Genomic DNA, 67,437 nt, shown 5'->3' on the forward strand with positions numbered 1-67,437 from the left:
TGCCATTGAAGTGTTTCATCTGCACATTTTTATTTTTCTGCTTTTAGGTTGAACTGGCTGCCTTCATTCAGCATTCAGCTTGCATCCAAATGACTGGATGCATGCGGCACATAAATGGAATGAGTGCACTGAATTAAAAAGGAAGGCAGGCACAATTTTATAAATTGGATGGGAGTCACATGACTCAGCATTGTTTGGAAACAGAATGAATTATATTGATTGAATTATTGACTCTACGGGAGCTACACGGTTATTCAAGTGGACTAAAGGCCTGACATTGAATTATTTTTTTATTCATTCATTTTTGGGGTTAGTTATGAGGGATCTTTCTAGAATGTAGAAAGGCAACACAAACATCTTGATGTTACTGGCAAAGCGGTGACATCATTCAAGTGGCGTCTGTTGTATTGCTGACGGACGTCAGCAATTAAAATGGATTTTACAAAGTCCCTTTGCTTCTCTGCTGCCTTTTCTTCATCAAAGTGTCCCTGTAGTCAATCCAAGGCAATCAAACATCTCCCTTTCTCATATACTTGTGCGGCACAGTATATGTGCGGACACTCAAACAATTCATTGAGTCAACCATTCAAGTTTTGAAGTCCTTTTTCTTGAGTTTTAAACTTTAGGAAGGTTAGTGAAACCTCAGCAAGTTGGTGCTTTCTCTTTAAATGTTTGCACCACTGATTGGGCCAGCATCTCAATTCTGGCTGCTCAAGTTAGACTCCAGTGTGCAGCTGTGATTTAAAGCAAAGAGTCATCCACACTGAGAAGATAATGATCTCTGAGCTGACTTTTTATGCTCTGGCGCTTCTCTTGTTGGCATAACAGGAGGCCAAGTGGAAGTAAAGAAGCAAGCCACTGCAGTCTCATTGCACCACTCTGCTGTCATGTACCACTTCAAGTGTGTGTATTTGTGAGTCAGAGAACACAATAAACAGTTATACAATATTAATTGAACTTGAAAGTTAGCCTTCCAAAGGCAAAGCAACCAGAAAGGTTCCCGATATATATATATAAAACGTGTATATGTAGGTGTGTGTGTGTGTGTGTGTGTGTGTACACCTCTCTCGCTCTCGCTCTCGCTCTCGCTCCCGCTCCCGCTCTTTCTCTCTCTCTCTCTCTCTCTCTCTCTCTCTCTCTCTCTCTCTCTCTCTCTCTCTCTCTCTCTGTCTCTCTCTCTCTCCCAACCACACCCACCCTATCCTACCTCCCCGTCGTTACACAAGGGATAACTCACTGGAACTTCGTCACACTGCTGGGATTCTGTGCTGAGCTAAACAAAGTCCAGCTCAGCCTCTAGTCCAGATCCGACTTGGGATTGCCCCTGGCCTGAAAGGACCACTACTTGAGTTTTTTTGGTGCACCATGTACAGAGGAAGCCAAAGGAGGCTCCACGCTGAAGGGAAACCCCTACGCTAGGACTCCCTGGTGAGCTGTGGGGAGTTGCCCAGCAGCTGCAAGCATGGACTTACGGGCTCCCAGAGGGCCAGCAATTAGCCAAGACCTGAAGGGGTTCGGGTTGGGGATTCCGGTCACCGGGATCCCGGCCAGCAGCATAATTTTGGCTGTGCAGCAGCAGGACTACTCAGCCAGCGTTTGGCTCCGCAGGAGGGACAAATTGGAACATGTAAGTGCTGGACAAGAAAGCCCATCGTCTAGAATAGCAATCAATGGGGTCGACAGTTTCCTTGTGTGTTTGAACGGGATGCATAATTGACTTTTGGTTTGGGGTTGTTTGCTGGAGGTAATGGGCCACATTATTAGAAAGATTTCTGAATGAAGAAAATTGATTCTTTTTTGCTCTATTTTACGACAGGTTGTGTTGAAGAAGGCTTTGTAAAGTGAATCCAGAAATGTATTTGAGAAAAATTGCTGCAAAAACCTGCAACAACACAAAACTGCATGCCGCTACAAATGAGCACAGGCTGGCGTATCCGTGATAGGGGGAGCTGCGCCGCTGTGGGAGTGGTCACAGCCGACTTCAATTTTGCATTTTTTATTAGCATGAAGGTAAACAGACTTTTCGCTGGCAAAGCTATGTACCGTATTTTCCACACTATTAGGAGCACTTGGAAACTTAAAATTTACTCAAAAAAACTGTGCGCCTTATAATACAGAGCGCCTTATATATGGATCAATTGATGAATTTGTTGATCCATACTGGTTGTACACAGCGCTCTGCCAAAATGTTTCAGTACGTTTTAGTACGGCTAGTAAATTACAAGGTCGCATCGCTTCTCAGCATTACGGCAACCGTGGTCAGGGGGCATCACTGAATAGCTGTTGTACCCGCGAGGCTATTTCATTTCAAAATAGGCTGTTCCGTTAATGTTTTCGAGTACGTTTACTGATCAATATCCAACGTAATCATAAATAAGTAGCACCAATGTGTTAAATCAGTCTTTAGTCGGTTCCAATCACTTTTATGGCAGAGAGTTTGAGAAACGTGATTGTTTACAGGGGGCTGCCACGACACTTTGCTGAGGCTCATGGGAGTTTGCGGGTGGCTAATGCTATAATGATAGCTGCTATACACACGAGGATATTTCATTTCAAAATAGGCTGCTCCGTTAATGTTCCACGTAAATTTACGGATCGATATGGAAGGGAAACATAAGTAAGCATTACCATGGTGTTAGATTGAACTTTAGTCAGTTCCGATCATTTTATAGGAGATAGTTTGAGAAACGCGATTGTTTATAGAGGGCTTATTGGTTATTGGCTATTTGAAGCATACCGCAACCCTAGTCAACCTCAGTTTGTTGCAGTATAGCTTCTATTTTATGCGCTTTTTAATCCGGTGCGCCCTATATATGAAATAATTTCTAAAATGAGGGTGTGCCTTATAATCCAGTGCGCTTTATGGTGCGAAAAATACGGTAATTGTTTTAAGACAAGCATACAAAGCCAGCTGAAAAGAACAGCAGCTCCGCACCGATTGCCCACATATGTACAACAAACATGAAACAGAGGCTGCGTAGTGAATATTTGTTGGTGGAAGGGAGCAGGGGCTCATCCACAACGTTGCCATGATGAATTAGCCTTCTCAGGCGCTCTTCCACAACACAAAATTGCTGGAGAAACACATTTGGCACTGATGGGTCTCCTGACGTGCAGATGTAATATTATGAAATTGCTTGCTCATATTATTGTATAGGTACCAGTACACTCATGCAATTGACCCACAGATGTCTCTGAGTGTCATGTGTGTTCAGTGCAGCCAAATTGTGGGTAACAATATCCATATGGATTCTCAATTACTCGGCTGTTTATTGACACTGTCAGCGGGCTTCCCGCTTGCTAACGACACGCCATTAGCCTTGAAAGACAAGATAAATTCAGTTGCAGTCCGGATCCCACCCCACAAATGAGGAGAATATCAACAGTGTGGGTGAATAACAACATTTGAGAATTTTTAAATTGTAATCAAATTGAGCTTAGCTTCAGTGACGCAGCCAGCCATGTTTGTGGCGAGTTTTGTGGAACGTTATCTTGAAAATGTGAATGATTGCTTATTGACAATAGTAATGTGGTTTAAAAGATAACGATGCGGCACCTAATATTTGTACATACCGTACTAACCGTGTAAAAGTGGCCAAAAATATTGACTCGAGTGCAATTTATGTCGATTTAAGTCCGATAGAGGGCGCCATTGCCCGATGTTACAAATACAACTAGCGTCTATCATTGCAGATATTTTACCCCTCCCCCCGCTTTCTCTCTCTCTCTCTCTCTCTCTCTCTCTCTCTCTCTCTCTCTCGCTCTCTCTCTCTCTAATGATTAAGTTTGCTAAAAGTATCTACATGAACGAACTCTTCGAATCTTCCCCTTCTAGGAGTAAGTGTGGGGGGGAAGAAATAGCATGATCAATGTCAAGATTGACACCTGACATGCTTGTTGAACTGCCATCTGACTTTCAAGGTTTTTTTTTTCTAACAACTATGTTTCCAAACGAAAGGTTCCACTTTGGTATCCAAACAGCTTCATCAATCTCCACCTGGGGGTGCGCAGCTGCAAAAGGAGCTGAAAACATTTGTGCAGCTTCCATTTCACTGCATCTGCAGAGCAATTGGATGTCAATGTGGACGCAGACCAAAAAAGGGTCTCAAATACCACACAGCAGCGTTCACTATCTTTAATGAAGAGCGGAAGGAAACAGGATATCTTCAAGCGTGTGCGCGCACGCGCATATTTGCTGACCCCTATTGAAGAATTGCAAAAAAAAACAGGCTCGATAATGCAAACTATTTCAAATGTTGCACCTGCACCGTTTGGAAGCAAACATGAGTGTATACTACGTGTGTGCGAGGGAAGAGCAGCATCACACACGCGTGCGCGCACACACACACGAGGATACAATGAGATGAGACAAGAGGAAAGCCTGAGCCGGACCTTCTATTTATTCTGCCTTTCCCTCCTACCTTCAGTGTCCATGAGGGAGAAGTGAGAGAAATGTGAGCTTTCTATTACAGTGAGAGGGAGGGAGTGAGGGAGGGTGGGAGGGAGGGATAGATGGAGGACGGGTTGGAGGGAGAGTTAGAAAGAGGTGGACCAACACACGATGCGCAGACCTGAGAAGTGCAAGGGAAGAAGTAGGGAGATGCAGATAAGATTAGATAGACTAGCTAGACAAAATAGAGAGACAAAGTAGATAGACAGAGTGGCTTCCATCAGTTGCGAACAAGGGATGCATCATGAAGGTGAGCTTTTTCAGTTTTAAGTGAACATGTGCTTGTTTGATGCTTGTGCCTGCCTGCCTGGCGTGCAGTGTACGGTATAAATGTTACCTCCAGTCCTGTAGGTGGCAGTAATGCGCATTACTAACTCGTGACCGACCACTATAGTACAAACGAAAGATTATAGATTGGTCACAGATGAACTAACTAATGACGTTACGGAGTTTGGCGGGCCTAATTGGCCGCCACAAGGGCGACTGCTCCGCTCATGGCATCTGTCTGCCAGGATGGACATCATAGCAATGGTGATGAGCAAGGAGGGGAAGAAACATCTCTTGTAATTCTGCTCACACAGACACACACACACACACACACACACATGCACACACAGCCTTTATATTACGCTGTTGTAGACACACACACATTCCACGCACAGATGCGGGAGTTGGCAAAGTGAAGAAACACCTGAAGCAGTGTCCATGGCAACCAGACGACTGGCTCCTGCACCATCCGTAAAATACATCAAGAGCGAGAAAAAAGATAAAAGTCTACAGGGGGCTTGTTTGCAATGAAGTGCTCAATTGGGAAAAAGAGAAAATTTATCTGCAGCATCATAGGGGGTGGGGGGGGGGGGTGCTTCGGTGCCCGAGCATCCTTTCCCAAGCAAGCAATTGTCCACCACGAAAGGAGTGGAGAAAATTGCTTGTCTTGACATATTTCTGGATGCGTCTGCAACGCACATACTAATACTGGTCACAAATCAATTCAAGCAAGGAGGGAATGAGCAACAATTTTACAGTCAACCTCGTAAAAAGATGAGTTTGTATATTTATGTGTGACACGCCTCGTGGCTAGCACATCTGTCTACCTCACAGTTGCTTAGTGGGTCGTACTCTCAAAGCCCCCCAGATTCTGATGTGGAGAACAACTTTCAGCATTTGATTTAAGGCCCACACTTTATTGTTAATAAATTGTGAAAAAGGCTCAGGGGGGGACAAAGACAAAATGAATCTCGTGGTCCTCCTCGGGTGACCGGATGGGTTTACAGTTGGGCTCGGGCCTCATTTCAGTTGACACGGCTCTCATGTCTTCTTAATGGCGCTATCATTGATCTATTGATTTTGTTGGAAGAGAAGCCCGGAGAGATGAACGGGCGAGGAGCGAGGTTGAGACCAGACGATGATGGAGGGGAACGCAAAAATCACATGACTCTTGAAAGCACTGGCCTTTGTAGCCAACAAACAGGATTTGTGCCCACGTTAAACTTGGAGTTGAGCCTTCACTTTGGGGGCGGGGCTATTACTATGTTGCTAGTTTTGATCATGGAGAACCCCACATATTTGCGCTTCAGCATCTGTGAGTTTTTTATTTGCTATCTTCTGTTATTTGTTGGGGCGGCTCGGTGGCGCACTGGGTAGCACGTCCGCCTCACAGTTAGGAGGGTGCGGGTTCGATTCCACCTCCGGCCCTCCCTGTGTGGAGTTTGCATGTTCTCCCCGGGCCCGCGTGGGTTTTCTCCGGGCGCTCCGGTTTCCTCCCACATTCCAAAAACATGCTTGGTAGGCCGATTGAAGACTCCAAATTGTCCCTGAGTGTGAGTGTGAATTGTTGTCTGTCTCTGTGTGCCCTGCGATTGGCTGGCAACCGGTTCAGGGTGTCCCCCGCCTACTGCCCGATGACGGCTGGGATAGGCTCCAGCACGCCCGCGACCCCCGTGGGGACTAAGCGGTTCAGAAAATGGATGGATGGATGGATGGATGTTATTTGTTGAAAAAAAACATTTGCTGTTTTTGTCTTGAGGCTAAAGTATGCCCTTTACAAAAAGATAGCTTTTGGCGCCATCTTGTGGCTGTAGCCTTGTCTAACAGAAAAAAAGTGCCAAGTTTGGGTATTCAATGGTCTGTGACTAATTTGTTCATACCAAGATGGCTACCAATGCGACGCCGACTGCTGTACGGCTGCCATGAAATAGTTGGGCGTTACAAATCAAATATATTTTTATATACAGTATTGTTGGAGACAAAACAACTGCCTGGAAGGGTCTTACCGGTTTGTGCTGGTTGGTTGCCTGGTTGTTGCTGGCATTCAAGGTGATCCAGTACCTACGCTGTTGACCGCTTCATCCGGCACAGTCGCCCCCGCTGTCTACATCAATTTCTCTGGCCAGCCAATCAGTTGTGGGACCGCTGCAAATTGAAATCGTAAATGACACCACAACAAACAAATTGCTCCGACACGCAGCAGCCATGTGAAGTCAATCAGCGAGGTGTTGAGATGTGGCATGTTTTCTTACTGGCCAAATGACTTTGAACAAAGTTGGCCCCGATGCAAAAAGTCCTTGTACAGGTCTGGCCCAAAGCAAATGCCAAGAACTAAGTCAGTGATTTGTGACTTTTATGTGGATGCGGTCACTGTGTCACACTGACGAGACGACAGTTAGATCACATTAGGCAGAGGTGGAAAACGGGCCACGGTCCAGATGCTTCCGGAACTTCATCGTCAGCAGCTTTGTAAACACCGTCTGACTCCTGAGCCCATTGAGCAGCTTTGTAAACATACGGCTGCTTCCTCTCATAAAGCAGCCGTCAGCGAGCTTGAGGAAGGCCACGACGCCCTTCACATCTCGATTGACGTTGAGTGACACGGTCAAATAGAAACACTCGGAACCATCAGTCCGCTTGATACCGGACAACCTGAATCGGCAAATGCGACTTGCATCCAGCCGCAGCTCGATTTTCACGGTATCAGTCGGCTTTGTTTGCACGTTCATCAGCAGAACGCTCGCTCAGCCTCTCGACAGCTGCCGACACGCGACTTGCATTCCCTCGGCGGCCGCTGCAGCAATGGGAGTCTCGAGTGCCCCAAACTAATCGTGCATGCATCTGAATCACAAACCCGATTCAATCGAAGGAACGGGCCAGCCAACAAGAATTAGCTGCATTGAGAAACCATGAATACGCACGCTGCTTGTATTTGTCGTGAGCGTGATCTCATCCAGAGAAAAGAAGATTGAAGATGAGACACTGGCATCAGTTGAGACGTAAAAGTGTAAAGACGGACAAGAGTTCACAAAACGTGACTCAAACGTGACTGTGTTGCCAGCACACACATGCATGCACACACGCACACACACAAATACGTATGTCTCGTCAGCAAAAGACATGCTTGGCAGCATTCTGTGATGTGCTTTTCCTGTCACTCAATATGCACCTTGGGGATTATTTTGCGTTATGCCTTGTGTGTGTGTGTGTGTGTGTGTGTGTGTGTGTGTGTGTGTGTGTGTGTGTGTGTGTGTGTGTGTGTGTGTGTGTGTGTGTGTGTGTGTCTGTGTGTGTGTTACCAGCACGCTTAGCTTAATTTGGCGTGCCAAATTGCAAAGAAGTGTACTTTAACTTTACAGGGGGGGGGTCCCCGTTCATTTGATTGGACGATGCCAAATGAAGGCAAATAATGGAGTGCGTTTTAACAACCCAGGCCAATGCAGCTGTACTTTTTTTTATTTTTTTATTGACAATGGCTTTTTTTTTTCTTTAGTCTCAGCAGAAGTGCATCATGGTTTTTGCCCTGCTGTGCTGCTTCGCCGTGCTGGTGGCGCTTATCTTCTCGGCCGTGGACGTTTGGGGTGAGGACGAGGACGGCATCACGGAGGAGAACTGTAGCCGGGACTGCAGGTGGGAGGCACATGGATGCGCCTTTGCCCTCAAACTTTTAGAGTGACATCACTCTGGCGTTTGAAAGGCGGGATTCAACTAATATGGTACCTTTGCAAGGTGCGATGTTTTAATGAGGCCAAAACAATGATATCACTTTTCCCACCCTTTTGATTTTGCTCCATAGGCAACATTTCTGCTCTGAAGTACAATAGTCATCCAGAGGAATAACATTCTGAGGAAGAGTCAGCATCTTTGCAGCTGATTTTGTCAATTAGCGCTCATGGCGTTTGACCTTTGGACGCGTCCCAAAATGGCGGCGAGTTCGGCTTGTGCCAGGAAATTCAAATTGAGAGCTGGCGAGTGCTGTGCCAGTAAATGAAACACACCCGGGCCGACGTGCCCTTCAGCCTGACGGGTACAATGTGTGCTTGGACGTCTTTGATATTTTTGACGCAGTCCTCCAGAGGGGGTCTGCCAGAGTCCAATTCAATTATTTTGTCCTGGTCAAATCCATTTGGAAGAAATGCTTCAATCTAGCGCTGGTGTGGTTTTGTAGTCACGTTTGCCGCTTCTTCCGTCATCACATCTGCAGCGGATGCAAGCACATTAGACTTCCAGACACACGAAAATCTATGACGGTGTGTAATCGCGTTTCCTGGCGGAAGCTAGCAAAGATATGCTGATGTTCCTCATTAAGCCAAGCCAATTTGTCAGGTAATCGTTTTGGCTGAAAACGGCTCACGTTTTCATTGGTCTCATTGGAGAAAAAAATCACCTCGGATTAGTTTGCATTTGCCATCACAATGTCTTCCTCAGAGTTGTTCTAGTGGAGAACATTCCCGAAGACGTCGCCTTCTCCAACAGCAGCGTGTGCCACCTCTCGCTTTCTGCGGGACTTTTGGGCCTGCTGGATCAAGCCATCCGCGTGGTGGAGATCGTTTCCCCGCTGTGGCTGCTCAACTCATCTGAATACGAGTCCAGCTTCCAGCCTACAGCAAGACAGGTACAAAGCACAATGTGCTCAAACTCCTCCCTCATTTGCCATTCTGTTCAAATTCCAATTGCCAATGAAATGAGTTTGCTGCCACAATGTTGAGTTATTATTTTGACTGCATTAAATGAGCCACTCATTACAGGCTTGCGATCTGACAATATGTTATTGGTGTGGCTCCAAAGGTTCTGACACACACACACGCACACACATACATACGCACACACACACATACGTATATCCAGTGCAGTATATCAGACTCTGGACTAATAACATCTAAAGGCTGTTCATTAGAACGTAATGGCTCCCCCTCGGAGGCTTCAGAACAAGAAAAGCCTTTTAGCCTGTAGCAACACAGCTGCACGGACGTGTGTATGTGTGCGAGCACGTGTGTGTTCGCTGTATGTCTGCGAGCATCAGCAATAATTTTGCTGATTAATGAGCTGCATTAACAAAGTGTTAGGTATGCAAAAAGTGTGGTCAGATGAAGCAGGGTGCCTACGGATGTGTTTTGGGCATGTCTGTCTGACAGGGCAGAGTCCTGCTGGCCAGGCTGCAGGCGCTGAAGTCCAAGAAAGTCCAGCTCAAGGTCTCAAGCGGGATCATGGACTCGGCGGAGCTCAAAACGCTCGTCGGATACGGTCAGCATTCCAGTTGTCACGGTGTGGCCGTCCTGGCGCCGACGTTCCGGCCGGCATACGTATTGAGTAATAGCCCGGCGACTCACAAACTCACTTAGCGTAACAAGAAGCCCTTTGGTGACTGGCCAAAAAGTTGCGGCGCCGTTTTTCTGACTGGTTGCACGTGCGTTTGCAGGCGCCGAGGTGCATCACGTGAACACGACGGCGCTGAGCAAAGGTCAGCTCCACTCTTCCTTCTGGGTGGTGGACAGCAGACACTTGTACATTGGCAGCGGCAGCATGGACTGGAGATCCCTGGCCACAGTATGGAACTCAAAGTGTTTTCCTCTTTGCCGAACAAGCTCGGATTGCGTGTGCTTGTGCTCACCAGAGGAAGGAGCTGGGCGTGTTGGTGTACAACTGCAGCTGTCTGGCTCTAGACCTTCACAGGGTGTTCAACGTCTACTGGGGGCTCCAGTACAAGGAGTTTGTCCCCTCCTTCTGGTCCAAACGCCTCTTCGCCATCTTCAACAAGGATTCGCCTCTGGAGCTCACCCTGAACAGCACCGAGGCCCGAGCGTACATCTCTGTAAGTTACAGTTAGCAGTTGAGGATGAGGGAAGGGCCTAGCACGAAGGGATTCCTGGAGAGGAAGCCATGATGTCATCCTTCATTTCGCTGCTGCCCTCCCCACAGACTTCCCCGGATGTTTTCATCCCCAAAGACCGAAGCAGTGACCTGGAAGCCATTTCCTGGGTCATCAAGGATGCCCGTCGCTTTGTCTACATCTCAGTCACAGACTACTTGCCGCTGCTCAACAGCAGTGCTTACAGGTCAGCTCAGTCACCTCGGCCGCTCCTTGGTCCTCATCCAGTCCCGTAGATCAGTAGGCGTCCCTCTATCGATGTCCGTCTTATGTCCAAGGTACTGGTCTCGTATTGACGGCTTTCTCCGGGAGGCTCTGATCCTGAGGAGGCTACGCGTGCGTCTGCTGATAAGTTGCTGGGAAAACACTCATCCGCTGACGTTCAACTTTGTCTGGTCCCTGAGGAGTCTGTGCATGGAGCAAGACAACTGCTCACTCCAAGCTGTGAGTCCAAACTCAGATGGACTCGAACCATATGCATTGGGAAGGTCCCTTTATAAAGTGTGTGTGTGTGTGTGTGTGTGTGTGTGTGTGTGTGTGTGTGTGTGTGTGTGTGTGTGTGTGTGTGTGTGTGTGTGTGCGCGTGTGTAGAAGTTCTTCAACCCCAGAGTGCAGAGGGATGGCAGTCTTGGAGGGATAAACCACAACAGGTTCATGGTGACCGACAGAGCCATTTATTTAGGTAGGTGCATCGGCTAGTTCACTTGTTTGTACAGTCAAACCTCGGTTTTCGAACCTCCCGGTTCTCGAACAAATCGGAATTCGAATGAAAAATTCGAGATTTTTTGCTTCGGTTGTCGAACAAAATTTCGGAGGTCAAACTTTGCGAGATGAGCCGAGAGGACCCGAGAAAACCTGACCGCGCGACCCTGATGCCGACTCACTCCGTTCGTTGTTATTGTATTTTCGTTACTTTAAGGATTGTATCAACCCCTAATCATGCCTCCAAAGAAAGCAAGTGGGAGCAGTAAAGCCATCCTAAAACACAAAGACGCTCTTAAAGCAATGCGACAGTGAGCGCTCGGCGCGCTGCGGTTGCGCGATCGGACCGAATGAAGCTCCCTGCGCACTGAGGTCCACTTAAATTTTGGAAAATACATCAGGACTTTAAAAATATTTTCTAAATCTCAGCGACGGCTCTGTCACAATAATGCGACCAGCTCGGTGCAGTTACGCGGTCGGCGGCGCGCTACGGTTGCGCGTTTGGCGGTGCCCGGCAGTTGCGCGATCGGACAAAAAATGCGCAAATGAAAAAATGCTTAATTTTTTTTTTTTTTGTCTTGGAACAGATTAAAATTGTATCCATTATTTGTAATGGGAAACATAGATTCGGGAATTCGAATGATTTGCTTCTCGAACCGCCTTCTAGAACGGATTGTGGTCGGAAACAGAGGTTTGACTGTACTTGATTTTGACATAGGCATAACAAAGCTGTGCTTGGTGTGCACATTGTCGTCGAAAAGTTCAAGCATGAGAACCAAAATTCTGGCATCATTAAATCAGAAGTAGTTTGGAAGAAAATAAAATAGCAAATAGTCTTGGCACAGATAGCGAAAGCGAGGCCAGAGGCAAAAATACTTGTTTCTCTCCTGAAAGGTAATCTGGACTGGGTGGGCAACGAGTTCACCTACAACGCGGGCGTGGGACTGGTCATCAGTCAGCCCCGGGGTGTCGAGGAGGGCAAGAACTCTACTGTGGTGGATCAGCTCCGAGCCGCCTTTGAGAGGGACTGGTTTTCCAGCTACGCCCGCTCCCTTCAGGCCAATAAGATCCCTGTCTGCACCAAGTGGCAGATGGACAGAGCAGGAACGGTCAAAGAAAGTTGGCCGAATGGCGGGCCGGTGCCCATCAGGGTGGGTCGGCGTGATACCGTGAGAACTGATCCCAACGATAACGAACCTCACAGCAAAGCTAAGCGCCACGATGCAGTCCAGAGCGAAACCGACCCCGGAGAGCAGAAAATCGCTGGTCTTGAACATTTACAGGCACAGATCAGAAGGACCGTATGGGACCACCTTAAGGAAGCCGACAATCGGTCAGCCGAGAGCAGGGAGATCCCAAATGGATCCCTGTGAAAAACAAACGATGCACTGGAATCTTTTGTAGCCTTTTTGTAGAGCACGTTCAGGCTAAGCGTAGCTCAATTGTAGTGAAGTATAGCTGGCAAGCTAATTGGATGAAATCAGGGAGGAGCGTCAGTGCAACTTCCGGTTCAGAATTTTGGCTCCAATTCTGCCTTGCAACGTTTCACCGCATCCCCCCCAAAAAGTGCAACAGGCAGTTGACTTTGATTTTGCAAAGCAATGCAAATGTGTGTGTGCCTACACAAGGAAAGCAAGGACTGGTGATGACGTGTTGCTCATGTAGCTTTACAGTAAGTGGCCGATATTGAAATATAAAATATAATATTATATTTAAATGTTCTGAAAAGTCCAAATGAATCATTCTTTAAACAATTTGCCATTTTTGGGTGGCCTCATCATGCCAAAAACATAGCAACTTTGGCAAGCGTACATTCTGATGAAAGTAAATGTCAGCCTCTTGGGTCCCCAACAACACCCCACAGCGCTATCTAGTGGTCACTATGATAAACGCAGAACGTCATTCTCTTTAAACGAGGAGGTAACAAAGTCCATAGATGATTATAAGCGATCACGATTTCAAGGGACAATTTTTTTTCCTCCGCAATGTTGATTTCCGTTGATTAAGAAGAAATGTCTCAATTCTAAAGGACATTAAAATCATGGCGAGCTGGTCTGTTTTACAGTAACTTCACATAAACATGGGTTAAAATATATCAATGGGAATGAGGCAGAGAGGAACAAGGTGTGCTCATGACTGTGTTTTGCAGTTTTTCAGTTTGAGATGTGAATGTTTAGCTTTGAAAATATTGCCTACCTTGAAATGTTTTTCAGCATGATTGCTGCTGCCTTGCATGTCCTGCCTTCACTTGTGCACTGAGGAATGCCTATTTATTTAAATACCTTTGATTGTGCACACATTCACTGTATTATATGGTTGATTGCTGCATTTGATAAAGAAAATATATTCTCCTTGTTTTGGTGTCCTGTTTGCATCAGCTGTGTGCATTGCAGAATTCTTTAATAGTCTCATTATTTTCGACGCCAATGGATTGTACTAGAATGAAGTTACAATGCTATCAAGGCTAAGCCCGTTTTGTGCTCGTTCCCATCTTGCTTTATATTTACACAACAATTAACATTTTTACCCCCCCAGGGTAAACCTGTTTTCCAGGAGCTGTACAACTTTATGCCATCATAATTGCCAGGCGTCCCACAAGGTGTGCAGTGAAGCTGTCACTGAAACAGTCAACGTGATTCCGATGTCTGAAACGTGCCATTTGCTACCTCTCAAAGAGAATCACGAGTTCACAGTGTTCGGTGTGCGGGAACATGTCCACAGGCAAGGCCAGACTTGGCGAAAACGCGTCTCCTGTCAGTTTCCTTTCTGGGTCAGGTGCGCAACAAAGCTCCGTGAAGTTCCTCATGGCCTGCCCGTCCGGCTTGCAGGACACGTAGACCAGACGACGGATGGCAGGCTGGTTGCGCAAGGCCCGGATCACTCGATGATGGAGACCGGCGCGGGCGGGGTTTACCACGGCCGCGAGGCGCCCGTCCTCTGACGCCAACTGGGACACGAGGCCAGGGAGGACGACCTCTGCCTTTCCGGCGATAAACTCGCACTTGTCAAGCTTATTGAGGGCAGCGTTGTGTCTGGCATCTTCCACCGCCTGCTCTATGAGCTCCACTCCAATGAGTCGCCGTACTCTGGGGGATGCAGTTATGCCCATGGCGCCAGTACCGCAGCACACGTCGAGGAGAGTCCCGTATGTGTCCTCAGTGCTGGGGGCGCACAAGTCTCGTACCGCGCTGTACAGCACTGTAGCGGCGCTATGGTTTACCTGGAAGAATGCGTCTGGGGAGATGCGGAAGCTGAAGTCCAGCATCTGTCAGGGACAATCAAGAACAGATGGGTGTAGCTACTACGACCTTTTGTGAAAGGTTACCCAAATGGGTCTAATCCAGCCCAGGGCGATAGAGGGGATCACATTCAGTAAATTAACTACGGTATTTTTTGCACTATCAGGCACACTGTATTACAAGGCGCACCTCTATTGATTTTTTTTATTTTAGAAATTATTTCATACATAGGGCGCACCGTATTAAAAGGCACATATAATAGAAGCTACTGCATCAAACTAGGGTTGACCTGGGTTGCAGTATGCATCCACTAGATGGTGCTGTGCTAAAGGGGATGTCAACCCAGTCAATGAGGTATGAAAGTGATACGGTTTGGCTTTTTACTTGGTTCAGCAACACCACTCATTTTTGCTGGTCATAAACTTTCTTTAGTTCAAAAGAAAAAAGCGAGTGCGTGCGTTGATGCGTAATTAGCTTCTTAGCTTTGGTGTCTATGTGCTGTGGGGGGGGGGGACGGTTCACTATGACTGCCTCTTGATAAGCGTATGTGTATGTCAATCAAGCTCATAGAAAAAATGTTTTTTTTTCAAATGTCATGCGATCGACCAGTAGTAGCTTACTTCGGTGACGCCCCTGACCGCGGTTGCCGTAATGCTGAAAACGATGCAACCTTGTAATTTACTTGTCATACTAAAACATACTGAAACCTTTTGGCAGAGCGCTGTGTACAACAAGTATGGATCAAAAAATTCATCAATTAATCCATATATAACGCACTCTGCATTATAAGGCGCACTCTGGTTTTTTGAGTAAATTTTACGTTTTTAAGTGCGCCTTACAGTGCAGAAAATGCGGTAACGCTTGTAACTAATTTGTCCACTAGAGGGTGCACTGAAGATCATCTAAACCAGGGGTCACCAACCTTTCTTAAACCGAGAGCTACTTCCTGGGTACTGATTAAGGCAAAGGGCTACCAGTTTGACACAGACTTCTGAAATAGCCAATTTGCTCAATTTGGCTTTCACTATGTGTTATTATTGTCATTTCCAGTTCACATGTAAGTGTGATTTTAACAAGAATAGCAAAAATACAGTCAAACCTTGGTTTTTGACCACAATCCGTTCCAGAAGGCGGTTCGAGAAGCGAATCGCTCGAATTCCGAATCTATTTTACCATTACAAATAATGGAAAAAAATTTAATCCGTTTCAAGATAAAAAAAAAAAAACGCCTTTTTAAAGCATTTTTTCATTTGCGCATATTTGTACGATCGCGCAACTGCAGCGCACCGCCGAACGCGCAACCGTAGCGTGTCGCCCACCGCGCAACTGCACCGCGCTGATCGTATTATTGTGACAGAGCCCTCACTGAAATTTAGAAAATATTTTTAAAGTCTTGATGTACTTTCCAAAATTTATGTGGACCTAAGTGTGCTGGGAGCTTAATTTTGTCCGATCGCGCAACCGTAGCGCGTCGCCGACCGCGCAACTGCACCGCGCTGGTCGCATTATTGTGACAGAGACGTCGCTAAAATTTAGAAAGTATTTTTAAAGTCCTGATGTACTTTCCAAATTTTAAGTGGACCTCAGTGCGCAGGAAGCTTCATTTGGTCCAATCGCGCAACCGTAGGGCACCGGACGCTCACTGTCGCATTGCTTTAAGAGCGTCTTTGTGTTTTAGGATGGCTTTACTGCTCCCACTTGCTTTCTTTGCAGGAATGATTAGGGGTTAATTCAATCCTCAAAGTAACGAAAATACAATAACAACGGAGTCAGTCGGCATCCGGGCCACGCAGTCAGGTTTTCTCGGGTCCTCCCGGCTCAACTCGTGAGGTTCGACCTCCGAATTTTGTTCGACAACCGAAGCAAAAAATGTTTCATTCGAATTCCGATTTGTTCGAGAACCGGGACGTTCGAAAACCGAGGTTTGACTGTAAAATAAATAGATGCAGCTCACTGACAAGTGCCGCTATTTGAGCTAATTTTAGAACAGTCCTGCGGGCGACTCATGCGGTCCTCACGGGCGACCTGGTGCCCGCAGGCAACGTGTTGGTACCCCTGATCTAAACCATCTTATACCCGACTACAGCATGAGAGACGCTCAGGCGTTTGAAGAGCAATACTGTCACTTTGTGGTGGTTTGTAGTTTCTGCTGGCAAAGAATAGTGGCTCATACCTGTCAAAAACTACCTAATACCAAATCTCTTGAAACTCCAACTTCTAGTCCACTTTTTGGGCCTATTTTTTTTTAATTCAACCATAGATGTTCTGCTGTACGTGGTTCATGATTTATTTGAACATGCAGAATTGATTTGATTAGCTAAAATCTATTAAATGAATCCAGCAGCAGTGCAATTGATTCAACTGGTTTGCTGTCAAGCAATATAACATGAAATTCAAATGTAAATCATGTAATTGGTATTCAAAGTATTAAGGGACCCAAAAAGTTATTTTACTCTTCACATATGATTAAATATAATAGGCAGATTACTCAGTTATTCGATTTTTTCCTTCTGTTGTTTGTTTACATTTTCAGCACTTGTGTTCATTACCTGCTCATAAATGTGTGTCTGGCCAAACAAGAGCTGGTAGGGCGAATCCTCATGTGTGCAACGTGTCATGGCGCTCTCCTGGAAGTAAAGTGAGTCCAGTTCACAAGCCGACCCGGCACCGCATGCAAAGAACTCCGCCAATTCTTCCTTTTGGGCCACAACCTCATCCCGGGTGAGACCCTGTGGGTGGAAATACACGACGGCCATAGTGTGGCCTGCTGCGTTAGTCCTCACCGTGACCTCTCTCCAGTGGCCGCCCTCGTGGAACAGGAGGCAAGGTTCCAGGGATGAGCGGCGGATGAATTCCTGGTAGCATCTGGCCACCTGTTTGTGCTTCTCCGGCATGTTTGGCAGGTGGTCTCCATTGACGCACACAATGTTCCTGTCCTTCCATTTGCCCACATAAAACCCAACTGTCTTGGGGTTACCGTCCACTCCTCTGTTGATAGAGAATGTTGACTTGTTTCGGTAACCGTCCCTAACTGGAGACGGCAGGATAGGCAGGACAGGGAATGGGATCTTTCCTCCACCACAGAGCTGCTCCAGTACCTTCTCCTGGTGTTTTTGCTTGACTTCAAGTTGCTCATCATAAGTGAGTCTCCACAGGGGGGTGACCACAGAGGCCAGCCTGTCTTCCCAGGACAGATCAGCCTGGGTGGGCCTCTTGTGACGGTTCTTCACTGGTCGGAACGTTGCCTGGACAACAGCTATAGTGTCTTTAGATGAATAGAACAGACAGGTCGCCCACCAAGGACGCACGATAGTCCGTCTAATAAGAATGAATGACCTCCAGTAAGCCATCTCGTCTCGCAGGATGCCACAGTGGTTCGAAATGCTAACACATAATTAACGCCATTAAAACGCGAATGCACTTTTCTTTCCTTCCTCTTTCTTTCGTGGCGGTTGCACACCACTTTTTAATGCGATTCTGCCACTTGTAAAGGTCCCTCAAGACAAGAGTCAGAGGGGGGTGGCGGAAACCGGCAGAAGTCCCACACTCCTGAGTTGTGACGTTCGACAAATACCGTTGCCTTTGTGTGACGTCATCACCCCGCGTCCAGAGTTGGGTCAAGTAAATAGTTTCGCCGTGTCGCGATGGACTCAAACAAGGACGAAGCGGAGCGTTGCATCAAAATCGCCCTGAATGCAGTCAGCAACAACCAGCCGGACAGAGCCAAGAAGTTTCTAGAGAAGGCCCAGCGTCTATTCCCGACAGACCAAGCCCAAAGTAAGTCGAATAAACCGGGTTCCTCTGTCGGAGGACTACCGCTTACCAATTACAATGCTAACCGTTAGCATCTTACAATTGGGGCTAATTAGAATTGTGAGGTTCGGGTGACAACCGTCGTTTTCTTCTCAAACAGGTTTATTGGACACGCTAGCGCAGAATGGGAAGCCTCCGGACCAGAATGGGCGACCTGTCCACGGTGAAAGAACCTCCCCTAGGCAGCGTCATCACAGAGAGGACGCTGAAACGTCTGCGCAGGGCCCTGCAGATTCGACCAAACCTTACACCGCCGAGCAGATGGAGGCGGTCAGGAAGTCAGTGTGCTTGTTTTGCTGCTTATTAATTGTTGCCATCGTCATCGTATACGAATAACATCCATTACAAAAGCTGTAGAATTTGATTCACTGTAGACAATCACTCTTATTATTTTAAATAAAGCAATTTAATTCGCTTTTAAAGAAGTCTTTACAAGTTATAGTTGTTTCCGTGCGCCTTAACAGCATGCCCTATGTCAAAACACCGCGACAATCAAGAATTATAGTACATTTTCTTCCCCTGGTTCGATGGGCTGGCAAACGAGACACAGGTGACATCAAACTCGTCAATCGTGGGGTCAATAGTTTTTAGTAAGGATTTCGCTACCAAAACAAGTAGGGGCCAAAAGTTTGACTTCAGTTCATTTTAGGGCATTTTTTTTTTCTCATTTGCAAATCTATCAACAGAATAGTATGCGGAGGGGTCGCTCTCGCTCTTTTCTCTTTTTTTTTTTTTTATTACTCCTGTTTTATGTCACAAGCGAATGGGTCTGATTTTCTGAAGAAACCCTTTTTCAAACTCTAATCAATGAAATATTTGTTGTCCAAGTGGCACATCTTGATTGGGAGGGAATTACAGTCAAGATACTTTCAGCGAAGCGTCAGTTACCCATAGAAGGGGTGCTCGGTCCCACTCCCCCATGCCAATCCTCTGTTTTGCCACAAACATTTCATCGTGTTTGTTTTTCCCTACAGGATTAAGGGCTGTAAAGATTACTACCAAATTCTGGGAGTAGAAAAGACTGCCTCTGAGGAAGATCTTAAAAAAGCGTACCGGAAGCTGGCGCTGAAATTCCACCCCGATAAAAACCATGCGCCGGGAGCCACCGATGCATTTAAAGGTAGACTCACAGCAGTCCAGACAAATATGTTATGATATGATGATACTCATCCGCCTGCATCTTTGAAGCCATCGGCAACGCCTACGCCGTGCTGAGCAACGCTGAGAAGCGGCGGCAGTACGACCAGTACGGGGAGGAGCGCTCGCACCCGAGCAGACAGCGGCAGCATCGCGACTTTGAAGCCGATATTTCACCCGAGGACCTCTTCAACATGTTTTTTGGTGGAGGCTTCCCATCCAGTCAGTAACTCAAAGTACAGGTACAAACCGCCAGCCTTCTCTCTGTAAAGCTTCTTTGTTCGTCCATTTTTTTTAGGTAACGTACACGTTTACAGAAATGGAAGAATGCACTTTGCGCACCACAACAGGCAAGAAAGAAGAGAGCAGCAGAGAGATGTAAGTCTTAATTTCCCCCTCACGTGAAGCCTGTATTCATTTATTTTACTCGACCTGTCAGATATGATGTGATGCTGCGAAACTAAAAAGATGCAGATGAGCAATGACCCTGAATATACATGACCCCCTCCTCCATCAAATATGTGTTATGATAATTCCCTCTTTAACGGGGAAATCTAGTCAAAAGAGTTGTTTTGACGTATTGCACAGAAAAGTTTTCCTGGACTTGCCCCGGTATAAAAACAAAAAAATCTGTCGTGAAATAGTTGGACCGTAAACCCGGAAGCCGCCATGGAGTTATAATGCTTGTGTCGTGTTTTTTTATGCACAGGGAGGCCTGGCTCTGTTTGTCCAGTTGATGCCCATCCTCATCCTCATCCTGGTGTCTGCGCTAAGCCAGCTCATGATCACGCATCCTCCTTACAGCCTTAGCTACCATCCGTAAGTGGATCATCATCATCGCCTCCGGCCCCCATGTCCAACGCCGCTCGAGTTCCTAACCGCTGCGTGTCGTCCGTCCCGCCAGGTCAGCAGGTTACGTTCACAAACGGCATACGTCCCACCTGAAGGTGCCTTTCTATGTGGGCGAGCACTTTAGCCACGAATTCACCGGAGCCAACCTGAAGAATGTGGAGAGAACTGTGGAGGAGGACTACATCTCCAACCTCAGGAACAAATGCTGGAAGGAGAAGCAGCACAGTTGGGTCCCCGCGACGCGCAGCACTCAAGGCGTGAAGAACGCGTTGCGAGATGTGCGGCTCACATTTGTTCTGCGCTTTCAGAGGAAGGCCTAATGTACCGCGCACGCTATTTCGGGGACTCTGAGTTGTACAAGAGCGCAGAGAGGATGGGGACTCCCAGCTGCAACCGGTTATCTGAGATTCAGTTCATACTGGACGGTTAGAAGCCCTTTGGACAATTACTGGTATGTTTCTGCCATTAGCATTTGTTTAATGATGTGATTAAAAAAGCATCGGCAGCCATTTCCATCAACACAACCGAGCGCGATTTTTGTAGCGTGTTTCCCAGTTTTGTTAGTGTTAGTCTTTTGCATTTCCTGTCACTCTCGTTGGTGTGTAATATCCCCGCGTCCTACTCAGATTTCCACCGGCGCGCTACAGTACAAAGACAGAAGGAGTTGGAACACTCTCTCCGCTGTGTGACCATAGAACTTTGGCCAAGAAAATATAAGTGGTTTCCTAAAGCGGCAGCCAGGTCGGTATGGATGTCTCGCTAAAGTGAGCGACAAGACTTTTGACCTACATCAAAGTTTAGTACACAACTAGATGTAGGTTAAAATGGTTTTAGAAATGAAAATGGAGTCAGAGTGAGTTGGCTGCTTTCATGATGGGCATTGCTTGTATAAGATAATTAAAGCCATTTGAAAATATATTTCACCTAAAATTAAATACAGTAACACGTTTTATGAAAAAAAGTATTCAATTAAAAATAACAAATAAAAATTAAACTGCTTTTTAAACAGCAGATTTGACTAAAATTCAGACGGGAGTGTTGGGACACCAGGATAATGATGACGCATGAGGATGATTATCATTTTTATTTCATATTTTATTTATGTTGACGCATGATTTATCTTCTCTTTTAGGTTTTTTTGGTACTTGAATCGTTTTGGAGGACCGCTTTCGGGCCTTCACCCTTCCAAATTGGAGTGCTTCTGTGCAACAAACCCAAGAGAATCCAAACAGGCCTTACGCACTGTGGGCAGCAGCAGACCTCACCTGGGAACCACTCAGCTGATTTAGCGTACAACATGCAAGGGGCTTTGGCTGAAGTTTTCTTCCTCTCCTGCTTGTCTTTGGGATGGCATGGGTGCGACGGTCGTCTGTTTTAAATAGTCAATGAAGCTGCTAAGATTTTGAGCCCCCCCCCCCCCCCTTTTTTTTTTTTTTTTTTGGAGAACCTCAACTGACCTTCTCATCGACTTATGTCTGAGCCACTCATTTGTTTTGTGTTTTTTCTAGTGTAAATACTGACTAGACTTTTTAACAGTACAGAATTTCTCACAGGTAACATCATTTATTAATAATGTTAAGTGACTTTGCTCGTAGCCCGTCAAGATCATTGAAAAAAATTATTGCACAGGTAAATCTTATTTATTAAATTAACAAGCAAAGAGTTGTATAATGGTTTTCTTTTGAAATAAATTTTGTCTGGAATCATTTCCATGACATTCATGATTTATGTATTAATGCCATTGGTTTTTTATATTTTTTATTTAAGTTCAGTACTTTTAATTTTATTCTGTGAAATTTAAGTCAAATAGTAAAGTTAAAATTTGTATTCAAATATTCAGTTTTATAACTAGCCGTTTAATCCGAAAACAGGTATGACTTAAACTAAACTGTTTATGAAATGTCCCCCAGTTTTACTTAATCTACAAATGACCTAGCCCATCTTCCCATTTTAAAAATATGATAAATATGAACATTTTTCCCCAACTCTGCTCACATCAGTGAAAGCAACTTTTTTGAAGGCAAAGAAATTGACTTCCAGCAGTCATCACACAGGTCAGAAAATTATTTATTTTTGTTCAGTACAAACACACGATAATACTTGATCATCTGATACCAAAGTTATCTTCTCAAGCAACTTCAAAATATTTTCATTAAAAAAAAATAACAATTTAACAAAACTTCACCTGCAACCAGGTGAGTAGCTGCCGGAGACTGGTTCTTGCCAAGTGCAAGTTGTTTCGAGGATTGTGCATTTAGGGCTCTATATTTGTAACCTGCCTAAATTCCTGTGATTTTTGCGCATCAGCTCTGCAAGAGAAGTCTGCGTCGCAGTGGGAGTGGTCACAGCTGACTTAATCATAACCAATTAAAGTGGCTCCTTTCATTGAGCCTCGCGCAGGATCTGCAATCATTTGTGCCAGGGCACTCTTGCACCATTTACTAAAACAGAGCCCTTAGTGCAGGGGTGTCAAACTCAGAGACTTGTAAAAAAAAGAACGAATAGTAATACAAGTTGCTAGCTCTTTTTAAAAGTAAAGACATTTGTAATTTTAGTAATGACACAAAGTTGATGCAAAATTTGTGTTCACGGGCCACATAAAATGATGTGGCGGGCCGCATCTGGCTCCCGGCCCTTGAGTTTGACACCTCTGCCATGTTTCATTTGAGGCTTTTTAGACATGGAGCGCTTTGGTCAGGAGCACTCTTCAATGAGTAGCTCCCCTGAACAGTACAACTTCCTCTTCATGGCCCTGAAGCCAGAGCTCAGTCTGAGAGATTGTCGGTGCCTTGCAGGGGTCTCGCACATCCGTTCGGACCAGCTACTTTTAAAGAACCTCTGGACCTTAGGCCACAGTCCACCCAACTCGGCTTTCAGCAGCAGAGTCACATGGAAGGTGGGCACCAGTGCAGTGTCCACGGTAATTTCGTCCACGTTGCACGGGGACCAGGGCTCTCCTCTGTCCACGCACAGTTGGATCAGCGCCCCCCGCAGGCCGCAAGGCTCGCTGGCCGCCAGATGGACGAGTTCCTGACCCACATGGTCCAGCAGTGAGTCAGGTATGAGGAGACGGGAGCAGCCCAGGAAGTGCGCAGCCCCGTAGAGGGATTCTTTGATGGTGGCCACTAGCTCTATAGCCAGGGTCTCCTCAGAGGGGTCCCAGAATAAGCTGCTCTCGGAATTAGACATAGACATGTCCGCTACAGACCCTGAAAAAAAAAAAGACGGTGGCTCATTAAAATACTGCCCGGATGTTGCGTCGTCAATTAATTCAATGTGAAGCGCTTTGAGGGCATTGACACGTGGAAAAGCACTTGACCGTGCCACCCGGGACACAAACATGGAATTCAAAAATGACAAACTGTGCCAAGAAATTGTATTACATTTTCTATTTCATTTTTTAATTGTCATTTACTTTGATTTTCTTATATTTCAGTCATTTCATTCCAGCTGTTTTCTATACGGCGCTTTCCTTTGTATTTCTATCACAGTTAGATGCCTTGTGTCTGTGCTGTCATCACAGAGTTGTGTATCGTGTTGACATTATATATTATTTTATTAGTCAAAAATCACAAGTTGGGTTGAGCAAAACTCATAATCAAAAAGACCCTGGTGTATTTTGTGATGCGGCATTAGATTTCATAAAATTATTTAGAAACAAACTAGCATATTTGGGTGATGTAACGTGATTCTGCGCGTGTCTGTCTGTTCAATAACTACAACGTTACTGTTATTAATGCTTTAAATTGCATGCTTCATGTATGAATGACAAAGGCAAGGGAGGCATCCTGATGTCTATTCTCACGTTGCATTGCTTAGGTTTTAATTTGATATTTTCTCAACTAGCTTCATAAAAGAGTGTCCTGACTCAAGGGTTTACTTAAGCACAGAGCACTCACCGGTGTCACTATTGTTGCACTGCCTGTAATTGAGCTCCTTGAGATCGCCGAGCCTCTGCAGCAGTCTGCCCCAGGACAACCGCTTAGAGTCGCCACCGTCCTCGGCCGGTGAAGGTGGGAAGCTCCCGTCCAGGGAATAAGCGTAAGACATTGTCAACAAGCAAAAAGGGGGAGTGAAAAATAAGTGCCAAAAACGTGCCCCGTACAGGGTAGACAGTCAGTCGAACTCAACTGGAAAACAGAAATAACAACGGTGTAACAAAGCGTTAAATAGGCAAGGGCTGAAGCTCCGCCTACCTGATTTCTCCACCAATCAGAAGGCATCTCACGTCCTCTTCGTCCTACCCTGGTTTACCAACCACTGCCCTCGATTCTATCAAAACTTTCCATGCTTGTAACTAACTTTTTTGTAACTTTTTGAATCATCTCTTTTTTTCAATAACAAAGCAAAAAAATATATAAAAAAAATCACTTAAACAACATGGACAAAAGACAAACTATTCAAGAATTAACCCCCCCCCGCCCCCTTTTACTTTTAAGATGTTGCCCAATAGAGAGGCATCACTCGAGCCTCACGTTTTGCACGTAGGCTGCGGATTTGCGACGAAATCGTCGGAATAAACAATGACGATGCATCACAAATCTTATCAAATGTCTTTTAGACTTGCCTGTGATTTAGGGCTATATACAGGACGGTCTCAGAAAATTAGAATATTGTGATGAATTTCTTTATTTTCTGTAATGCAATTAAAAAAAACAAAAATGTCATACATTCTGGATACATTACAAATCAACTGAAATATTGCAAGCCTTTTATTATTTTAATATTGCTGATTATGGCATACGGTTTAAGAAAACTCAAATATCCTTTCTCAAAATATTAGAATATTTCCTCAGACCAAGTAAAAATATATATATATAACAGCAAAACAAAATTAAACATTTGAAAATGCCCATTAATGCACTCAGTACTTGGTTGGGAATCTTTTTGCACGGATTACTGCATCACTGCGGCACTGTGGCAGATGCCAGATCATGCTGGAAATTGAAAATCAACTTTTCAGCAGACGGAAGCATGTAGTGCTCTAAAATCTGCATTTACTCTGGACTTGATGAAACACAGTGGACCAACACCAGCAGCTGACATGGCTCCCCAAACCGTCGCTGACTGTGGGAACTTCACACTGGATTTCAAGCAACTTGGATTTTGCTCCTCTCCAGCCTTTCTCCAGACTCTGGTGCCTTGACTTCCAAATGAAACACAAAACTTGCTTTCGTCTGAAAAGGACTTTGGACCACTCTGCAACTGTCCAGTGCTTCTTTTCCATAGCCCAAGTCAGATGCTTCAGAAGTGGCTTGACCATGGGAATACGGCTATTTTAGGCCATTTCCCGGACACGTCTGTGAACAGTGGCTTTTGATACCTGGACTCCAGCTTTAGTCCACTGTCTTTGAAGCTCCCCCAAACTCTGGAAGCGACTCTTCTTCACAATGCTGTTAAGGCTGCGGTCATCTCTCTTGGTTGTGCAGCGCTGCCTGCCACATTTCCCCCTTCCAAACGACTTTTTGTGGATGTGCTTTGAAACTGCACTCTGTGAACAGTTTGCTCTTTGAGAAATTTCCTTTTGTGTCTTACCCTCCTGATGGAGGGTGTCAATGATGGTCCTCTGGACAGCAGTCAGATCAGCAGTCTTCCCCATACTTGTGATTTAGTTTACTGTGTGTTTTTCAAGGCTCAGGAAACCCTTGCAGGTGTTTCGAGTTAATTAGACCGTTCAAATGATTAGTTGAATACCCTACTAGTTTACTTTTTCATGATATTCTAATATTTTGAGATAGAATACTTGAGTTTTCTTAAGCTGTATGCCATAATCAGCAATATTAAAATAATAAAAGGTTTGCAATATTTCAGTTGAGTTGTAATGAATCCAGAATGTGTGACATTTTTGTTTTTTCAATTGCATTCCAGAAAATAAAAAACTTTATCACAATATTCTAATTTTCTGAGACAGTCCTGTAAATAAACTTGACTTGACTTTACCGACATGCTTTTTTCGTTGGGAGATGATCATGATGCAAACAAAACCACTTCCTATAGTATAAGCGTAATTTTAAATTTTAGTATTATTGCAATTGTACACGCTTGCAAAGCATACCACATAAAGTTATTAAAAGTTCTGATCATATATTATCGTCATACCCCTGTCACCCGTTGCATTTTTTAAATTGTAAAGATAAAAGTGAAAATGTTCTAGTGGTGCAAAATACTGTTAGTCAACATAATCATTTCCTATATTGTGTTATGTTTAGTATAGTTTTTTTTTTTTTTTTTTTTTTTACAATGTTTTACCAGGTAAGCTAATCGAGCACATTTTCTCATTTACAATGGCGACCCTGGCGGCAAAGTGTGTGAAGTGTTGTGCCCAAGGACAAGAGGACGTGACTGTGACAGAGCTCGGGTCGAACCGCCAACCTCCGGTTACTAATTGACCCGCTCTCCTGCCTGAGCTACGGCCGCCATGGATCATTACATTGCATTACATCTGGATGGAAAACTTCAAGGCTTCATCTGGCAATGTCAACGATGCACAAGCAGCGGAAAGTTTTTGGGGTAGTTAACACTAGTGTTAAACAACACGCACGACAAACACATGCTATAGCATGCTATTAAAATCTTTTTCTTTTTTTTTAAAACATCCATCCATCCATTTTCTTCCACTTATCCGGGGTCAGGTCACGGGGGCAGCAGCTTTAGGAGGGACTCCCAGTCTTCCCTCTCCACAGCCACTTTATCCAGCTCATCCCAGGGGATCCCAAGGCGTTCCCAGGGCAGCTGAGAGACATAGTCTCTCCAGCGCGTCCTGGGTCGTCCCCGGGATCTCCTACCGGTGGGACATGCCCGGAACACCTCCCCAGGGAGGCGTCCAGGAGGCATCCTGATGAGATGCCCGAGCCACCTCATCTGGCTCCTCTCAACGTAGAGGAGTAGCGACTCTACTCCGAGTCTCTCCCGGATGACCGAGCTTCTCACCCTATCTCTAAGGGAGAGCCCGGACATCCTGCGGAGAAAACTCATTTCGGCCGCTTGTATCCGGGATCTCGTTCTTTCGGTCACGACCCATAGCTCGTGACCATAGGTGAGGATAGGAACATAAATCGACCGGTAAATTGAGAGCATTGCCTTTTGGCTCAGCTCTCTCTTTACCATGACGGACCAGTACAGAGTCCGCATTACTGCTGACGCTGTGCCAATCCGCTTGTCGATCTCGTGCTCCATCCTCCCCTCACTCGTGAACAAGACCCCAAGATACTTGAACTCCTCCACTTGGGCAGGATCTCATCCCCGATCCGGTGAGGGCATTCCACCCTTTTCTGACCGAGGACCTTGGACTCAGATTTGGTGGTGCTGACCTTCTTCCCGACCGCTTCACACTCGGCTGCGAACCGCTCCAGTGAGAGCTGGAGATCACGGCCTGAAGAAGCCAAAAGCACCACGTCGTCTGCAAAAAGCACAGACGCGATGCTGAGGTCCCCAAACCGGACCCCCTCAACGCCTCGACTGCGCCTAGAAATTCTGTCCATAAAAATTATGAACAGAATCGGTGACAAAGGGCAGCCTTAGCGGAGTCCAACCCTCACTGGGAACGAATCCGACTTACTGCCGGAAATGCGGACCAAACTCTGGCATCGGTGATACAGGGACCAAACCGCCCTTATCAGTTGGCTCGGCACCCCGTACTCTCGAAGCACCCTCCACAGAACCTCCCGAGGGACACGGTCGAACGCCTTCTTCAAGTCCACAAAACACATGTGGACTGGTTGGGCGAACTCCCATGCACCCTTGATCCTGCCGAGGGTGTAGAGCTGGTCCACTGTTCCACGGCCAGGACGAAAGCCACACTGCTCCTCCTGAATCCAAGGTTCGACCTCCCGACGGACCCTCCTCTCTAGCACCCCTGAATAGACCTTACCAGGGAGGCTGAGGAGTGTGATTCCCCTGTAATTGGAACACACCCTCCGGTCCCCCTTCTTAAAGAGGGGAACCACCACCCCAGTCTGCCAATCCAGAGGTACTGTCCCCGATGTCCACGCAATGTTGTAGAGGCGTGTCAGCCATGACAGCCCCACAACATCCAGAGCCCTTAAGAACTCCGGGCGGATCTCATCCACCCCCGGGGCCTTGCCACCGAGGAGTTTTTTTAACTACCTCAGTGACTTCGACCCCAGAGATTGGAGAGTCTGCCTCAGAGTCTCCAGGCCCTGCTTCCACAATGGAAGACGTATAGGTGGAATTGATGAGGTCTTCGAAGTATTCTCCCCACCGACTCACGACGTCCCGGTTCGAGGTCAGCAACACGCCATCCCCACTGTAAACAGTGTTGACGTTGCATTGTTTCCCCCTCCCGAGACGCCGGATGGTGGACCAAGAATTTCCTCGAAGCTGTCCGGAAGTCATTCTCCATGGCCTCGCCAAACTCCTCCCACGCCCAGGTTTTTGCCTCAGCAACCGCCGAAGCCGCGTTCCGCTTGGCCATCCGGTACCTGTCAGCTGCCTCCGGAGTCCCGCAGGCCAAAACGGCCCGATAGGACTCCTTCTTCAGCTTGACGGCATCCCTTACCGCCGGTGTCCACCAGCGGGTTCGGGGATTGCCGCCACGACAGGCACCAACGACCTTACGGCCACAGCTCCGGTCGGCCGCCTCAACAATGGAGGCGCGGAACATGGTCCACTGAGACTCAATGTCCCCCGCCTCCCCCGGGACGTGGGAAAAGCTCTGCCGGAGGTGGGAGTTGAAACTCTTCCTGACAGGAGATTCTGCCAGACGTTCCCAGCAGACCCTCACAGAGCGTTTGAGTCTGCCAGGTCGGACCGGCATCTTCCACCACCATCGGAGGCAACCCACCACCAGGTGGTGATCAGTTGACAGCTCCGCCCCTCTCTTCACCCAAGTGTCCAAAACATGCGGCCGCAAATCCGATGACACGACTACAAAGTCGATCATCAAACTGCGGCCTAGGGTGTCCTGGTGCCAAGTGCACACATGGACACCCTTATGTTTGAACATGGTGTTCATTATAGAAAATCCCTGTCGAGCACAGAAGTCCAACAATAGAACATCGCTCTGGTTCAGATCGGGGGTGCTGTTCCTCCCAATCACGCCCTTCCAGGTCTCACTGTCGATGCCCATGTGAGCATTGAAGTCACCCAGTAGAACAATGGAGTCCTCAGAAGGAGCGCTCTCCAGCACTTCCTCCAGGGACCCCAAGAAGGGTGGGTACGCTGAGCTGCTGTTTGGTGCATAGACACAAACAACAGTCAGGACCCATCCCCCCACCCGAAGACGGAGGGAGGCTACCCTCTCGTTCACCGGGGTGAACCCCAATGTGCAGGCGCCCAGCTGGGGGGCAATAAGTATACCCACACCTGCTCAACGCCTCTCACTGTGGGCAACTCCAAAGTGGAAGAGAGTCCAGCCCATCTTGAGAGGGCTAGTACCGGAACCCAAACTGTGTGTGGAGGCAAGTCTGACTATGTCTAGTCGGAACTTTTCTGCCTCGCACACCAGTTCGGGCTCCTTTTCAGCCAGAGAGGTGACATTCTATGTCCCAAGAGCCAGCTTCTGCAGCCGGGGATCGGACCGCCAAGTACCCTGCCTTTGGCCGCCGCCCAGCTCACAATGCACCCGACCCCTTTGGCCCCTCCCACAGGTGGTGAGCCCATGGAAAGGGGGACCCACGTTCCCTTTTCGGGCTGTGCCCGGCCGGGCCCCATGGGTGGCAGCCCGGCCACCAGACGTTCGCTTTTGAGCCCCACCTCCAGGCCTGGCTCCAGAGGGGGACCCCGGTGACCCGCGGGCGAGGGAAATCTGAGTCCATATATGTTTTTCTTAATAAGGGGCTTTTTGAGCCGTGCTTTGTCATCTAGGACCCTTTTGCCATGAGTGACCCTACCAGGGGCATGAAGCCCCAGACAACATGGCTCCTAGAATCATTGGGACATGCAAACCCCTCCACCACGGTAAGGTGACAACTCACGGAGGTTTTTTTTGTTTTTTAAACGTGCACAACCTTTTTTTTTCTTTGCACACAATGTTGGTTTGTTTGCTGGGCAACAACATTAACGTTCCACGGTCCTTCGCTAGAGGGCGACCGGGACCTCTCTCCCAAATTACATCATCATTACGTAGCAGGAAGTACAGTAACGACAATAAAACCGCGCGTGATTTAAGCACCGAAAGCACAAGTTCATCGCCTTCTATTTGGCTGCATCAGATAAACACGCAACGTATGTGGTAAATGAATAACATTAGCTACACTACAATTGCAACGACGAAAGAGGTAAGTTATGACTATGGACCTAAGTTATCATTTTAGCAACGTTATTTGTAGTACTGCTTGGTTGCAGTATAGAAGTGCGGGACGCTCTCATTAGCATGGTAGTTACCACAGTGCTAACTTTATGATATTTAGCTTGATTATCCTGGACAAATATCAAATGAGCCATCATCACATGTTGTTTTTTGCCTGTACCGAGAGTAATACTGTACTGTGAAAATACTCAAAGTCGAGGATTAGCGTTGATGGTTGCAGGCAGGCAGGTACGTGCGGTCAGAGGAGGCAAGGGAGGCTACGCCTCCACTGCCATCTTGAAAAGGTGAAAATCAAATTCAGTTGTTTTTATTTTAGTCATTTTCATTTTAATTTCAATAATTTTGTATCATTTTGAACCAAAATCGCTGAATTTTTATAGTTATTTTAAAATCGAAGATGATTCGCTCGGAGGAGCCGACTTTCTGTCTAGTTTCCTCTGAGGATTGCGTAATCACACGGCTACCTATGTTGACAGGCTATACCAGAGGTGGGCAAACTTTTTGACTTGTGGACCGAATTGGGTTCTAAATTTTGACCGGGGGGCCGAACCAGGAGCAGATGGATGTAGTGTTTGTGTGAAATAATATAAACGACCTGTAAAGGTCATTGCATAAAATGTTTTGGCCTTTAGTAGGTAGTAAAGCATGGATATTCAAAAAAGGTTTTTTGAAAACAAATGCATTTATTAACAGCATTAAAAAAAAAAGAATCCCTAAAAAACTGCTATCAGTGATTCTCATAAAATACGACACTGTTATTATGAATAACAGTCTCCATCACTTCAGTGCCTGCAGGTCAGATTAATGAAAGATGTTTATTTTATGAGATCACATCAAACGGCAAACATTCTGACCAAATATATCATATTGAAGAATCAATATCAACTTTAAATACCTAGGTGCTGTGGTCTCAGATGAAGGATCTAAACCCGAAATACTTGCCAGGATTGCCCAAACTACAAATGCAATGACCAAGCTGAAGACCATCTGGAACAACAAAAATATCTCTACCAGCTCGAAGATCAGACTAATGCGCTCCCTAGTAATCTCAATCTTTCTATATGCTTGTGAATCCTGGACCCTAACAGCAGACACTGAAAAGCGAATCAAGGCTCTGGAAATGCGATGCTACAGAAGACTCTTTGGAATATCTTACAAAGACCACATCACAAACGAAGAGGTAAAATCATGTGTAAAGAGTGCAATCGGACCATACATCGACCTACTAACGACAGTCAAAAGGCGGAAACTTGAATGGTACGGCCATGTCACAAGATCAACAGGACTTGCCAAGGAGATCCTGCAAGGCACAGTGAACGGAGGCAGAAAGAGAGGGAGACAGAAAAAGAGATGGGAGGACAACATAAAGGATTGGACAGGCCTAAAAACATACGAGTTATTGAGAACAGCGGAGAACAGAGAGGAATGGAGAAAACTGACTGTCAAATCCTCAGCGGTGCCCCAACGGACAAAGGTCTAAGGGATTGGAAGTGGAAGTAGTGGAAGTGACGGGTTGATGTTGATGTTCATGTGGCTGAACGTCACGTCGCGTACGTGGAGCCAAATTGGCCACTCTTTTTAAACACTCGGCACTCAGTGTACACCTTGCTTTTCCTTGGGCGACTCATTTTAATGGAAGGATTCCAGGGGAAGGTTTGTGGGTGGCTTTAGTGTAAAACTGCATCCGAAAGCTCGGCGCGCAAATTACAAGAATGCTGTCGTCACAGCCCACGCTCTAAATTCGGCACTGATACAAATAGAGCGCGAGTGCGCCATTTCCGTACTACTGAGTACGTACACGCACTTGTGAGTGTGCACCGAGCTTTCTGACACGGCTTCCGGTAGTAAATGCGCAGGCGAGTGGTTCCCCATCTACTGGGGAAACGCAGTCATTGCAGGCAAAATGACCGAAAAAAAAAAGTTTAATAATACAATTTATTTAGGGTTGGCGGGCCGGATTAACCCCTCCGTGAGTCGTCACCTTATCGTGGTGGAGGGGTTTGCGTGCCCTTATGATCCTAGGAGCCATGTTGTCGGGGGGCTTCATGCCCCTGGTAGGGTCACCCATGGCAAACGGGTCCTAGGTGAGGGGCCAGACAAAGCACGGCTCACAGAAGCCCCTTATGACGATTGAAATAAATGGACTTCGTTTTCCCTCGCCCGGACGCGGGTCACCGGGGCCTCCCTCTGGAGCCAGGCCTGGAGGCGGGGCTCGAAGGCGAGCGTCTGGTGGCCGGGCCTTCGCCCATGGGGCCCGGCCGGGCATAGCCCGAAAAGGAAACGTGGGTCCCCCTTCCCATGGGCTCACCACCTGTGGGAGGGGCCAAAGGGGTCGGGTGCAATGTGTGCTGGGCGGCAGCCAAAGGCAGGGACCTTGGCGGTCTGATCCCCGGCTGCAGAAGCTGGCTCTTGGGACATAGAATGTCACCTCTCTGGCTGGAAAGGAGCCCGAGCTGGTGTGCGAGCCAGAAAAATTCCGACTAGATATAGTCGGACTAGCCTCCACGCACAGTTTGGGTTCCGGTACAAGCCCTCTCGAGAGGGGCTGGACTCTCTTCCACTCTGGAGTTGCCCACGGTGAGAGGCGTTGAGCAGGTGTGGGTATACTTATTGCCCCCCGGCTGGGCGCCTGCACATTGGGGTTCACCCCGGTGAACGAGAGGGTAGCCTCCCTCCGCCTTTGGGTGGGGGGACGGGTCCTGACTGTTGTTTGTGTCTATGCACCAAACAGCAGCTCAGAGTACCCACCCTTCTTGGGGTCCCTGGAGGAAGTGCTGGAGAGCGCTCCTTCTGGGGACTCCATCGTTCTACTGGGTGACTTCAATGCTCACGTGGGCAATGACAGTGAGACCTGGAAGGGCGTGATTGGGAGGAACGGCCCCCCCGATCTGAACCCGAGCGGTGTTCTATTGTTGGACTTCTGTGCTCGACATGGATTTTCAATAATGAACACCATGTTCAAGCATAAGGGTGTCCATGTGTGCACTTGGCACCAGGACACCCTAGGCCGCAGTTCGATGATCGACTTTGTAGTCGTGTCATCGGATTTGCGGCCGCATGTTTTGGACACTCGGGTGAAGAGAGGGGCGGAGCTGTCAACTGATCACCACCTGGTGGTGGGTTGGCTCCGATGGTGGGGGAAGATGCCGGTCCGACCTGGCAGACCCAAACGCTCTGTGAGGGTCTGCTGGGAACGTCTGGCAGAATCTCCTGTCAGGAAGAGTTTCAACTCCCACCTCCGGCAGAGCTTTTCCCACGTCCCGGGGGAGGCGGGGGACATTGAGTCTCAGTGGACCATGTTCCGCGCCTCCATTGTTGAGGCGGCCGACCGGAGCTGTGGCCGTAAGGTCGTTGGTGCCTGTCGTGGCGGCAATACCCGAACCCGCTGGTGGACACCGGCGGTAAGGGATGCCGTCAAGCTGAAGAAGGAGTCCTATCGGGCCGTTTTGGCCTGCGGGACTCCGGAGGCAGCTGACAGGTACCGGATGGCCAAGCGGAACGCGGCTTCGGCGGTTGCTGAGGCAAAAACCCGGGCGTGGGAGGAGTTCGGTGAGGCCATGGAGAATGACTTTCGGACGGCTTCGAGGAAATTCTGGTCCACCATCCGGCGTCTCAGGAGGGGGAAGCAGTGCAACGTCAACACTGTTTACAGTGGGGATGGCGTGCTGCTGACCTCGACTCGGGACGTCGTGAGTCGGTGGGGAGAATACTTCGAAGACCTCCTCAATTCCACCTACACGCCTTCCATTGAGGAAGCAGGGCCTGGAGACTCTGAGGCGGATTCTCCAATCTCTGGGGTCGAAGTCACTGAGGTAGTTAAAAAACTCCTCGGTGGCAAGGCCCCGGGGGTGGATGAGATCCGCCCAGAGTTCCTAAAGGCTCTGGATGTTGTGGGGCTGTCATGGCTGACACGCCTCTACAACGTTGCGTGGACATCGGGGACAGTGCCTCTGGATTGGCAGACTGGGGTGGTGGTTCCCCTCTTTAAGAAGGGGGACCGGAGGGTGTGTTCCAATTACAGGGGAATCACACTCCTCAGCCTCCCTGGTAAGGTCTATTCAGGGGTGCTAGAGAGGAGGGTCCGTCGGGAGGTCGAACCTCGGATTCAGGAGGAGCAGTGTGGCTTTCGTCCTGGCCGTGGAACAGTGGACCAGCTCTACACCCTCGGCAGGATCCTCGAGGGTGCATGGGAGTTCGCCCAACCAGTCCACATGTGTTTTGTGGACTTGGAGAAGGCGTTCGACCGTGTCCCTCGGGAGGTTCTGTGGAGGGTGCTTCGGGAGTACGGGGTGCCGAGCCAACTGATAAGGGCGGTTCGGTCCCTGTATCACCGATGCCAGAGTCTGGTCCGCATTTCCGGCAGTAAGTCGGATTCGTTCCCAGTGAGGGTTGGACTCCGCCAAGGCTGCCCTTTGTCACCGATTCTGTTCATAATTTTTATGGACAGAATTTCTAGGCGCAGCCGAGGCGTTGAGGGGGTCCGGTTTGGGGACCTCAGCATCGCGTCCCTGCTTTTTGCAGATGACGTGGTGCTGTTGGCTTCTTCAGGCCGTGATCTCCAGCTCTCGCTGGAACGGTTCGCAGCCGAGTGTGAAGCGGTCGGGATGAGGGTCAGCACCTCCAAATCCGAGTCCATGGTCCTCGATCGGAAAAGGGTGGAATGCCCTCTCCGGATCGGGGATGAGATCCTGCCCCAAGTGGAGGAGTTCAAGTATCTTGGAGTCTTGTTCACGAGTGAGGGGAGGATGGAGCGTGAGATCGACAGGCGGGTCGGTGCAGCGTCGGCAGTAATGCGGACCCTGTACCGGTCCGTTGTGGTGAAGAGAGAGCTGAGCCAAAAGGCAAAGCTCTCAATTTACCGGTCGATTTACGCTCCTACCCTCACCTATGGTCACGAGCTATGGGTCGTGACCGAAAGAACGAGATCTCGGATACAAGCGGCCGAAATGAGTTTTCTCCGCAGGATGTCCGGGCTCTCCCTTAGAGATAGGGTGAGAAGCTCGGTCATCCGGGAGAGACTCGGAGTAGAGTCGCTACTCCTCCACGTTGAGAGGAGCCAGATGAGGTGGCTCGGGCATCTTATCAGGATGCCTCCTGGACGCCTCCCTGGGGAGGTGTTCCGGGCATGTCCCACCGGTAGGAGACCCCGGGGACGACCCAGGACGCGCTGGAGAGACTATGTCTCTCAGCTGGCCTGGGAACGCCTTGGGATCCCCCGGGATGAGCTGGATGAAGTGGCTGGGGAGAGGGAAGTCTGGGAGTCCCTCCTAAAGCTGCTGCCCCCGCGACCCGACCCCGGATAAGCGGAAGAAGATGGATGGATGGATGGATGGATGGATGGATGGATGGATGGATGGATGGATGGATGGATGGATGGATGGATGGATGGATGGATGGATGGATGGATGGATGGATGGATGGGCCGGATTAAACGGTCCCGTGGGCCGGATGTGGCCTGCGGGCCGTAGTTTGCCCATACCTGCTCTAGACTTTCTTGCTACGTTTCACACAATAATAATGATGAGTAACTAATCAGACATCTCTTGTGCATACACTCCAACAAACGTTAAGTAGATGTGAGATAACATGCATGAAGTCTACTTAACCAAACATTGAGTAAATATGGGATAACTTAAAAACTGTCCCGGTCAACAACAATTCATAAATAGAAACTACAAGGTATAATAGAGAAAGAACTTCTCTTTAGCTAAACAAGGAACAAAGGTGTTCTGTTCATAACTAGTGAGGGCCTCTCACAGATAAGGCAAGGAAGGGAGTATAAGAACTCCCTAAAACCTGGCAGATGTGTTGGCCTTGAGCGACGGTATGAGAACTCCAGTTCAGGCCGGCCAGCGCTTCTACAAAACTAATTATCCTGACAGTTGTCTTCGCCGAAAATCCTTTGCCACAAACTGAGCATGAAAAAGGCTTCTCGCCAGTATGGATTCTTGTGTGCCTTTTTAAATGTTGCCTTCGGGAGAATTTTTGGCCACAAACTGAGCATGAAAAAGGTTTCTCACCAATGTGAATTCTTGTGTGCTCTTTTAGACAATCCACTATGAGAGAATCTTCGGCCACATACTGAGCATGAAAAAGGTTTCTCGCCAGTGTGGATTCTTGTGTGCTCTTTTACATTTCTACTATGAGAGAATTTTTGGCCACAAACTGAGCATGAAAAAGGTTTCTCGCCAGTGTGGATTCTTGTGTGCATTTTTAAACCTTCCCTTCGAGAGAATTTTCGGCCATAATCACAGCAGGAAAGGTTTTCCTTTCTTGTGTGTATTCTCATGTGTTGTTTCAAACCACTGTTATTAGCACAACATTTATCACACTGAGAACATTGCCTGTGTTTGTTTTGAGACTCATCATCATCATCAGCAGCAGCAGCAGGAACATGTGATGACACATTATCGCTATCTGATGGTGGACCTGCTTGTGATCCTCCACAGTGGTCTTCATCACCTTCTCTGGTCATTTGTTGACTTGAGCTGCAGCTTGGAAGCTCCGCCCGTTTGCTCACCTCATGTTGACCCTCATCTAAACTCTTCAAAGGGACAACAGTCAATGGCATCTTGCAGGCATCCTCCTCCTCTTCCATTTTAATGTCATAGAAGTCTTCCCCTCCTCTTTATTACAAGGCCACTCCGGGTCACCCTCCTCTTTTATGGTGCAAAGAAACTTCTGCTCCATTTGTTCATTGACGTGATGAACCTCTTTGCCTACATCTTCCTCGTCAATGCGAGTGCGCTCTGGCTCCTGCTGTTTCGGACAAATAACTTCACTGATGTCTGCAAAACAAAACGAACACACATTAACAATAAAAGTTTAGTCCAAACCCATACGAGGACTTCTTCAATCTGCCTATCACACATGATTTCGATAGAATTCTACTAAAAATAAACACTGGAAGAGGATTCGTAATAGAAAATAGACATCTACTAACCTGCTCTGCGCAACACAACATAAGGCAGCAGCCAAAGATCTATCAGTCATCGACGACTATGGTCCTTTTCCTCCATGTACTCTGCTGTGGTCCTTGCAAACATTTTCACACTATAATCACAACACGACGATGTTTGGCTAACAAACAAACGTAGACTGAAAGCAATCCAATACACAAAACGACTTGATGTAGATTGGACCTGTTTAAGCACATGTAATTACGTGTTATCTTCTGGTAGATTGCACAAAGGCATTGAGACAGCGGTTGTTCTGATCTACCTCTCACAGCATCAATTGACACTCCAAAGATTAATTTAAAATAGGGAGCATACCTGCCTGCAGTGATGTGCGGTGAGGCTCATGACTCGGGAGGCACTGACGTCCCCCCCCCCCCCCCCCTAACCACATGAAAGGTTAGGGAACGCTGCTCTAGTATGACTTATTCATTATTTAATTTGAACTATTTTAATTAAAATCACATATTAGCAGTCTTCACACATAAAAACACTCAATAAAGCACATGGAATCAAAAACTTGTTTTCGATCGTGTGTACCACTCCGTTTGAAAAGACATGCTCCTAGGTCCCGTTGTCCGAATCAAACCTTTTAACTCCGGAGTTGCTCTTCCTTTACTGATGACCTCCTCCTTTGACCGAAAATCCATCGTTTAAAATCGTTTAGATATATGTAATCCTCCATTGTAAAACGAAATGTAAAAATGAAAAAAAAAAAAAGAAACAAATGTAAAACGAAACAAATGGACGACTGCTCCTCAGTTATTCACTGTAAATTTGAACTGGAGATCTCTTATTTTACAGGTAGGCGCATGAAGCATCCCGGGATCACTAGCCGTAAGGCTGGAGAATCTTTTTTCGTAGCCTCCATAAGGTCTCTTTTCAAAGCCGTTTTGTTCATCTAAAGCAGGGGTGTCAAACTCGTTTTTTTCGCAGGCCGCATTGTAGTCATAGCTTCTTTTGGAGGGCCATTATGACTGTCAACCCAAATAAATGTATGAGCTCCTCATATTATATACAGTAAAAGCTACAAAACAAACTGACAAATAACTCGTTTTCAAATCAGACGAGTAAAAACTGGTCAAATATTTAAAAAAAAAAAAAAATTGACAATTTGCAATTCCAGTAGTGACAATTTGTCTTCGCGTGCCACATAAATTGATGTGGCGGGCCGTATCTGGCCCCCGGGTCTTGCGTTTGACACCTGTGCCTTATAAGGACATATTTTTGCTTTTCCGCTTTTTCCTGACAGCACAAAACCTTCTTACCTGGAGAGTGGGGGTTGTTGTTTCATCTGCTGTATTGCCGCGTCTATTGACCGCCATTAAACAACCCAGCTCAGTGGGCTAGTGGTAGAGTGTCCGCCTGAGACTGGAAGGTTGTGGGTTCAAACTCCGGCCGGGTCATACCAAAGACTATAAAAGTGGGATCCATTGGCTGCCCGCTTGGCACTCAGCATTAAGGGTTGGAATTGGAGGGTTAGATCGCCAAATGATTCCCTAGCGCGGCACCGTTGCTGCTCACTGCTCCCCTCTCCCCAAGGGGATGGGTTAAATGCAGAGGACAAGTTTCACCGCACCCAGATGTGTGTGTGTGACGATCATTGGGACTTTAACTTAAGATTTTGCCAATAAAGAACCAACTATAACTCCACATCTTAAGTTTTCTTTCTCAACGACAGACATCTTAACACGCAATACTTGGTTTGTTTACAACGTTAACTTAAAGCGACCTAATACACGAAACAAAATTTCATGTACATCGGACCCGTTTTAGCAAACGTGATTACGCGTTATCATCCGGTCGAGTCCATGAAGGCATTGAGATTTAAAATCCAGAGCATCCCTGCCTGCGACTATCACTGCTAATCCTCGACTTTAAGTATTTCCACATTATTGCTCTTGGTACAGGCGAGAACCAGCATGTAATGATGGCTCATTTGAGATCCAACATTCGTCGAGGATAATCAAGCTAAATATCACAAAATTAGCACTGTGGTAGTTACCATGCTAATGAAAGCATTCCGCACTTCTGTACTGCAACCAAGCAGTACTACAAATAAAGTTGCTAACGTGCTGCTAACATGATTATTTAGGTCCATCGTAGTGTTGGCTGTTGAGTGAACGATTCGTTCAAAAAGAACACATCCTGTCAGTGAACGAGAGTGAACGAATCACTTCCTAAAGTGATTCGTTCCTTTTTCCTTTCATATATAACTTCAACCAGTAGATGTCAGCAATGCCCATTGAAGCTGGTGCTACCCCGCCGCAATACAAAACAAAGAAGAAAATCAGCCAATCAGCAGCGCCAGCAAGCGTTACATGGAGGAGGGACTTTACGAGTCAGTGACGTTTTAATAAACATTTAAGTTATAACTTGTCTGGTGTTTTACTCCTTGTTTTTATATTCGCCAATCAAAACATCAAAATCAGACATTTGGTTAACTGCTTTATATGACAATATGTATGTGTTTTACATATATATATATATATATATATATATATATATATATATATATATATATATATATATATATATATATATATATATGTGGGAAATTTTGTAAAATGTAAATAAAAACAAAATACAATGATTTGAACATCCTTTTCAACCTATATTCAATTGAATACACTACAAAGACAATATATTTAATGCTCAAACTCAGTTTCTGTAAAACATGCTCAACAGAACAGCATCTACGCAATCCACGTTTCATTATCATTATCACATCTGTCGCGTCTAAGAAGTTGGACGTATATGTACTCGTGGTATCGTCAGCTGATGATGTTCTAGTGACTAGAATCTAGTCTGTAGGTGTGGTCTGTCACTCACACTGGTGCACACACTCGTGTCCAGTTGGCAGGCAGCATCGGACAACTCTTGTGACCACAAAACCACGATCCGTTCTGAACAGGCACGCGCACTCATAGGATGCAGGTGAGGCAGTGCTTCTGAACTTCTGGATGAAGTAGGTCCCGTCCGATGGTGCAGCCATGTTGGTAGTAGAGCCCTTCCACCTTGAAAACGGCTCTCTCATCTTGGCACACAGCGGCGATGTCCAAAGCTCCCATCCAGTTTCCTCCGTCTGCAAGTCCAGAGCGGGATGGGTCGGCAACACTGATTGTGACAGCTCGGTGTTGATATCCAACTCCTGGATGCCGTGTCCCTGTAAAACAATGCTCTAGACTTTCTTGCTACGTTTCACACAACAATAATGATGAGTAAATCATCAGATACCTCTCGTGCATACACTCCAACAAACGTTAAGTAAATGTGAGATAACTTGCATGAAGTCTACTTAAACAAACATTGAGTAAATATGGGATAACTTAAAAACTGTCCCGGTCAACAACAATTCATAAATAGAAACTACAAGGTATAATAGAGAAAGAACTTCTCTTTAGCTAGACAAAGAACAAAGGTGTTCTGTTCATAACTAGTGAGGGCCTCTCACAGATAAGACAAGGAAGGGAGTATAAGAACTTCCTAAAGCCTGGCAGATATGTTGGCCTTGAGCGAAGGTATGAGACCTCTGGTTCAGGCCGGCCAGCGCTTCTACAAAACGAATTATCCTGACAGTCTGCCTTTGGTCTCTTGCAAGAGCATATTTATTGAGAACAAGTAGGGTGGGGGTAACATTAGACATGTTTGATGGTCACCTCAGCAACTGGTTAATCAGTGCGGAGGGTCCCAGCTCATTGTTTTACAAGGTCGTGGAAACAGAAACTAGTGGAGCATTTTAGATGACTAACTAAGCCACACCATTTGGAAAGTTTCAACAACTGAATGGTTAAACTTTTCAGAGTCAAGGAAAGGTAAAAGGTTTAAACAAAGTTAATAATTCTAGTCTACATTCCAACATAACCATACAATCAAGATAATCTGTAAACCCTAACAACAGCCACTAATAAAAACTAAGCAACTTGCCCTGAATATGAACACACAACTAAAAACAAAATAAAGTATAATGAAAAATACAAAACTATTATCATGTCGAGGCCAGTTAACTTTATTTTCAAATTCATTGGTAAAACTAAAATGAAATGAACTTCTCACAGCAGTAAAGGGAAGGAGTTCAGCATCTCAATCAAAATGTGCATACCAGAATAGAATTATCATAAAGTCTGCTCAAACAAAAGGTGAGAACGTCATGGATCATTGCTCATCTACGCAAGACACGCCGAATTGTCAAAAGAGACTCTTTGGCAACTGATCGAGCAGGCAACAGGGTTAGGTGTGGGCTTCTGTGTGCCTGATTAAGCTTACCCTTCGAGAGAATTTTTGGCCACAAACTGAGCATGAAAAAGGTTTCTCGCCAGTGTGGATTCTTGTGTGCATTTTTAAATGTCCACTCCGAGAGAATTTTTGGCCACAAACAGAGCATGAAAAAGGTTTCTCGCCAGTGTGGATTCTCGTGTGTGTTTTTAAATCTCCACTCCGAGAGAATTCTTGGCCACAAACTGAGCATGAAAAAGGTTTCTCGCCAGTGTGGATTCTTGTGTGCCTTTTTAAATGTCCACTCTGAGAGAATTCTTGGCCACAAACTGAGCATGAAAAAGGTTTCTCGCCAGTGTGGATTCTTGTGTGTATTTTAAAACTTGCCTTATGAGAGAACTGTTGGCCACAAACTGAGCATGAAAAAGGTTTCTCGCCAGTGTGGGTTCTTGCGTGCCTTTTCAAATGTGCACTCCGAGAGAATATTTGGCCACAAACTGAGCATGAAAAAGGTTTCTCGCCAGTGTGGATTCTTGTGTGTGTTTTTAAATTTCCACTCTGAGAGAATTTTTGGCCACAAACTGAGCATGAAAAAGGTTTCTCGCCAGTGTGGATTCTTGTGTGCCTTTTAAAACTTGCCTTGTCAGAAAATTGTTGGCCACAAACTGAGCATGAAAAAGGTTTCTCGCCAGTGTGGATTAATGTATGAGATTTTAAGTTTACCCTTTGAGAGAATTGTTGGCCACAAACTGAGCATGAAAAAGGTTTCTCGCCAGTGTGGGTTCTTGCGTGCCTTTTCAAATGTCCACTCCGAGAGAATATTTGGCCACAAACTGAGCATGAAAAAGGTTTCTCGCCAGTGTGGATTCTCGTGTGCTGAGTTAAATGTCTACTCTGAGAGAATTTTTCGCCACAAACTGAGCATGAAAAAGGTTTCTCGCCAGTGTGGATTTTTGTGTGATTTTTTAAAACTGCCTTACGAGAGAATGTTTGGCCACAAACAGAGCATGAAAAAGGTTTCTCACCAGTGTGGATTCTTGTGTGCCTTTTTAAATGTGCACTCCGAGAGAATATTTGGCCACAAACTGAGCATGAAAAAGGTTTCTCGCCAGTGTGGATTCTCGTGTGCTGAGTTAAATGTCCACTCTGAGAGAATTCTTGGCCACAAACTGAGCATGAAAAAGGTTTCTCGCCAGTGTGGATTCGTGTGTGTATTTTAAAACTTGCCCTATGAGAGAACTGTTGGCCACAAACTGAGCATGAAAAAGGTTTCTCGCCAGTGTGGATTCTTGTGTGCACTGTTAAATGTTCCCTCCGAGAGAATCTTTGGCCACAATCTGAGCAGAAAAAAAATTTCTTTCTTGTGTGCATTCTCATGTGTTGTTTCAAGCTACTGCTATGAGCAAAAAAAATTCCACAGTGAGAACATTGCCTGTGTTTGTTTTGAGACTCATCATCATCAGCAGCAGCAGCAGCAGGAACATGTGACAACACCTCATCACTATCTGATGGTAGAGCTGCTTGTGATCCTCCACAGTGGTCTCCATTACTTACTCTGGTCATTTGTTGACTTGAGCTGCAGCTTGGAGGCTCCGCCCCTGTGCTCACCTTATGTTGACCCTCATCTAAACGCTTCACAGGAACACCAGTCAATGGCATCTTGCAGGTATCTTCCTCCTCCTTTCTAATGTCGCAGGAGTCCTCTCCCTCCTCTTCATTACAAGGCCGCTCCGGCTCTTCCTCTTTTATAGTGCATAGAAACTTCTGCTCCATTTGTTCATTGAAGTGGTGGACCTCTTTGCCCACATCTTCCTCTTTAATGCGAGTGCGGTCTGGCTCCTCCTGCTTAAGATGAATAGCTTCACTGATGTCTGCAAAACAAGACAAACACATTAACAATGGAAGTTACAGGTGAAGAGAAACTGGCAAAACCTATACAAGGACTTTTTCAATCAGCATATCACACATTTTCAATAGAATTCTATTAAAAATAAACACTGGAAGAGGATTCATAATAGAAGCTAGACGTGTACTAACCTGCTCTGCGCAACACAACATAAGGCTGCAGCCAAAGATGTTCCAGTCGTCGACGACTGCGGTCCTTTTCCTTCACGTACTCTGCTGTGGTCCCAGACATTTTCACACTGCAATCACAACACTTGTTCAACGATGTTTGGCTAACAAAAGTGTCTTTTGGACAGCGGCGAGCGAGCTCTTTGTTGAAATAATTGAAAATAGGTGATCCCGCATGTTAGAGTTGCGCTCACTCCAACTTATTTTGCAAGAACCACACGGGAGACAAACAAGTCCTTTTAGGCACCTGCAGGTGGAGAGTTCACCCGTTGAAGGAATGAAGTCTGCCTCTCCCTCCAGCAAGGGCATATTTATTAAGAAAAACAGAGTGGGGGTAAGAGTGGACTGGATAGAGAAAGCCCTTGTCCTCTAGTCAAAACATATCAGGGGGTGTTTTACGACCTTGTGTAGGATGGGACAAGCCAGGTTATTTATTACCGGTTACATTCCACTATAAGCATAAAACTAATCTAACCAGGTTATTTATTACAGGTTGCATTCCAACATAATCATACGATAAGGATAATCTAGAAAACCCTGACACTGTATTTACACAATAGTATTTTGTGCTGTGCTAGATAGTTTGGCAAGAAAATACACTTAGCAAAAGACAGTCTAGCCCCTCGCATTGTTCCACAACGCCTATGTACCTAGGAATTCCTAACAAAATAAAAATAGGTGTTGGAATAATTAGATCAACTCTTTAGCTTTTATCCATGGACTGTTGTTGATCGAGGCCATTCGTCTCATTTTATATAAACATGACTGCTCAATCAGAGCACGTATACAGCACACAGAGCTGTGCAACCTTCCAACACACATAGGCACAGACCACTGTCAACACACACACACACACACGCACACGCACACACACACACATATGCACACACACACACACACACACACACACACACACACAGACACATAGGGCAGTGACTCTCGCATCGATACCAAATGGTCAGGTGACGATACCAAATAGTCAGGCAACAGCAGAGCAGAGATTTACCTTATAACAGCGGTGTCAAACTAATTTTTTCACAGGCCGCATTGTAGTCATAGCTTCTTTCGGAGGGCCATTATGACCCATATAAATGACCCATATAAATGTATGAGCACCTCATATTATATACAGTAAAAGCTACAAAGCAAACTGACAAATAACTCGTTTTCAAATCAGACAAGTAAAAACTGGTCAAATATTTAAAAAAAAAATTGTTGTTAAAAGTGAAGACAATTTGCAATTCCAGTAGTGACAATTTGTCTTCGCGTGCCACATAAATTGATGTGGCGGGCCGTATCTGGCCCCCGGGCCTTGCGTTTGACACCTGTGCCTTATAAGGACATATTTTTGCTTTTCCGCTTTTTCCTGACAGCACAAAACCTTCCCTCCCCCAGGGGATGGATCAAAATCACACGGGGATGAGTTAAATGCAGAGGACAAGTTTCACCACACCCAGATGTGTGAGTGTGACGATCATTGGGACTTTAACTTAACTTAAGATCTTGCCAATAAAGAACCAACTATAACTCCACATCTTTAGTTTTCTTTCTCAACGACAGACATCTTAACAGGCAATACTTGTTTTGTTTACAACGTTAACTTAAAGCGACCCAATACACGAAACAAAATTTCATGTACATCGGACCCGTTTTAGCAAACGTGATTACGCGTTATCATCCGGTCGAGTCCATGAAGGCATTAAGATTTAAAATCCAGAGCATCCCTGCCTGCGACTATCACTGCTAATCCTCGACTTTGAGTATTTCCACAGTATTGCTCTTGGTACAGGCGAGAACCAGCATGTGATGATGGCTCATTTGAGATCCAACATTCGTCGAGGATAATCAAGCTAAATATCACAAAATTAGCACTGTGGTAGTTACCATGCTAATGAAAGCATTCCGCACTTCTGTACTGCAACCAAGCAGTAGTACAAATAACGTTGCTAATGTGCTGCTAACATGATCATTTAGGTCCATCGTAGTGTTGGCTGTTGAGTGAACGATTCGTTCAAGAAGAACAAATCTTGTCAGTGAACGAGAGTGAACGAATCACTTCCTAAAGTGATTCGTTCCTTTTTCCTTTCATACATAAGTTCAACCAGTAGATGTCAGTAATGCCTATTGAAGCTGGTGCTACCCCGCCGCAATACAAAACAAAGAAGAAAATCAGCCAATCAGCAGCGCCAGCAAGCGTTACATGGAGGAGGGACTTTACGAGTCAGTGACGTTTTAATAAACATTTAAGTTACAACTTGTCTGGTGTTTTACTCCTTGTTTTTATATTCGCCAATCAAAACATCAAAATCAGACATTTAGTTAACTGCTTTATATGACAATATGTATGTGTTTTACATATATATATATATATATATATATATATATATATATATATATATATATATATATATATATATATATATATATATATATATATATTCTCGCATCTCGCCCCTCCCCTCCTGTGTGCCCATGATCAGTGTGATTGTTCCCACCTGCCTCTCGTTACCTGTCGTGTATAAAAGTCCTGTCTACCCCTCACTCCCTGTCGGATCATTGGTTTTGGTCATTGGTTTTGGTTGCTGTCGTTCGGGGTTGTCGTACTGTCTTGATGCCGTCATGTCCTGCTGTCTTCTTGTTTCACGTCCCGGTCAGTCAAGTTATTGTTTAAGTCATGTCAGTTTACCGAGTCTGTATTTTGAGTTGCTTCAATAAACCCTGGTCCAAGCTGCACTTGGTCGCCCTGCTCCATGCCACCCCCGACCGTGACAGAATGATCCGACCATCACAGCGGCCAGCGCTTGGACCACCCTTCACCACCAGCTCCCGCTGCGACGCCCGATCCACATCCGAGCATGTTCCAGCGCCATGGGCTTGCAGCCGCCATCGGATCTTGCTCCAGCGACGCCGGACTCACGGCCGCCATCGGAATTCCCCCCCCCGGCGCCATCAGCTCCGCGACCGTCATCGGACTTCGCTCCCACGACGCCGGACCCGCGGCCGCCATCGGAGTTCCTCCCGGCACCATCGCCTCTGCGACCGTCGTCGGACTTCGCTGCCGCGACGCCGGACCCGCGGCCGCTATCGAAGTGCCCCCCGGCGCCATCGGACTCGCGGCCACCACCGGGCTCCATCCCAGCGTTGCAGGACCTGCGGGCGCCGCCAGACATCCAAGCCAGCTGCGTCGGACCCGCGATCGTCCCAGGCTCCACTCCCTCTGCTGCGGCGCGTGATGGCTCTTGCCGCCGCGCACAGCCCCGCCTTCCGATTGCCGCCGATCACGGTACGGACTTTGTGAGTGGCCGCCGATCGCGGTACAGACTTCCGGAGTCGCCGCCCGAGTGCAGTGCGGTTCGGTTCCCCAAGTCGCCGCCCGAGTGCGGTTCGGTTCCCCAAGTCGCCGCCCGAGTGCGGTTCGGTTCCCCAAGTCGCCGCCAGAGTGCGGCTCTGTCCCCTAGGTCGCCACCGGAGTGCAGTTCTGTCCCCGCAGTCGCCGCCCGAGTGCGGTTCTGCCCCCGAAGTCGCCGCCCGAGTGCGGTTCTGTCCCCCAAGTCACCGCCAGAGTGCGGCTCTGTCCCCGTACGCCGCCGGAGTGCGGTTCTGTCCCCTAGGTCGCCGCCCGAGCGCGGTTCTGTTCCCCGAGGTCGCCGCCCGAGTGCGGATCTGTCCCCGCAGTCGCCGCCCGAGTGCGGTTCTGCCCCCGAAGTCGCCGCCCGAGTGCGGTTCTGTCCCCCAAGTCGCCGCCAGAGTGCGGCTCTGTCCCCTAGGTCGCCGCCGGAGTGCGGCTCTGTCCCCTAGGTCGCCGCCGGAGTGCGGTTCGGTCCCCTAGGTCACCGCCAGAGTGCGGTTCGGTCCCCTAGGTCACCGCCAGAGTGCGGATCTGTCCCCGCAGTCGCCGCCCGAGTGCGGATCTGTCCCCGCAGTCGCCGCCCGAGTGCGGATCTGTCACCGCAGTCGCCGCCCGAGTGCGGTTCTGTCCCCGCAGTCGCCGCCCGAGTGTGGTTCTGCCCCCGAAGTCGCCGCCCGAGTGCGGTTCTGTCCCCCAAGTCACCGCCAGAGTGCGGCTCTGTCCCCTAGGTCGCCGCCGGAGTGCGGTTCTGTCCCCTAGGTCGCCGCCCGAGTGCGGTTCTGTCCTCGAAGTCACCGCCCGAGTGCGGATCTGTCCCCGAAGTCACCGCCCGAGTGCGGATCTGTCCCCGCAGTCGCCGCCCGAGTGCGGTTCTGTCCCCGAAGTCACCGCCAGAGTGCGGATCTGTCCCCGCAGTCACCGCCCGAGTGCGGTTCTGCCCCCGAAGTCGCCGCCCGAGTGCGGTTCTGTGCCCCGAAGTCGCCGCCCGAGTGCGGTTCTGTCCCCCAAGTCACCGCCGGAGTGCGGCTCTGTCCCCTAGGTCGCCGCCGGAGTGCGGTTCTGTCCCCTAGGTCGCCGCCCGAGTGCGGTTCTGTCCTTGAAGTCACCGCCCGAGTGCGGATCTGTCCCCGAAGTCACCGCCCGAGTGCGGATCTGTCCCCGCAGTCGCCGCCCGAGTGTGGTTCTGTCCCCGAAGTCACCGCCAGAGTGCGGATCTGTCCCCGCAGTCACCGCCCGAGTGCGGATCTGTCCCCGCAGTCGCCGCCCGAGTGCGGTTCTGTCCCCAAAGTCGCCGCCCGAGTGCGGTTCTGTCCCCAAAGTCGCCGCCGGAGTGCGGTTCTGTCCCCTAGGTCGCCGCCCGAGCGCGGTTCTGTTCCCCGAAGTCGCCGCCCGAGAGCGGTTCGGTTCCCCAAGTCGCCGCCCGAGTGCGGTTCGGTTCCCCATGTCGCCGCCCGAGTGCGGTTGTGTTCCCCAAGTCGCCGCCCAAGTGCGGTGCGGTTCGGTTCCCCAAGTCGCCGCCCGGGTGCGGTGCGGTTCGGTTCCCCAAGTCGCCGCCCGAGTGCGGTTCGGTTCCCCAAGTCGCCGCCCGAGTGCGGTGCGGTTCGGTTCCCCAAGTCGCCGCCCGAGTGCGGTGCGGTTCGGTTCCCCAAGTCGCCGCCCGAGTGCGGTGCGGTTCGGTTCCCCAAGTCGCCGCCCGAGTGCGGTGCGGTTCGGTTCCCCAAGTCGCCGCCCGAGTGCGGTGCGGTTCGGTTCCCCAAGTCGCCGCCCGAGTGCGGTGCGGTTCGGTTCCCCAAGTCGCCGCCCGAGTGCGGTGCGGTTTGGTTCCCCTAGTTTTTTTTTTTTTTGGGACGTCGGGAGACGTCCCTTGTGGGGGGGGTTCTGTCACGTCTCGTCCCCAACTGCTCCACTATGTGTCTCTTGTCTTGGTTTCTGTCTGTGTGCTCGCCCCTCCCCTCCTGTGTGCCCATGATCAGTGTGATTGTTCCCACCTGCCTCTCGTTACCTGTCGTGTATAAAAGTCCTGTCTGCCCCTCACTCCCTGTCGGGTCATTGGTTTTGGTTGCTGTCGTTCGGGGTTGTCGTACTGTCTTGATGCCGTCATGTCCTGCTGTCTTCTTGTTTCACGTCCCGGTCAGTCAGTGAAGTTATTGTTTAAGTCATGTCAGTTTACCGAGTCTGTATTTTGAGTTGCTTCAATAAACCCTGGTCCAAGCTGCACTTGGTCGCCCTGCTCCATGCCACCCCCGACCGTGACACACATACAAGGTTAGTAATAGTAATGAGCGTGGGCCCCAAATGCTAATTAGGTCATTAGGTCTACCTGTTTGGTAGAAAGTGACATATATCCAATTGAACTCGCTTATTACTCCCACTCCCACTTACATTACGTGTAAGAAAAGCATTTTTGTGCACGTTTCCCCCCCCCAAGAAACAACTCAGATATCAAACACGGTTTCCTCAAGCGGCTCAGATCTCTGGACATCACATTGCAAGAACAGAAACTGAGACTAAAACAACAAATAGTCTTAATTAGGATCCTATTTAAAAATAATTTAATATAAATAATATAAATCAGAAGCAGCAAATGAGGTTGAGACTTCAATATGAGTACTGTGAAGTAAACAACTCTCATGAAATGTCTTAATGCATCTCAAGTACATTTTAACATTAATAGCAAGGCAAAGTAACAAAAAAAACTGTTGAAGAAAAATGGGGGATATCCAACACTATTTTATTTTTTATTTTATTGATCCACATGAATATGAAAAGCAGAACAATACAAAATTCTAAACCGCCATTAATAAAAACTTAGCAACTTGCCCTGAATATGAACACACAACTAAAAACCAATAAAGTATAATGAAAAATACAAAACTATTATTATCTCGAGGCCAGTTAACTTTATTTTCAAATTCATTGGTAAAACTAAAATGAAATGAAGTTCTCACATCTCACTGGTTTATTTTATATCAAACAAATTATTTTGTCGGCGGTTTCTTCCGCCTTTATCAGTGTCACCGGTGTGGTTGTGACGTGTCTTTATCAGCTGATCTTCTGTGAACTTCTCACAGCATCTCAATCAAAATGTGCATACTAGAATAGAATTATCATAAATTCTGCTCAAATAGAAGGTGAGAACTTCATGGATCATTGCTCATCTCCCCAAGACACTCCGAATTGTCAAAAGAGACTCTTTGGCAACTGACTGAGCAGGCAACAGGGTTAGGTGTGGGCTTCTGTGTGCCTGATTAAGCTTACCCTTTGAGAGAATTTTTGGCTACAAACTGAGCATGAAAAAGGTTTCTCGCCAGTGTGGATTCTTGTGTGTATTTTTAAATGTCCACTCTGAGAGAAATTTTGGCCACAAACAGAGCATGAAAAAGGTTTCTCGCCAGTGTGGATTCTTGTGTGCCTTTTTAAATGTCCAATGTGAGAGAATTTTTGGCCACAAACTGAGCATGAAAAAGGTTTCTCGCCAGTGTGGGTTCTTGTGTGACTTTTAAAAGTTGTCCAGTGAGAGAAGTTTTGGCCACAAACTGAGCATGAAAAAGGTTTCTCGCCAGTGTGGGTTCTTGTGTGACTTTTAAAAGTTGTCCTGTGAGAGAAGTTTTGGCCACAAACTGAGCATGAAAAAGGTTTCTCGCCAGTGTGGATTCTTGTATGAGATGTTAAGCTTACCCTTCGAGAGAATTTTTGGCCACAAACTGAGCATAAAAAAGGTTTCTCGCCAGTGTGGATTCTTGTGTGTGTTTTAAAAGTTGCCCTGTGAGAGAATTGTTGGCCACAAACTGAGCATGAAAAAGGTTTCTCACCAGTGTGGATTCTTGTATGAGATTTTAAGCTTTCCTTTAGAGAGAATATTTGGCCACAAACTGAGCATGAAAAAGGTTTCTCGCCAGTGTGGATTCTTGTGTGCTTTTTTAAATTTACTCTCTGAGAGAATTTCTGGCCACAAACTGAGCATGAAAAAGGTTTCTCGCCAGTGTGGATTCTTGTGTGCCTTTTTAAATGTCCACTCCGAGAGAATATTTGGCCACAAACTGAGCATGAAAAAGGTTTCTCACCAGTGTCGATTCTTGTGTGCGAGTTTAAATGTCCCTTCTGAGAGACTTTTTTGCCACAAACTGAGCATGAAAAAGGTTTCTCGCCACTGTGGATTCTTGTGTGTGAGTTTAAATGTCCCTTCTGAGAGAATTCTTTGCCACAAACTGAGCATGAAAAAGGTTTCTCGCCACTGTGGATTCTTCTGTGCAAGTTTAAATCTCTCTTCCGAGAGAATTTTTGGCCACAATCTGAAAATGAAAACGGTTTCTCGCCAGTGTGGATTCTTGTGTGCGAGTTTAAATGTCCCTTCCGAGAGAATTTTTTGCCACAAACTGAGTATGAAAAAGGTTTCTCACCAGTGTGGATTCTTGTGTGCGTTTTAAAAGTTGCCCTGTGAGAGAATTTTTTGCCACAAACTGAGCATGAAAAAGGTTTCTCGCCAGTGTGGGTTCTTGTGTGACTTTTAAAAGTTGTCCTGTGAGAGAAGTTTTGGCCACAAACTGAACATGAAAAAGGTTTCTCGCCAGTGTGGGTTGTGTGACTTTTAAAAGTTGTCCTGTGAGAGAAGTTTTGGCCACAAACTGAGCATGAAAAAGGTTTCTCGCCAGTGTGGATTCTTGTATGAGATGTTAAGCTTACCCTTCGAGAGAATTTTTGGCCACAAACTGAGCATGAAAAAGGTTTCTCGCCAGTGTGGATTCTTGTGTGCGTTTTTAAATATCCATTGTGAGAGAATTTTTGGCCACAAACTGAGCATGAAAAAGGTTTCTCACCAGTGTGGGTTCTTGTATGAGATTTTAAGCTTCCCCTTCGAGAGAATTTTTGGCCACAAACTGAGCATGAAAAAGGTTTCTCACCAGTGTGGATTCTTGTATGAGATTTTAAGCTTTCCTTTAGAGAGAATATTTGGCCACAAACTGAGCATGAAAAAGGTTTCTCGCCAGTGTGGATTCTTGTGTGCAGTGTTAAATGGTCCCTCCGAGAGAATTTTTGGCCACAATCTGAGCATGAAAAAGGTTTCTCGCCAGTGTGGGTTCTTGTATGAGATTTTAAGCTTTCCCTTCGAGAGAAGTTTTGGCCACAAACTGAGCTTGAAAAAGGTTTCTCGCCAGTGTGGATTCTTGTGTGCACTGTTAAATGTGCCCTCCGAGAGAATTTTTGGCCACAATCTGAGCAGAAAATTTTTTTCTTGTGTTCATTCTCATGTGTCGTTTCAAGCTACTGCTATGAGCAAAAAAAATTCCACAGTGAGAACATTGCCTGTGTTTGTGAGACTCATCATCATCATCATCATCATCAGCAGCAGCAGCAGCAGCAGCAGCAGCAGCAGCAGCAGCAGCAGCAGCAGCAGCAGCAGCAGCAGCAGCAGCAGCAGCAGCAGCAGCAGCAGCAGCAGCAGCAGCAGCAGCAGCAGCAGCAGCAGCAGCAGCAGCAGCAGCAGCAGCAGCAGCAGCAGCAGCAGCAGCAGCAGCAGCAGCAGCAGCAGCTCCACCGTCAGACAGTGATGAGGTGTTGTCACATGTTGCTGAGTACGTACACGCACTTGTGAGTGTGCACCGAGCTGTCTGACACGTCTTCCGGTAGTAAATGCGCAGGCGAGTGGTTCCCCATCTACTGGGGAAACGCAGTCATTGCAGGCAAAATGACCGAAAAAAAAAAAAGTTTAATAATACAATTTATTTAGGGTTGGAGGAGGAAGATACCTGCAAGATGCCATTGACTGGTGTTCCTGTGAAGCGTTTAGATGAGGGTCATCATAAGGTGAGCACAGGGGCGGAGCCTCCAAGCTGCAGCTCAAGTCAACAAATGACCTCTGCTCCATTTGTTCAATGAAGTGGTGGACCTCTTTGCCCACATCTTCCTCTTTAATGCGAGTGCGGTCTGGCTACTCCTGCTTAAGATGAATAGCTTCACTGATGTCTGCAAAACAAGACAAACACATATTAACAATGAAAGTTACAGTTGAAGAGAAACTGGCAAAACCTATACAAGAACTTTTTCAATCAGCATATCACACATGATTTCAATAGAATTCTACTAAAAATAAACACTGGAAGAGGATTCATAATAGAAGCTAGACGTGTACTAACCTGCTCTGCGCGACACAACATAAGGCTGCAGCCAAAGATGTTCCAGTCGTCGACGACTACGGACCTTTTCCTTCACGTACTCTGCTGTGGTCCCAGACATTTTCCCACTGCAATCACAAAACTTGCTAAATGATGTTTGTCTAACAAAAGTGTATTTTGGACAGTGGTGAGCGAGCTATTTGTTGAAGTAATTGAATATAGGTGATCTCCTTACATTCCACTATAAGCATAAAGCTAATCTAACCAGGTTATTTATTACAGGTTCCATTCCAACATAATCATACGATAAAGATAATCTGGAAAACCCTGACACCGTATTTACACAATAGTATTTTGTGCTGTGCTAGATAGTTTGGCAAGAAAATACACTTAGTAAAAGACAGTCTAGTCCAGGTATGGGCTAACTACGGCCCGCGGGCCACATCCGGCCCGCGGGACCGTTTAATCCGGCCCGCCAACCCTAAATAAATTGTATTATTAAACTTTTTTTTTTTCGGTCATTTTGCCTGCAATGACTGCGTTTCCCCAGTAGATGGGGAACCACTCGCCTGCGCATTTACTACCGGAAGACGTGTCAGACAGCTCGGTGCACACTCACAAGTGCGTGTACGTACTCAGTAGTACGGAAATGGCGCACTCGCACTCTATTTGTAGCAGTGCCGAATTTAGAGAGTGGGCTGTGACGACAGCATTCTTGTAATTTGCGTGCCGAGTTTTCGGATACAGTTTTACGCTAAAGCCACCCACAAACCTTCCCCTGGAATCCTTCCATTAAAATGAGTCGCCCACGGAAAAGCAAGGTGGACACTGAGTGCCGAGTGTTTAAAAAGAGTGGCCAATCTGGCTCGACGTACGCGACGTGACGTTCAGCCACATGAACATCAACATCAAATGAACACTGAAAATGAAGGGGAGGCTTTCAAGGTTGTTGTAAAAAAATGCATTTTGAATATGATCTGTACAAATAGCAGGGATTGAAACTAGCGACCATTCACTAGCCGTAAGGCTGGAGAACCTTTTTTCGTAGCCTCCATAAGGTCTCTTTTCAAAGCCGTTTTGTTCATCTAAAGCAGGGGTGTCAAACTCGTTTTTTTCGCAGGCCGCATTGTAGTCATAGCTTCTTTTGGAGGGCCATTATGACTGTCAACCCAAATAAATGTATGCGCTCCTCATATTATATACAGTAAAAGCTACAAAACAAACTGACAAATAACTCGTTTTCAAATCAGACGAGTAGAAACTGGTCAAATATTTAAAAAATAGATATTTAAAAGTGAAGACAATTTGCAATTCTAGTAATGACACGAATTGGATGCACAATTTGTCTTCGCGGGCCACATAACATGATGTGGCGGGGTGTATCTGGCCCCCGGGCCTTGAGTTTGTCACCTGTGATCTAAAGAAACATGACGTTACAGACAGATGACAAAAAACACAAGATATTATACACACCAGCTTAACTACGGAAATTAGTTAATACAGCCACAGTGTTTGAACACTTAAACAGCGACATAAAGACAGAGAGCAGTTCTGTCTAACTGTATAGCCCAGGTATGGGCAAACTACGGCCCGCGGGCCACATCCGGCACACGGAACCGTTTAATCCGGCCCGCCAACCCTAAATAAATTGTATTACTAAACTTTTTTTTTTTTCGGTCATTTTGCCTGCAATGACTGCGTTTCCCCAGTAGATGGGGAACCACTCGCCTGCGCATTTACTACCGGAAGCCGTGTCAGAAAGCTCGGTGCACACTCACAAGTGCGTGTACGTACTCAGTAGTACGGAAATGGCGCACTCGCGCTCTATTTGTATCAGTGCCGAATTTAGAGCGTGGGCTGTGACGACAGCATTCTTGTAATTTGCGCGCCGAGCTTTCGGATACAGTTTTACGCTAAAGCCACCCACAAACCTTCCCCTGGAATCCTTCCATTAAAATGAGTCGCCCAAGGAAAATCAAGGTGGACACTGAGTGCCGAGTGTTTAAAAAGAGTGGCCAATTTGGCTCGACGTACGCGACGTGACGTTCAGCCGCATGAACATCAACATCAACCCGTCACAGATCTAGGTAAACGGACCAACACCTCGGATCTCTCCTAAGAATTGCCACAACAAATTTTACTCCAGACTATGACACACTAGCAAAAAAAAGGGAGACCAACAACACTGTTCCCACTGAAAATGAAGGGGAGGCTTTCAAGTTTGTTGTAAAAAAAATGCATTTTGAATATGATCTGTACAAATAGCAGGGATTGAAACTAGCGACCATTCTCATTTTCAAACAATGCAGGATCCTCAAGGACATTGATGCACCACCTGTTTGTGACTAATCTTAACCTGTAAAGTTCTTAAGGCTTACTTTACCATCGTCCCCTCGTGTTTCAAGGCTGCCACCATCGTTCCTGTGCCAAAGAAACCTGCACCGTCCTGCTTCAATGACTACCGCCCTGTGGCACTGACGCCCATCATCATGAAGTGCTTTGAGCGGCTGGTCATGGAGCACATCAAGTCCGTTCTCCCCCCCACCATTGACCCTTTCCAGTTTGCGTACCGTGCCAAGCGGTCCTCTGAGGATGCCATCTGCTCTGCCCTCCACTCGGCCCTCACCCACCTGGAGAGAAAGGACTCATATGTGAGGTTGCTGTTTGTGGACTTCAGCTCTGCCTTCAACACCATTGTGCCGCAGCGACTCATCTGCAAACTCGACGAGCTGGGCCTCAGTACCTCCCTCTGCAACTGGATACTTGACTTCCTCTGTCAGAGGCCTCAGGTGGTGCGTGTTGGCGACAAAATCTCCGCCAGCATCACGCTGAGCACGGGAGCCCCCCAGGGCTGCGTGCTCAGTCCATTGCTCTTCACCCTGCTGACGCATGACTGCACTGCGACCTACAGCGACAACCGCATAGTGAAGTTTGCTGACGACACGACTCTGGTGGGTCTCATCACGAAGGGCGACGAGACTCGGTACAGGTCGGAAGTTGACCTTCTGACCACGTGGTGCAGGGACAACAACCTCCTGCTGAACGTCAATAAGACCAAGGAAATGATTGTTGACTTCCGGAAGGGTCACACAACACACCTGCCGCTGATCATCGACGGTGCTGTGGTGGAGAGGGTGAGCTGCACCAAGTTCCTGGGGGTGCACATCAGTGAGGACCTCTCCTGGTCCGAAAACACCTCGTCACTGGCAAAGAAAGCTCAGCGCCGCTTGTACTTCCTGCGGAAGCTCAGGCGTGCATGTGCTCCTCAGGCAGTCCTGTCTACATTTTACCGTGGCACCATTGAGAGCGTCCTCACCAGTTGCATCGCTGTCTGGGGTGGTAACTGCACTGAACAGAACTTGAAGGCCCTGCAGCGCATAGTCAATACGGCTGGTAAGATTATTGGTGCTTCGCTACCCTCCCTGAAGGACATTTACACCTCCCATGTCGCCCGCAAGGCAACCTCGATTGCCAGAGATGTGAGTCACCCGGCTCACTCTTTGTTTGACCTTCTGCCCTCTGGGAAGAGGTACAGGAGCCTGCGCTCCCGCACCACCAGACTCGCCAACAGCTTCTTTCTCCAGGCTGTTAGGGCCCTGAACTCGCTACCCCCTTCTGCGTAGCGTGCGGCACTGTTGCGCTATTTTCAGGAATGTCTGCTGTACGCGCACTTGCTCCTTTTTTTTCTTGCTCCTCCTATTTATTTATTTATTTATTTATTTATTTATTTATTTATTGTTGTGTTATTTATTCATTATTTATTCAGCACGCTTTTGTTATACTTGTTTACTTGTTTGTCTGTTATGAGCCATGTCTTGTCACCGTGGGATAGGGGGGAACGAAATTTCGGTTTCTTTGTGTGTCTTTGGCATGTGGAGAAATTGACAATAAAGCTGACTTTGACTTTGACTTTGACTTTTGACTTTAAGGAAGTGTTTCCCGTTTCCTCACCTCTGTTACCAGGTGTTTGTGAGTTAAAACTCTGCTCTGATTTTCAGATACCCCTCACCGTGTTGCCGTTTTGATTACTTTATTTGGATGTATGCTTTCACCGATTCTTCAATATGATATATTTGGTCAGAATGTTTGCCGTTTGATGTGATCTCATAAAATAAACATCTTTCATTAATCTGACCTGCAGGCACTGAAGTGATGGAGACTGTTATTCATAATAACAGTGTTGTATTTTATGAGAATCACTGATAGCAGTTTTCTAGGGATTTTTTTTTTTTAATGCTGTTAATAAATGCATTTGTTTTCAAAAAACTTTTTTTTAATATCCATGCTTTACTACAACTAAAGGGCAAAACCTTTTATGCAATGACCTTTACAGGTCGTTTATATTATTTCACACAAACACTACATCCATCTGCTCCTGGTTCGGCCCCCCGGTCAAAATTTAGAACCCAATTCGGCCCGCAAGTCAAAAATTTTGCCCACCCCTGGTCTAGAGCATTGTTTTACAGGGACACGGCATCCAGGTTTGGAGATCGCAGCCGAGAACGAGGCTGCCAACCACCTAAGAACAGACTCTGCATTCCTGGGGTCCCGAATCGGCCAAGGCCATGCGGCCTCGCACCACACAACATTGTTAGCTAGTTAATTAGCGTTGCAACAGCCACAATCTCCCCTCCCTTTAGTGTAGCAACGCCTCTTCTAACCAGGGCAACCCATAATAAAAAGAGGAGATAGCAGAAGAGGAGCTCAGAATTGGTGGAGGACTGTAACCGGGCCTTCTACGTAATTCTCCTCGCGAGCAAAAGGAATACTGGTTGTCTTTTCCTCTTTGTTTCCAGCGTGTAGATTAATGTCTGACGGTGTTTAGACCTGACAACAACCTTAAAAAGTCATACTACAAGAATCCACACTGGCGAGAACCCTGTTGCCTGCTCAGTCACTTGCCAAAGAGTCTCTATTGCGAATTCCGAGTGTGTTGGGTAGATGGGCTATGATTTGTGAAGTTTTCACCTTCTATTTGAGTAGACTTCATGAGTTTCTGCATCAATGATGATGTAGTTAAGTTGCCTCGGGGTGTTAATAGTTTTGTTGTTTTCATTATACTTGGTGTTATTTTGGTTTTAGTTGAAGTTTTTAACAGTAAATACATTTAATTCATATTCAGGGCAAGTTGCTTAGTTTCTATTAGTGTCTAGGGGTTTAGTTTTGTTCAGCTTTTCATGTTCATGTTAAGGTTTTTGCCCCCATATTTGTCAAGACTTGTTAAGAAGAAAAGTAAGAAGTAAGCAAGCCACTTTTTTTTCCTTGCGCTTGCGTGACGATTCGGCAGTAAAAATAGATGAAGCAATTTGTGTAGAAATACTAAATGACAAATTATGAAAGCATGTCAAGTGCCTTGGAATTGTGAAATAAAATGAGTGAATTATATGGAATGACATTGAACAATGTGGAATTATGTAGAATGATATTAATCGATGATGAAATGACACGCGTCATGTGATATACCTTAAGAAGTGGAGATCAATGAGGTATGAGTAATTCTCAACATTTTACGACACAAGTAAGGTAAGAATTATTAACTGCATATCATTAGTTCATTTGATATCACGGCATTAACCTCAAAATAATCAAACAGATCAAATGCTAGAGTTAATTTTGAACTAATTGTTCTATTCGGCTGCATCAGATAAACACGCAACTTAATCCATGTGTTATACGAATTTCTTGCCTGTTAGTTTCATATGCTATATGAGCATGTTCGTTGTTTTATTAATCAACTCGCTATCAAATAGCAATTCGTACCATGCGAAAGGAAATTATTAGGCTAATGCATTGATTGAAAAAAAAATAATCAAATCGCAATTCGTATCATGCGAAAGGAAATTATTAAGCTATTGCATTGATTTTGAATACCACTTGTGGTATGCAAAAGACAAATATCGTACAAGTGAAGCATGAAGCTGATTGCCTGTGCTGTCAACTGTAGTGCCACAGCTATCCGCTAAAAGGCGCTAAACAATCGGCGAACGCAAAACAACGCCGAAATAAGGCGGAAAAGAAAACGCGTCGCTTGAGTGGAGGGAAGTTTGACGGCTCTTCGAGTGTAAATATCGACATTACATCGGTAACGTTGATACTTTTTTATTTGTCGAATGTGTGTGTTTACGGCACATCCCTCACCTTAGTACATACTGTGTATATATTGTGGTTTTTATATTTTTGTGTTTTTTTGACTTTTTAATCTTCTTTTAATTTTCCTTACCTTGTCTGGCACTTTAACGGACAGCGAAAGAATTTCATTGTACAAAGAAAAAGTGCTTTCCTTTTGTACACATGACAATAAACGCTTTGAATCTACAGATGTTAAAATTTCACACGGGTTTAATGTATTGCGTTTTCTATTCATCGAGAAACAAGTTAATTTAGACCGTCCGAAAGACGTCTAAGTGTGTAGACCAGGATGGGCAAACTACGGCCGCGGGCCACATCCGGCCCACGGGACCGTTTAATCCGACCCGCCAACCCTAAATAAATTGTATTATTAAGCTTTTTTTTTTTTTTTTCTCGGTCATTTTGCCTGCAATGACTGCGTTTCCCCAGTAGATGGGGAACCACTCGCCTGCGCATTTACTACCGGAAGCCGTGTCAGAAAGCTCGGTGCACACTCACAAGTGCGTGTACGTACTCAGTAGTACGGAAATGGCGCACTCGCGCTCTATTTGTCTCAGGGCCGAATTTAGAGCGTGGGCTGTGACGACAGCATTCTTGTAATTTGCGCGCCGAGCTTTCGGATACAGTTTTACGCTAAAGCCACCCACAAACCTTCCCCTGGAATCCTTCCATTAAAATGAGTCGCCCAAGGAAAAGCAAGGTGGACACTGAGTGCCGAGTGTTTAAAAAGAGTGGCCAATTTGGCTCGACGTACGCGACGTGACGTTCAGCCACATGAACATCAACCCGTCACAGATCTAGGTAAACGGACCAACACCTCGGATCTCTCCTAAGAATTGCCACAACAAATTTTACTCCAGACTATGACACACTAGCAAAAAAAGGGAGACGAACAACACTGTTCCCACTGAAAATGAAGGGGAGGCTTTCAAGTTTGTTGTAAAAAAATGCATTTTGAATATGAGCTGTACAAATATCAGGGATTGAAACTAGCGACCATTCTCATTTTCAAACAATGCAGGATGCTCAAGGACATTGATGCACCACCTGTTTGTGACTAATCTTAACCTGTAAAGTTTTTAAGGCTTACTTTAAGGAAGTGTTTCCCGTTTCCTCACCTCTGTTACCAGGTGTTTGTGAGTTAAAACTCTGCTCTGATTTTCAGATACCCCTCACCGTGTTGCCGTTTTGATTACTTTATTCGGATGTATGCTTTCACCGATTCTTCAAGATGATATGTTTGGTTAGAATGTTTGCCGTTTGATGTGATCTCATAAGATAAACATAGATCTTTCATTAATCTGCCCTGCAGGCACTGAAGTGATGGAGACTGTTATTCATAATAACAGTGTCGTATTTTATGAGAATCACTGATAGCAGTTTTTTAGGGATGTTTTTTTTTTTTTAATGCTGTTAATAAATGCATTTGTTTTCAAAAAACTTTTTGGGAATATCCATGCTTTACTACCTACTAAAGGCCAAAACCTTATATGCAATGACCTTTACAGGTCGTTTATATTACTTCACACAAACACTACATCCATTTGCTCCTGGTTCGGCCCCCCAGTCAAAATTTAGAACCCAATTCGGCCTGCAAGTCAAAAAGATTGCCCACCCCTGGTGTAGACGTTACAAGTTTATTACGTACATGTAGTTGTTTTCTAATGCTGCACTAACTTCACGAGAGGTTCAGTTGTACTAATATGAGGTAGTTCTTTTCAAACACTGTTGAGTCGAACGTCCTAGGTTTATTTTACAGGACCTTAACAAGCTTTGTAATATTTTTCCAATCTTTGAAACATTTTCCCCACGATAAACGTGCATCGACGTTCTTTTACAGATAATATGAAAATAACCGCATGCTATTGAAAAGAATGTCAGTAGAGTAATGCATCTTATGTAAACTTTTACAAGTGATGGCAAGACGATCTTATAGCAAAAATACATGCGACTTCACCACACGTCTCGAGTCAAAATTTGCAAATAAATGTTCCCACATGTCAACAAAGAGCCACTTTTATAGTGTATCAATGGGCAACATGTCTTTGGAATTCAGCTGAATTTTGCTGTGATATAATTTCACAGGGCTAGCCCAAAACACACAGCGGAGCAGGTTACCCTGTATAACAAATAGTAACTGGTACATTAGAAAAATGCGATTTGTACTTGGGCTTAAACAGCTCCCCTTTTTTTCCAGGAATGAGTGGACAGGAATCCAAAAGTGGCCCATGGAGGGGTGGCCATGGTGGTTGGAGAGGAAACAGTGGAGGATGGAGAGGAGAAGGAGAAGGCAATAAGGGATGGAGAGGTGGAAGAGGATGGAGAGGAGGCAGTGGATGGAGGGGTAAACCTTGGAGAGGGGATTTAGGTAGTGGACGAGGAGGACCAATGGGAGGGAAGACTGGCGGCGATAGCAGAGTGTCGGCAAGTCACAGCTCACACATAGGCACACATAGGGGTGAGTCTATTACATTTGGTTTGGAATGAAACAAAAACTGTTGTTGAGAAATAAATTCACTGAGAGAGGCAGAGCTACTACCATGTTTTTTTTTTGCCCCAGGTCCTGTCCTTACTACAAATTATTACTCAGCAAAAATATTTTTACTCTGTAAACAGATGTGCCTTTGTGGTTCCTCTACAGACCTAAAGCATCTTAACTCAGCAATTTGTCTAATAAAATGTGAAACAAAAACAACAATCACCTTACTATATTAAGAAAAACAAAACAAATAAAGTCATGTTTTATCTGATGAATATGTTTAGGTACAATTATTAAAAAAAAATATATATATAGTCCGAAGTGTCAGCGTCCAAATTTAACCTAACTAATAAAAGTCCATTTCCTTTTCAGTCCTTCATCAGGCCACTCTGGATGTGCTGTGCCGTTACAAAGGATGGTCACTGTACTTCACTGACGGTATTTAATGAAGATTAGGCGTCGCATTGACAGCTAAATTCACACGTGATCATCGGATTCGTCTTTGGCCAGGTTTCATCGAGAGCTCTCCCAGTGTGGAGAAGATCAAAGTGTTTGAGAAGTACTTTGCTTCCAAGATTGACCTCTACGACAAGGTGCGGTTGTGCCTCTTGGCCATTGCGGTGGACTGGAGTGGCAACTTGCTGTGTGTTACAGGAGGAGATCGAGCGTCAGGGCAACGTACTGATAGATTACGCAGACCTGAGCACAAATGACACAGTGCTTGCGGCGCTTCCTGCCCTGGCTGTTGAGTTGAAGGAGCAACCGGAGGTGATCCTCAACTGTTTGGGAGTGGCCGTTCACCAAGTATGTACACACTCACAAGTGCTTCTTAATACACTATGTGTCAAATACATCCTTGTTAGTTCACTGTTGTGTGAGACAAAAGTATGAATGGCAGCATGTCTGCAAAAGTAGAATATTGGACATAATTTGTTTAATGTTCATCTGATGTATTTTTTATTTTATTTTGTCTGACAAACTTGTTGACTGGCATGTGCAACGTGTAATGTGAATGAATCTAAGTTAGGCCACGTTTGTGTCAATTTGGTTCATTCAATTCAAACCATATAGTTTGTTGTTGAAAGGCATCCTTTTCTTGTCGTGAGCAATCAGGTGTTAACCGCGGACTTAGAAAAGCAGGCTGCCGAGCTGCCCGGGGACGAGCTACCTACGGCCACGCCAATTATCCACATCCCTCACATCACCGCAAGGTATGCGGCAGCGAAGCTCACATTTGTTTACAGGCGACAGCCACTGTGAATTTAAAAAGTCTACACACCCTGTTCAAAGGGACCACATTAACCACAATAAAATGAGACCAAGATAAGACCCTTGCTACCTGTAACGTGTCCAACACACATGGTTTACTCCCACCCCCCCCCCACACACACACACACACACACAAAAGATTTCTCATTTTGAAGGGATTTTTTTTACACCTGATCAAGGGTTGGTAGACTTTGGATATGTGACTTGCATTTCAGGCTGTATAACTATGAGCCGCTGACTCCGCTATGCAAGCTGCGCGCCAGCCTGTTCGGCTGCCTGGTGTGTGTGAGGGGCACGGTGGTTCGGGTGAGCACCATCAGGCCTCAGTGCAGCAGGCTGGCCTTTCAGTGCCTGACGTGCTTCAGCACACTATCGCTACCGCTGCAGCGCGGGAAGTATGCGACACCCACCAAGGTATGGAGGATGCATACGTTGAGTTCAATGAAAATGTAGCGGTTTCACACGTGCGTGCTCTCGCAGTGCATCCGTTCAGATTGCCGCAGTCGTGCATTCAGTGCCAGACGGAATTCCCCTCTTACACACACCGTCGACTGGCAAATCATCAAGTAAGCATCACGCTGCACACTATTTGCTCTTGCCGCTTTACTGTTTTAAACAAGAATGACTCACCTTGTTACACAACATGTTTCAAACCAAAATTAGCACCAACATTAAATGTCACATCAATGTCACAATGCTACCACTAGATGTCACACTTGACTGTTACCTCAGCAGTGACGCACCTGCAGTAGACTGACTGGCATAATTCATTGTGGTCCAGAATGTTGGCACAATGCTAAAGATAGGGTTATATCTTTGCTTCTATGTGTTGGTAGGGTGCAGGAGTTGGTGTGCGGCGAGAGGAGGGAGGCCGGACGCATCCCACGCACCGTAGAGTGCCACCTGACCGCCGACCTCTGTGACAGTTGCGTCCCCGGCGACACAGTGACAGTGACGGGGATCGTTAGAGTCTCAACGGATGGTGCGCTCGGACGCACACACACATATACACTGTCACACTCATGTTTTATTGAGTGGAGTAGGAAGAAAAGCCCATTCATGTTACATCTGTGATCCAGGCAACTCCCGGAGGAATAAGGACAAGTGCATGTTCCTCCTCTACATTGAGGCCACGTCAGTGAGCAACACAAAAGGTGTCGTCCAAGTTTCACTTTCCAGTCAGGCGTCATCATGTAGCGCAGCTCAGGAATGATGAATGCAGGTAAGCAGTCGAAGCCTGGAGGCGCGGGGTCGTCCGGCAGCTCGCCCGAAGATCGTACTGGAGGTGAGGAGTTTAGCCTGAAGGAGCTCTACGCCATCCAGGAGATCCAGTCGCAGCCTGACCTGCTCAGACTCATAGTTCAGTAAGTGGGCCCACCTTAAAAGCAAAAGAGAAAAAAAGGGGCAAACAAGCATGCGCATCTAAGGACAAGATAGAGCAGTGGTTCTTCACCTTGTTGGAGGTACCGAACCCCACCAGTTTCATATGTGAATTCACAAAATATATATTTTTAATTCAAGACATGAATGTTTTTTTACTGGTGCACAAAATGAGCTGTGCATGAACATCACCTTGTTCAAAGAACAAGACCAACACAATGCATGAACTCACAACAAATTAAATACTGGCAAATCAGAATTTACACGATAAATCAGGTTTGTTCGGACCTCCTCAGCGGAGGCTCTGTCGAACTCCTGAGACTGACTCACCGAACCCCTAGGGTTCGATCGGACCCAGGTTAAGAACCACTGAGTCTTTAGTTGACACTGAATAAAACGAGTCAAATCAAATACACAACAAATACACCGCATCCGTTGGAAACATGTTTCTTAACTTGTCATTTTTTATCTATGCAACGTCTTCCTGCTAGTTTCAGATGTTTTTTCTCAATGTGTACCTCCCCAACCCTAACTCTGTTACTCCCCACCCCCCGCAGCTCTCTGTGTCCAGCCATTTACGGCCACCTGGTGAGCACCATCATCCACTCTGCATCTTTTCTAGTTGGCCTGTTACGCTGATGCTTTGCCACGCGTGTTTTTAGCTGGTGAAAGCGGCGCTTGTGTTGGTGTTGTTCGGAGGCCGGCAGAAGCACGTGGGCAAGAACCGCGTCCCAGTCAGAGGAGACCCCCACGTCTTGATGGTGGGAGATCCTGGACTGGGCAAAAGCCAGATGTTGCAGGTCGATTCAACACCTGAGATGCTGACTCCTTTCTGCTTTTTCGCTAAAACTGTAACTCAATAAAGGTATCTTCATTTGCAGGCAGTGTGCAATGTGGCTCCTCGGGGGATCTACGTTTGTGGCAACACCACAAGCACTGCAGGTAAACTGTCACTTCAATTTTAGGTGTGGCACTCACATGGAATCTGTGAATTGTTATTGATTCGCACCACTTTGCCTCACCCACACTGCCTGTGAAAGCCAGCATTTCCCACCTCAGTCTCCATGTTGCTACTCTGGATAAATGAATGTTCACATTCTATTGCTGCATTCACATCAAATATGTTGCTGCCGTTTCCCACGACGCAATTCAATCACAGTCATGTTGTTCAATTACACTTGTCATTGTGTGTGCATTTCTTCAGGACTAACGGTGAGTTTGTGCAGAGATCAACCAAGTGGAGACTACGCTCTGGAGGCCGGGGCCTTGGTGCTGGCTGACCAAGGTTGGAAAGCAACTCTAAACGTATCTTCAAATGTTTTACACTCTTTGGCCACTTCATTAGATACCCCTTGGTACAATTTAATAAGGACCAAAAAAAGAGCTAATAGTGTTCAAGATAGTGTCAATCCAAAGTGAGTGTCGCCTTCAAATTATGTAAGTGCAGTATGAGGCAATCTTCTTCATTGCAAATGTTGAAAGGGGTCAGTTTTTTTTCCCCACAAATTAAAAACAATTCCCATGAGTCTCATGCTGTTCGGCCTTGCGTTACCATGCCAACCATCAGTGGAGCGAGGCCTTTGCGACCGGGCGTGCGGCTGCATGTTCTCAACTCAGCCAAATTTTGAAGAGAAAGGAACACAACAAAAACATTGCACTGACAGCGCATGACTCACATTGAATGTTTTTTGGACTTTTTTTACGTGGCGTTCGCTATTCACTCAGTGATCAACATGCCTATCTTCTGGCACCGAGTTCAAATCCAAAGCGAAGCAACACCGCCATCTTCCGGGATCTCTCTCTTTTACAATAAGCGGTTCATCTCAGCACACGTGTCTTCTGCTCAGGATTGTGCTGCATTGATGAGTTTGACAAGCTGGGCCGCCAGCAGCAGGCCCTTTTGGAAGCCATGGAGCAGCAGTCCGTGAGTCTGGCAAAGGCGGGCATCGTTTCCTCTCTGCCCGCCCGAACCTCTGTTGTCGCGGCCGCCAACCCCGTCGGAGGCCATTACAACCGAGGCAAGACCGTCTCAGAGAATTTGAAGTGAGGCATCGCTCGGTGGCTAAACGCGTCTTCATCAATTGCCATCATTCTTACGCTGCATGGGGCCTCCTTTTCAGGTTGGGCTCACCGCTGCTATCCCGCTTCGATGTGGTCTTCCTCCTCCTGGACATCCCAGACGAGTCTCGCGACCGTCGTCTGTCGGAGCACATCATGGCCACCCGGGCCGGCGGAGGGAAAATCATCAGCGCCGTCATTGCTAGGAGCTGCGAGAGAGATGCCGAGACATCTGTCTTGTTGGAGCCCACGGACATGCCACTGTCTGAGCGTTTGCAGGTGAAGTAGTGTATAGTATTAAAAATGTATGAAATGCTCTAAAAAGTCAGCAAGCATATAAAATAATCAACAGTTCCTCAGTTTGCTTTTCCTTGGCTTCTGATTGGCTCCTGGTAACATCAGGCTGTTTTAAATCGAACACTTTTAGTATTTTTTCAAGCACTATGATGACGTCTGCTTGTCAATGACATGCTTTTAAAGATCCCAGTAGGTGAAGCGGTCGACCCCATTCCAGCGTCCTTGTTAAGGAAGTACATCAGCTACGCTCGCCACTACGTTCATCCCACGCTCTCATCGGAAGCCGCGCAGACACTTCAGGACTTCTACCTGTCGCTGAGGTTCCAGTCACAAGCTGCCGACACCACCCCCATCACCACCCGTCAGCTCGAGTCTCTCATCAGACTCACCGAGGTAGCTGCCAACATGTCGCCCTGGACGTCAAATATTGTGCAAATTGATGAGTGCAATGTGGCTGGTCCGATGCAGGCGAGAGCCAGACTGGACCTCAGTGAGACAGCCACCAAGAGCCATGCTGAAG

General features: G+C 46.6%; 7 protein-coding genes across 13 annotated transcripts in view; 3 read left to right on the forward strand and 4 right to left on the reverse strand.

Moving 5' to 3' along the window:
* Positions 1–1,219: 1,219 nt before the first annotated feature.
* LOC125978104 (inactive phospholipase D5) lies at positions 1,220–13,643 on the forward strand. Of its 2 annotated transcripts, none has more exons than XM_049735151.2 (10): positions 1,220–1,627; positions 8,211–8,347; positions 9,146–9,332; positions 9,853–9,961; positions 10,137–10,264; positions 10,332–10,529; positions 10,637–10,773; positions 10,865–11,030; positions 11,178–11,268; positions 12,183–13,643. In XM_049735151.2, exons 1-10 carry the CDS (start codon positions 1,463–1,465, stop codon positions 12,659–12,661), a joined length of 1,797 nt encoding a protein of 598 aa, XP_049591108.1. In that variant the 5' UTR covers positions 1,220–1,462; the 3' UTR covers positions 12,662–13,643. The 2 variants fall into 2 exon arrangements, with proteins under 2 accessions (XP_049591108.1, XP_049591110.1); XM_049735153.2 differs by lacking the exon at positions 1,220–1,627 and adding an exon at positions 4,517–4,700.
* trmt2b (tRNA methyltransferase 2 homolog B) lies at positions 12,181–17,877 on the reverse strand. Of its 2 annotated transcripts, XM_049735175.2 has the most exons (3): positions 17,311–17,877; positions 17,077–17,154; positions 12,181–14,553 (listed from the first exon to the last, which is right to left on the reverse strand). In XM_049735175.2, the coding sequence occupies exons 1-3, from the start codon at positions 17,875–17,877 to the stop codon at positions 13,951–13,953; spliced, it is 1,248 nt and encodes a 415-aa protein (XP_049591132.1). In that variant the 3' UTR covers positions 12,181–13,950. The 2 variants fall into 2 exon arrangements, with proteins under 2 accessions (XP_049591132.1, XP_049591131.1); XM_049735174.2 differs by having other exon boundaries at positions 17,077–17,877.
* Positions 17,878–18,162: 285 nt separating this feature from the next.
* dnajb12a (DnaJ heat shock protein family (Hsp40) member B12a) lies at positions 18,163–22,057 on the forward strand. 3 transcript variants are annotated; one of them, XR_011087837.1, is made up of 10 exons: positions 18,163–18,304; positions 18,441–18,618; positions 19,315–19,460; positions 19,529–19,699; positions 19,776–19,855; positions 20,187–20,296; positions 20,382–20,554; positions 20,638–20,780; positions 20,956–21,070; positions 21,462–22,057. XR_011087837.1 is itself a non-coding variant. In XM_049735194.1 (9 exons), the coding sequence occupies exons 1-8, from the start codon at positions 18,172–18,174 to the stop codon at positions 20,757–20,759; spliced, it is 1,113 nt and encodes a 370-aa protein (XP_049591151.1). In that variant the 5' UTR covers positions 18,163–18,171; the 3' UTR covers positions 20,760–20,780; positions 21,462–22,057. The 3 variants fall into 3 exon arrangements, 2 of the variants coding, with proteins under 2 accessions (XP_049591151.1, XP_068508624.1); XM_049735194.1 differs by lacking the exon at positions 20,956–21,070; XM_068652523.1 differs by lacking the exon at positions 21,462–22,057 and having other exon boundaries at positions 20,956–21,454.
* A 321-nt stretch (positions 22,058–22,378) lies between these two features.
* LOC125978131 (DNA damage-inducible transcript 4 protein) lies at positions 22,379–24,516 on the reverse strand. Its single transcript, XM_049735209.2, has 2 exons — positions 24,229–24,516; positions 22,379–23,538 (listed from the first exon to the last, which is right to left on the reverse strand). The coding sequence occupies exons 1-2, from the start codon at positions 24,377–24,379 to the stop codon at positions 23,024–23,026; spliced, it is 666 nt and encodes a 221-aa protein (XP_049591166.1). The 5' UTR covers positions 24,380–24,516; the 3' UTR covers positions 22,379–23,023.
* Positions 24,517–41,139: 16,623 nt separating this feature from the next.
* LOC125978101 (zinc finger protein 271-like) lies at positions 41,140–45,866 on the reverse strand. Of its 2 annotated transcripts, none has more exons than XM_049735145.2 (3): positions 45,728–45,866; positions 43,808–43,914; positions 41,140–43,641 (listed from the first exon to the last, which is right to left on the reverse strand). In XM_049735145.2, the coding sequence occupies exons 1-3, from the start codon at positions 45,742–45,744 to the stop codon at positions 41,786–41,788; spliced, it is 1,980 nt and encodes a 659-aa protein (XP_049591102.1). In that variant the 5' UTR covers positions 45,745–45,866; the 3' UTR covers positions 41,140–41,785. The 2 variants fall into 2 exon arrangements, with proteins under 2 accessions (XP_049591102.1, XP_068508623.1); XM_068652522.1 differs by having other exon boundaries at positions 45,572–45,846.
* Positions 45,867–49,938: 4,072 nt separating this feature from the next.
* Positions 49,939–52,847, reverse strand: LOC125978453 (gastrula zinc finger protein XlCGF57.1-like). Its single transcript, XM_068652628.1, has 4 exons — positions 52,794–52,847; positions 52,040–52,424; positions 51,277–51,454; positions 49,939–50,604 (listed from the first exon to the last, which is right to left on the reverse strand). The coding sequence occupies exons 1-4, from the start codon at positions 52,845–52,847 to the stop codon at positions 50,415–50,417; spliced, it is 807 nt and encodes a 268-aa protein (XP_068508729.1). The 3' UTR covers positions 49,939–50,414.
* A 6,397-nt stretch (positions 52,848–59,244) lies between these two features.
* Positions 59,245–67,437, forward strand: part of mcm8 (minichromosome maintenance 8 homologous recombination repair factor) — a 9,804-nt gene continuing 1,611 nt past the window's right edge. Inside the window, exons 1-19 of one of the 2 annotated variants that reach the window (XM_049735140.1) lie at positions 59,245–59,387; positions 61,632–61,892; positions 62,286–62,351; positions 62,424–62,506; positions 62,568–62,717; positions 63,027–63,124; positions 63,398–63,596; positions 63,663–63,748; positions 64,019–64,164; positions 64,262–64,336; positions 64,405–64,546; positions 65,120–65,150; positions 65,225–65,362; positions 65,444–65,504; positions 65,767–65,847; positions 66,410–66,605; positions 66,683–66,899; positions 67,101–67,310; positions 67,386–67,437. The exon at positions 67,386–67,437 is cut by the window's right edge and continues 25 nt beyond it. In XM_049735140.1, the coding sequence (XP_049591097.1) occupies positions 61,634–61,892; positions 62,286–62,351; positions 62,424–62,506; positions 62,568–62,717; positions 63,027–63,124; positions 63,398–63,596; positions 63,663–63,748; positions 64,019–64,164; positions 64,262–64,336; positions 64,405–64,546; positions 65,120–65,150; positions 65,225–65,362; positions 65,444–65,504; positions 65,767–65,847; positions 66,410–66,605; positions 66,683–66,899; positions 67,101–67,310; positions 67,386–67,437 (2,290 nt within the window). In that variant the 5' untranslated portion in view covers positions 59,245–59,387; positions 61,632–61,633. Of the gene's footprint in view, positions 59,388–59,765; positions 60,236–61,631; positions 61,893–62,285; positions 62,352–62,423; positions 62,507–62,567; positions 62,718–63,026; positions 63,125–63,397; positions 63,597–63,662; positions 63,749–64,018; positions 64,165–64,261; positions 64,337–64,404; positions 64,547–65,119; positions 65,151–65,224; positions 65,363–65,443; positions 65,505–65,766; positions 65,848–66,409; positions 66,606–66,682; positions 66,900–67,100; positions 67,311–67,385 lie in introns of those variants that run through there. The other variant, XM_049735141.2, reaches the window with a different exon arrangement.

The sequence above is a fragment of the Syngnathus scovelli genome, chromosome 12, assembly GCF_024217435.2.
Source record: "Syngnathus scovelli strain Florida chromosome 12, RoL_Ssco_1.2, whole genome shotgun sequence".
Lineage (NCBI taxonomy): Eukaryota > Metazoa > Chordata > Actinopteri > Syngnathiformes > Syngnathidae > Syngnathus > Syngnathus scovelli.

Bases quoted from the DNA above. Each gene is read 5' to 3' on its own strand.
- LOC125978104 (XM_049735151.2), top strand. From the start codon at position 1,463: ATGGACTTACGGGCTCCCAGAGGGCCAGCAATTAGCCAAGACCTGAAG. The intron at 8,348-9,145 runs GTGGGAGGCACA...TGTCTTCCTCAG, and splicing joins AACTGTAGCCGGGACTGCAG to AGTTGTTCTAGTGGAGAACA. The intron at 11,269-12,182 runs GTAGGTGCATCG...CTCTCCTGAAAG, and splicing joins CGACAGAGCCATTTATTTAG to GTAATCTGGACTGGGTGGGC.
- trmt2b (XM_049735174.2), bottom strand. From the start codon at position 17,877: ATGGCTTACTGGAGGTCATTCATTCTTATTAGACGGACTATCGTGCGT. The intron at 14,554-17,076 runs GTAATGAACACA...TGTCCCTGACAG, and splicing joins AGACACACATTTATGAGCAG to ATGCTGGACTTCAGCTTCCG.
- dnajb12a (XM_049735194.1), top strand. From the start codon at position 18,172: ATGGACTCAAACAAGGACGAAGCGGAGCGTTGCATCAAAATCGCCCTG. The intron at 18,619-19,314 runs GTCAGTGTGCTT...TTTTCCCTACAG, and splicing joins CAGATGGAGGCGGTCAGGAA to GATTAAGGGCTGTAAAGATT. The intron at 19,856-20,186 runs GTAAGTCTTAAT...TTTTATGCACAG, and splicing joins GAAGAGAGCAGCAGAGAGAT to GGAGGCCTGGCTCTGTTTGT.
- LOC125978131 (XM_049735209.2), bottom strand. From the start codon at position 24,379: ATGTCTTACGCTTATTCCCTGGACGGGAGCTTCCCACCTTCACCGGCC. The intron at 23,539-24,228 runs GTGAGTGCTCTG...TTTTTTTTTCAG, and splicing joins GTGCAACAATAGTGACACCG to GGTCTGTAGCGGACATGTCT.
- LOC125978101 (XM_049735145.2), bottom strand. The intron at 43,642-43,807 runs GTTAGTACACGT...CTTGTTTTGCAG, and splicing joins TGTTGTGTTGCGCAGAGCAG to ACATCAGTGAAGCTATTCAT.
- LOC125978453 (XM_068652628.1), bottom strand. From the start codon at position 52,847: ATGGGGAACCACTCGCCTGCGCATTTACTACCGGAAGACGTGTCAGAC. The intron at 52,425-52,793 runs GTGCACACTCAC...AATGAACACAAG, and splicing joins AAGACGTGTCAGACAGCTCG to AAAAAAATTTTCTGCTCAGA. The intron at 50,605-51,276 runs GCACACAAGAAT...ACATTTAAAAAG, and splicing joins CAGAAGGGACATTTAAACTC to GCACACAAGAATCCACACTG.